This window comes from Candoia aspera, chromosome 4 (genome assembly GCF_035149785.1).
Source record: "Candoia aspera isolate rCanAsp1 chromosome 4, rCanAsp1.hap2, whole genome shotgun sequence".
NCBI classification, from domain to species: domain Eukaryota; kingdom Metazoa; phylum Chordata; class Lepidosauria; order Squamata; family Boidae; genus Candoia; species Candoia aspera.
The window spans coordinates 108,930,501-109,002,589 of record NC_086156.1 but is presented as its reverse complement, the minus strand read 5'-3'; the positions used below and the strand labels follow the sequence as shown (position 1 = coordinate 109,002,589).

General features: G+C 41.0%; 3 protein-coding genes across 3 annotated transcripts in view; all 3 read left to right on the top strand.

The window, feature by feature from the left end:
- The window catches only part of LOC134496997 (vomeronasal type-2 receptor 26-like), an 8,938-nt gene extending 6,064 nt beyond the window's left edge, over positions 1–2,874 (top strand). Inside the window, 2 exon segments of the mRNA XM_063302713.1 lie at positions 1–95; positions 1,967–2,874. The exon segment at positions 1–95 is cut by the window's left edge and continues 32 nt beyond it. Coding sequence (XP_063158783.1) covers positions 1–95; positions 1,967–2,874 — 1,003 coding nt within the window.
- A 22,901-nt stretch (positions 2,875–25,775) lies between these two features.
- Positions 25,776–34,723, top strand: LOC134496996 (vomeronasal type-2 receptor 26-like). The gene is made up of 6 exons (XM_063302712.1): positions 25,776–25,996; positions 27,133–27,310; positions 29,009–29,869; positions 30,385–30,612; positions 31,828–31,954; positions 33,822–34,723. The coding sequence occupies exons 1-6, from the start codon at positions 25,776–25,778 to the stop codon at positions 34,721–34,723; spliced, it is 2,517 nt and encodes an 838-aa protein (XP_063158782.1).
- Positions 34,724–38,233: 3,510 nt separating this feature from the next.
- On the top strand, positions 38,234–61,664 carry LOC134496995 (vomeronasal type-2 receptor 26-like). The gene is made up of 8 exons (XM_063302711.1): positions 38,234–38,436; positions 39,016–39,111; positions 39,620–39,911; positions 44,219–44,331; positions 45,457–45,748; positions 46,883–47,737; positions 58,814–58,940; positions 60,754–61,664. The coding sequence occupies exons 1-8, from the start codon at positions 38,234–38,236 to the stop codon at positions 61,662–61,664; spliced, it is 2,889 nt and encodes a 962-aa protein (XP_063158781.1).
- Positions 61,665–72,089: the final 10,425 nt, after the last annotated feature.

Below are 72,089 nucleotides of genomic sequence, written 5' to 3'. Positions count from 1 at the left end.
TTATTCAGGCCACAGCAAGATCAAAATAGAAGGGAAGCCATTTTGCTGCTATGACTGTCTTCCATGTGGAAAAGGGAAAATTTCAAATAAAATAGGTAAGGTGTGTCATGTACATAACTGCTAAGCCTTATGAACTATCACCCGCAGTACTGTTTACCTATCTGCATTTAATCTGTGCTGCACTTTTCTTGAATGTAATCTGTAATGGTTGCCTATTCTGACAGACTCAGTCTCACAAGCAGATGCTTAAGGATAACTGATTTATTGAAAGAATAGTGTGCAAATACAAAGAAAGCTGAGAATGAGCAAAAGCGCGCCAAATACAAACTAAAAACCCTCGCTTCAAACCCGGTCCCGCCCTCACTCCCGCTTAGCAGCCACCCCCTCCCAGATGTTAGCAACCGTCACCCACATCGGCCTGAGAAAGTAACCTTGAACACAGTCAATAACCCAAACATACATTCCACAGTTACAGCAAGGAGATTACAGCCTGGCACGGTTGGAAATCTCCACACGGATCAGGAAAGTGACATGCGAAACATTACGATGTATTCAGAACATTGAAACGATGAACATGACATAATCAGTTATTCAGAATTCAGAGTACTCTACCTCTGCCTGTGTACTAGATTTTTCCCAGGGTTTTTCATAACATCCAAATCTGAACTTCTGGTCCATATTGTCCCTGAATTAAGCCTGACTTTGAATTCCCATGAATGCAGAACCAGATAAAGAAAAAAATCCATCCCATGAAAAGGATTCTTACTAAGTGAGAGAAGAATCTTCCTAAGATTGAGGGAAATCCTTTTGGGGGGACAGAGGGGAAGGAATGGAACACTTGTGTTTTATCATCAATCACCTATGAAGGAAGAAGAATGAATCTGATGCCCTGTTAGGTATAAAGGAGCAGGAAGATGAGTTTGTCCTTGCTGGAGAGCAGCAGGCATGTAAAAACCCCACTTAGAAGGTTAGTGGGAGTTACAACTGAGGGTGTTTGCTGTACATTCTCAGACAGCAGCCTTGAAAATATCATGGCATTTGTCATGTAAGAACAACCCCCCAAATTAAACATTTTGAATTGTGTGGAATCTGATTGATTGATTGAAAACTGGGTGAAGCTTATTAAGGAAGTTTTTAGTGTTTTAGGTCAAAGAAAGGTCTGGGAAAGCTAGAGGTTTTCTGCAGATTTCAGAGCCATAGGACTACACTTCTAATACATACATACATCATACATACATACATACATACATACATACATACATACATACGGTTAATTTAGTGCATTAAACCACCCAAGGCTTCTCTTATGAACAAAGCAAACATATGCATTCCAAAGCACTTCAGAACAAGAAATATGGGCCATGAATATTGATCCTTCTGCTGCTCTGATAGCAATTTACAATCATCAAGGATCTGCAACCTTGGACATAACTGGCATTCTTGCTAAAATGTTTGTCACTTGAACATGGAAAATCCAAACTGAGAAAGCGTATGAGTTAATGGAAGTATCCCCAAGGAATTAGGTTGTCTCTTCCTGAAGGGAGAGAAGTCACCTACTAGGAATTCAGAATGTAAGTGGTAGATTTTGACTCATTTTCCATAAAACAAGTCAGTCCTTAAGTAAGTTGTCCAACTACAAGAGCTCACAACGAAGTATCACACCATTTCTCTGGAAAAGAGACCAGGAAAGTCTGAACTGGGAAGCGTAACACAATTAAACTTTTCTCTTCCACTTTCCTCTGCTATCCTCCAACATGACACTGAGACTGGCACAAATGACGGTGGTCTCTTTTTGATCAAACAATATACAGTAGATATTTCTGCATATGAATGGTCTCATTCTTAATTTCTAATAGTATAATACAAATAAGTTGGGCATAACTTATTTAGAAATAAATGAAGTTGCATTAATAATTCAGTCCATCTAATTCATAGCTTTTATGGGCCGTGATGTTTTCTTTTGCAGATGCAGAGGACTGTTTCCAGTGTTCAGAGGATCAGTACCCGAATGAAGCTCACAATCTTTGCATTGAAAAACATATAACTTTCTTGTCTTATGAAGAGCCACTGGGAATCACTTTGGCCACTGTAGCTCTCCTCTTTTTTGTAATCTCAGCTTTGGTGCTGAGGATCTTCATCAAACAGTGGGACACCCCCATCGTCAAAGCCAACAACCGGAACGTCACCTACATTCTCCTCATCGCTCTCCTCCTTTCCTTCCTTTGCAGTTTGCTCTTCATTGGACAACCAGACCAAGCGAAATGTCTCATGCGGCAACCTGCTTTTGGCATCATCTTCTCTATAGCCCTTTCTTGTATATTGGGGAAAACAGCCATTGTGGTTCTTGCTTTCATGGCCACCAAACCAAGATCCCAAATAAAGAAATGGGTGGGGAAAAGGTTGGCCAACACAATTGTTCTGTCTTGCTCCCTGGTGCAAGGCATAATTTGTGTTGTGTGGCTGGCATTTTTCCCCCCATTCCCAGATTCTGACCTTCACTCAATGGCTGAAGAAATTGTCCTGGAATGTAATGAAGGTTCAGCCATCATGTTTTATACTGTCCTTGGCTTTATGGGGTTCTTGACTGCTATCAGCTTCATGGTGGCCTTCCTGGCTAGGAAGTTACCTGACAGCTTCAATGAAGCCAAATTTATCACCTTCAGCATGTTGGTCTTTTGCAGTGTTTGGGTATCATTTGTTCCCACCTATCTAAGTACAAAGGGGAAGTACATGGTGGCAGTGGAGATCTTCTCCATTTTGGCTTCAGCAGCTGGATTGCTGGGCTTCATCTTTTTCCCCAAATGCTACATTATTCTTCTGAGGCCTGATTTAAATAGAAAGGAGCAACTTATTAAAAACAACAACAACAACTGAATTATGCTTTTGAATCATATAATCTCTCCTTACTGTAGTGTTTTCTTTTTCTGCTAGACTTCTCAATTTGGGAAAACTGAGCATAATATTTTTTTCAAAAATACACAAAATAAATGTTTACCTAACTTTGGAATGTGCCTGAGGAATAATTATTGTTTATATATAAGATGATGTAATGATATAAAAATGGAAGGTTATATACATGTCAGCTAACGGAGGATGTCCTGTGGCAATTTGCACAGCATTTTGCTAGCCCAATTGCTCAGATTTGCTGTAGTCTTGAGTCTTCATGGATCTTGGGTTTGATAACTATTATATAGTCTCCAACTATCTTGGTGGGAGGAGGTTGTTGAGTATGTAGTAGGGATTCACTTCAGAGCAGTCTAGAAGAAGCATATTATCTGGGTCCTTTTCAGTCAGAATTCATGCATCTGTATGGGGAGGTAACGGCATTGGACATGCTACTGGATGAGCATTGTCAGGATGGACAGAAGTAATCCTCCCCACCTAGTCCTTCTGGAACATTCAGTAACATTTAACATAACCAATATAAGAGGTATTTCAGAGACATCTAGAAGGATGGGGTTTTAAGGCTCTGTTCTGCAGTGGTTCCTCACCTTCCTTAGTGGGTGGATTCAGTTAATGGTTAGAGGGGGAGGGGGAGGGGTCAGTGCAGTAGTCTCTCACTTGTTGGGTAGCACAAGTTCAGATCTCTCCCCCCTGCTATTTAACAACTACATAAAGCCTCTGGGAGAGTTATCCTTTTGTTTGGGGTAAAGTATTATCAATATGCTGATGATACCCCACTTTATATCACCAACCCAGGCTATTCTAGTGATCCAATGGAAAACACATTCTAGACCTATCAGCCAAACCTCTGTAGGGCTGTGTTACTCAAAACAAGTGCTTTGAATTGAACTCAGAAGTCTGTTGCTAACAGAATCATGGCCTTGATTTCCGGGGTGATATACCTCTAATGTTTAACATTGTCAGCAAGTGGGCAGATGAATATTATTGAAAAACTGTGCAGAAATTCCAAATACTTGGTGCATGAAATGAGACCTAAGAATATTTCTGAGCCAGGAAAAGTGGAGAAAAATTCCAAAAAAACCCAAACAAACAAACTAGAAAGACTGACTAAAATAATATTTGGAAATTGTTAGTCCTGTCAAAGGAGTTGTTGCAAAGTCTTGAATGAATGGTTGTCTAAACGTCTGCATCTGCCAGCAGTAGACATTCAGATTTGCAGAATTATGTCATCTTTTAACCATATAGAGATTGGTCAGCTTTGGTTCATTTAGGGATTCATTGAAGCACATCAATTGACCCAGGGCTCCTAAACTTTTGTGTGCAAATTCAAATAGCCCATAACTACAAATAAAGCCCAGAATGAGATGAGGATGTCAATAAGAACAAAATGGACTTCTTTAATACAGTAGACTCTCAGTTAAGAGGCAGCCATGGGGATTGGTAGATGCTGGATGAATGTAGTTTCTGGTTGCTTGAGAGTTACTATTAAACCCTAATACCCACTAGAGGGCAGCAGAAAGATACAGATTTTTTTGCCAGTTGCTTGAGAGTGCTGGTGTCATGCACTGCCTACCGCAGAGTGAAACACTGACGCTGATTCGTATGAGAGCAGGTTCAGGTTTATTCCTTATGTAGTGACAGTTACGAAAAAAGCTGAGAGTGAGGAGAGTGCGTCGGTGCGGGGTTTAAATATCCCGCGCCGGTCAGCGCCCCCTCACCCTGGGTTATGTCATCCCCCCTTTGTCCTGCATGCTGTCTTGCCGGTAGGTGAAGGGTTGCGAGGCCCCAGCTGGTGCCCCGGGATCGCCCATCATCGATTTCCTCATTCAGCCGGTGATTACTGTCAGCTGGGCGATCTCCGTTGCGCTTGTGCTAACAGCTTGGGTGTGCCTCGCGATCCGCTTATCCTTTGTCTTTTCTTCTCTTTCTTTTGTGTCTTGATGGCTGCATGCTCCGGCTAGGGTCTATGGCTGTTGTTGTGCGTGCTATGCTTATCTTGAGCCCCTTCCTCTGTTTCCTTGTTATTGTCATTTGTGCCATTGTGCTGATGTCTTCAGCTCAACGGCACTCATGACATACTGCCCCCTGTCCGAATAGCCCCCCCCCCCCGGCCTTCCGGTTTTTTACCAGGCAAGCTGTCAAAATTGTCATTTTTTTTTTTTTTAATTTCCGGCCGGAGTGTTTCCGCCCCTCCCTTTGTTCCGCCTTCTACCTCGTGTCTATCTAGGGTGTGTTCCCAGTGCACATGCCCCGACCACACCCTGGGCGTGCGCATGCTCCAGCCACACCCTGCTTGTTTGGCTCAGTTCGGCGAGGAAAGAGGCGTGGCTGGTCGGGTGCTATTCAGCTCCAGGTAGGGCCCTTATCTTTTGTTTCAAGTGCATTGTATTTGTTGTGTGTGCATCCTGGGCGTTGCCCCCAGGTATGCACGGGTGACCAATGTCACTCCCTCGTGGGCCCGGGGCGGGGGGAGGGTGAGTCCCGGGGGGGGAGGTCTACCCAAGACGTGGGCTTGGGGGGCCCTTTCCCCTGGGGCCGCGGCTGGTGGGGGGGGGCCGCGGGGAAAAGGGTGTTCAGGGGCCGGTTTGGCTTGTTGCCCCTTTGGCTTGTTGGGGTACGTCCGGTGGAATGCTCGGGTCAGATCTGGCGACGTGTTGCGCCGCCACCCATTCTGGGTGGGGGAAGTGTTTCCACCTTACTAAATAGTGTAATATTCCCCATTGACGGCGAGAGTCGAATATGTCCCTTACTTCAAAATGTTGTTGGCCGTCGATCATCACTGGGGAGGGCAGTGGCGTGCTCGGGTGCCATCGAGAGGTGGTTGCAGGTTTCAGGAGGCTGGTGTGAAATACCGGGTGGAGTCTCTGTAGATTGTGCGGCAGATCCAGGCGTATTGCCACCGGGTTCACTATCTGGGTTACTCGAAGCGGCCCGATATACATAGGTCCCAGTTTTTTCGAGGGTTGAGGTGACTTCAGGAATTTGGTGGATAGGTAGACCATATCCCCTGCCTGGAACGTCGGTTGCTGGCGCCGGTGCTTGTCGGCCTGCTCTTTGTAGGCCGCCTGTGCTTCCTTCAGCGCTGCCGTGATTATTGGCCACGATTCCGCAATCTTCCGTCCCCAGTCACTAGCATCCACTTGGGGTCCCAGGGGTTGCGGTAGCTCCAGTATGGGGATGAAGTCGCGCCCCGAGACTACTTCGAACGGGGTTTTCCCCGTGCTCGTGTGGACGGCGTTATTATATGTGACCCTCGCAAACGGGAGCAGTTCGACCCAGTCGTCTTGGTGGTAGTTTGTGTATGAGCGTACGAATTGTTCTAGGGTGGCATTGAGGACCTCTGTGGCTCCGTCCGTCTGGGGGTGCCAGGCAGTGGATAGGACCTGTTGGGTCCCCGTCAGCTTTAGGAAGGCCCACCAGAATTTCGAAGTGAATTGTGTGCCCCTGTCGGTCACCACACGCGCGGGACATCCATGTAACCTGTACACGTGTATCAGGAAGAGTTTGGCTAGTTGTTGGGCGGACGGGACCGATGAGCAGGGGATGAAGTGGGCTTGTTTCGAAAAGTAGTTTTTCACCACCCAAATGGCCGTTTTCTTCTGGTTGGGTGGGAGATCTACTATGAAATCCATGGAGATTTCCTCCCATGGGCGGGAGGGCTCCGCCACCTTTTGTAAAAGTCCCGGGGGCTTACCTGGTGCCCGTTTGGCCCTGGCGCATGTCGGGCAGGACGCTACATAGGCTTTCACGTCCCGTCTCAGCGCGGGCCACCAGAATTGGCATCGTGTGAGGTGCAGGGTCTTCAGGAACCCGAAATGTCCCACTTGCTTGGCGTCGTGGGATCTGCGCAAGATCGCCTGGCGTTGCGAGTCAGGGACATATATTCTGCCTTCCCCCCATGCCAGGTCCTGTGCCATCGTCACCTTGTCGGGGTTTGCTAGGAGCCAAGGGTCGGTTTTGAGGGCGGCAGTGAGGTCTGCGCGTATCCCCCCTGGCAGTTGCGGTTGGCGCCGTCTGGTTACTGGTTGCCCCACCGTCGGTTGTGCCGTGGGGTTGGGCTGCTTCCGAGTGCTGCTCCGGGTGGTCACCGCCATCCCCAGCTGGGAAGCGGATAGGACCGTCCCGATCATGTCTGGGGCAGGCTCCTCATCTTGGGGCAGTCGGGAGAGGGCGTCAGCTAGGAAGTTCTTTTTGCCCGGCATGAACTTCAGCTGAAAGTTGAAGCGGCTGAAGAATTGGGCCCATCTGACCTGTTTTGGGTTGAGGCGTCTGGGCGTTCGGAGGGCCTCAAGGTTCCGGTGGTCTGTCCAGACCTCGAATGGTTGGGTGGCTCCTTCCAGTAGGTGCCTCCATGTTTCCAACGCCGATTTCACCGCGAAGGCTTCCTTCTCCCAGACGTGCCAGCGCCTTTCTGTCTCAGATAATTTCTTCGACAGGTAGGCGCATGGTTTCAGGACTCCTGTAGGGTCTTTTTGGAGTAGGATGGCCCCCAGGGAGAAGTCTGAGGCATCGGCTTGGACCACAAACGGCCGTTCTGGGTCCGGGTGCATGAGGATTGGCTCCGTGGTGAACAGCGCTTTCAGCCTGTTGAATGCGGTTTGGCACGTGGGAGTCCAATTCAGTACTGTGCCCGGGTTCTTGGCGCGTCGTGTGTCCCCCACCCCTTTAGTCTTGAGGAGGTCTGTTAGGGGGAGGGCTATCTCCGCGAACCCCCGGGCGAATGACCTGTAAAAATTCGCGAAGCCGAGGAAGCTCTGGAGTTGGCGCCTGTTATGGGGGCGTTCCCAGTTCACCACCGCCTCGACTTTTGCGGGGTCCATCTCTATGCCTTCTCCGGAGATTCAGTACCCCAGGTAGTCTAGGCGTGCTTTATGGAATTCGCACTTTGAGGGTTTGGCATAGAGTTTCGCCCGTTTTAGCTTGTCGAGGACTTGTCTGACTAGGGTCATGTGTTCCTCATGCGTTTTGGAGTAGATAAGGACATTGTCTATGTAGACCAGGACCCCTTTGAACAGGTGCTCATGCAGGACCTCATTGATGAGCTGCATGAATACCCCCAGGGCCCCTGCTAGTCCGAATGGCAGCACTTTGTACTGAAAGGCACCTAGGGGGCAGTTGAACGCTGTTTTCCATTTGTCCCCCTCCCTGATTTGGATTCGGTAGTACGCCTTGCGCAGGTCCAGCTTGGAGAATACTCTGCCCATGGACAGGTGGGCAAGCATGTCTTTCACGAGGGGTAAGGGGTATTTATTGGATAGGGAAGCTGCATTGAGGCCCCGGTAGTCGGTGCAGAGCCGTAGGGTGCCGTCCTTTTTCTCCCGAAATAGGATGGGCGCTCTGACCGGTGAGCATGCCGGCTCTATGAATCCCCTCTCTAGGTTTTTGTCGATGAACTCCCGAAGGGTTGCCATCTCCTTCGGGGTCATCGAGTAAATCTTCGGCCTAGGTAAGGGGACATCGGGCAGCAGGTCAATCCTGCAGTCCGTCTTGCGGTGGGGGGGTAGTTGATCAGCTTCCGCCTCTCCGAAGACCTCTGAGAAATCAGCGTATTGCTCCGGTAGGTCTTCTGGTGTGGTTGTGTTGTCCTGGGTTGCTGCCTCTGCTCGTCCCACCATGGGGTTGGTCCTGCCTGCTGGAACTGGCGCCCGGTACTCGCCGTCGTCAAATCGGAATGTGCGGGTCGCCCAGTCGATGCGCAGGTTGTTTGTTGCGAGCCATGGTATCCCCAAGACTACGATGGGCTGGCCTATGTGGTTTACCACAAACGATGTTCGTTCGGTGTGGGTACCCATTTGTAGGGTGACCGGCTCGGTCTGCATCATGGTTGGTGTCCCTCCCGCTGTTGAGCCATCCAGCTGGTGAAATGCCAGCGGCGTGGGGAGGGGGAGGCAGCATAGGGCGAGTTTGGCGACTATGTCGGGGTGGATCAGGTTTTTCGAGCACCCTGAGTCCACTAGTCCCGCGGCCGTGGTGGCTCCGTTGCCCCCAGAGAGCTTGATTGCTGCCATTATTACGGCGCTTTCGCCGCTTTGTCGAAGTGGTCCACGCCTCTGTCCCACCACCTGCCCCGAGGCGTGTTTTAGGGCAGGCGGGGAGCGTTTCCCGCCGGCTGGTCTGGGTCGACGCCGTCCTCTCCCCCCCAGTAAGCATCCCAGCCTTCGTCCGGTGTCGCTGTGGCTCCGGTCATTCGGCGGTGGGGGGATGGCGGCAGGTTAGTTGGTTTGAGGTTAGGTTTCAGTGCGGGTTTAGGAGCACTCGCTGGGGTTCAGTTGGAGAAGCAATCTGCCGTTTGGTGCCCCATTTTCCCACACCTCCCGCAAGGCCCGCGAGTGAATTTCTTCCTTGGATATGTGGGACCGGCCGTCCCCATGTGTGGCGCGGGTACCTTTGGGTAGGTGTTGGTTTTGTCTTCTGTCGTTGCCATTAGGAAGGTGCGGTGCGTGTGTTCTGCTTTCCCCGCGAGGTGGATCCAGCCGTGCAGAGTCTCCGGATCGTCCCGGTAGAGAGCCCATTGAAGTACTTCGCGGTTGCGCCCCCTTTTAAACATTTCTAGCAGGGTGGTCTCGGACCAGTTGTTGATCTTCCCTGCTAGGGCTTTAAATTCGAGGGCGTAGTCCGGGACAGTGCGTGCACCCTGTTTGAGGCTTTGGAGTGTGCTTTTAGCCCTCTCTTTGGCTAGTGGGTCCTCAAAGTAGCGCTTCATCTCGGTAATGAAAGCATGGAAGTCAGAGAGGGCGGGGGAGTTGGACTCATACATTTGGACGTACCAGTCCACCGCCTGGTCTTGTAGTTTGATTGCCACGGCTGCGATCTTGTCTGTTTCGGAGTTAAAGGTGTATCCGTGCCGCCCCATGAACTCCCTGGCATTCGTAATGAAGAACGACAGTTTCGCGGGGAGCCCATCGAAGAAAATGGGGAAGTCCTTTGGGGCCCGGGCGTTCTGTGAGTCCCCTCCTCTCGCTTCCCGACTCCTGGCTTCGTCCGCTTGGGCCGCTTGTTGGTTCGCATTCGGCCCATGGGGGTGCGACCACCCGCTCGGGGTGTGGGCCTGCACGGGAACGTCGTTGGGTGGCGCCGGGGATATCAGCGATTGCAGCATGGTCCTGAGGTCCTGTAGCTGGGCCTCCATGGCTGCGAGTCTCGCTTGAGTTTCCCCGTCCGAAATCCGCGCCGCAGCTGGGGTCGGGTCTGTTGGGGTGTCTGCCGGGTTGAGCCGCTGGTGGGGTTCAGGCAGTCCCGTCCGCTGGTCCGCTTCCTCCGTTTGGGGGTGCGTCGGCTGGGTTGCCTCTCCGTCCTCCACCGTGCTTGCTGCAGTTGGGCTGACGCTCCACGTCCGTGGCTGGGGTGCGATGTGGGACGGGGGCGTCTCCGCTGGTCTCGGGAGGTATGTTGCTTCCTCCCGTGGTCGGGTCGCCTCCGCTGCCGTCTCCCTCTGGGGTTGGAGCTGAGGCTCAGGGTGGGCCGGGCGGGTGTCCGTGGCTCCTGGGTCCGCGGTGCCTCTGGCCTCGATCGGTCCTCCTCTGCTTCTTGCCGTGCGGTTCGCCCGCTTTGGCCACGACGCGTTGGCCTCATCGCTCGTGGTCTTCTTGCCGTCTATTCCTCCCGTGGCACGTTGTCCGGTGGGGCTCGGCGAGGCTGAGTTTGTGACTCTCAGCTTTATGTCATGCACTGCCTACCGCAGAGTGAAACACTGACGCTGATTCGTATGAGAGCAGGTTCAGGTTTATTCCTTACGTAGTGACAGTTACGAAAAAAGCTGAGAGTGAGGAGAGCGTGCCGGTGCGGGGTTTAAATATCCCGCGCCGGTCAGCGCCCCCTCACCCTGGGTTACGTCATCCCCCCTTTGTCCTGCATGCTGTCTTGCCGGTAGGTGAAGGGTTGCGAGGCCCCAGCTGGTGCCCCGGGATCGCCCATCATCGGTTTCCTCATTCAGCCGGTGATTGCTGTCAGCTGGGCGATCTCCGTTGTGCTTGTGCTAACAGCTTGGGTGTGCCTCGCGATCCGCTTATCCACTATAGTACTTGCTGATGAAGATCAAAGATTGTGGTCAGCAATACAGACTATACCTGAATGTGAAGAAGATGAAGATACTCACAAGTGGACCAATAAACAACGTCACAAGAAATAGAAAAGAATTTGAAGTCATCAATGATTTCATTTTACTCGGATCAACACTCAATGCCAAGGGAAGTAGTAATCACGAAATCAAATGATCCTGGGAAAATCTGCCATCAAAGACTAAAGTTTTCAGAAGTAAAGATGTCAGTTTAAAAACAAAGGTGTGTGTGATTCACGGCATGCTCTTCTCAATTGCCACATATGCCTGTGAAAGTTGGACATTAAAAAAGGAAGATAGAAGAAGAATTGATGCATTCAAATTGTGGTGTTGGTGAAGATCATTGAAAAACCCTGGACTGCCAGAAGAACAAACCAATCAGATTTAGAAGAAATACAGCCAGAATGTTCCCTAGAGGTGAAGATAACTAGGCTTAGACTCTCATACTTTGGGCAAATCGTCAGGAAAGACCAATCACTTGAAAAGGACATAATGTTTGGTAAAGTTGAGGGCCAGCGGAAAAAAGGAAGACCTTCAATATGATGGATTGATACAATTACAGCAACAATGGATGCAAACATTGGAACAGTCAGGCTTATGGCGCAAACCAGACAACATTTCATTCTGTTATACAGAGGTTGGCCATGAGTCGTAAACGACTCAACGGCAACTAACAAAAACAACAACAACCAGGTGCCTCTGAAATGGGTTCTCTGCCTAGGAACTATATGAATAAATGTTCACCATCTTGACATTATAACTCATCACTGTTTCACAGATATTCAAGCCATTGTTTTTATCCCATCCTTTCAGCTACTCCATTGCCTTCCTATTCTCCTTCAACCTTGTTGAACATTGTATTTATCCCCCTAATCTTCCCTTTCCTGCATGTCCAGATTTTCAGAGTTTCCATCTGCTAATCATTATACAGTAGTTGGGGAGCAGTCAGCCCCGGTTTGGTCCAGGAGTGATGGTTTAGTTCTTCTTACAATGGATGGTGTTCTAGGTAATAATCTGGAAATTTATAATTTGCAGCTTTTTTTTTTCTTGCTCATCTTCAATGTCTACATTTCCACAGCTGGCAGGACCATCACTTTTACTGACTGGCTTATCATAATTGTCACTGAAATATCCCCACCTTTCAACTTCTTTTTAAAGTTGTCATTGGTTTCTTTCCTAGAGTTAATCTCTTCTATATGTCTTCTGCATACTGTCCATCTTTATCTGTTCTTGAGTCCTTGGAGAAAAACTTCTCAGCAACCTTTCCTTTGTTGCTGTCTGTTGTATGTGCAAACAAGCATGCAGGTAGATGTTACCTTTTTTCTCTTAAATTTTTAACCCAGAATTTTCATTTTCATTTTTACGTTCATACTGAGGGCTGAACCACCCTTTTTCCTTGCTCCACCAACAGGATGGGCCAACTAACATTCTGGGTACAGAGGAATTAATAAGATTTTCTCAGCCTGTCCCTAGGGTTCTGGGAAGGCTCTTTCTAGTCACATTATACTTTCCCTGCATCAAAAGCAATGTTTCCTCCCATCTGCTTTATCTCATATAAATATTGGTTTGCTCTGGCAAGTCTCCCCCCACATCATCCTCAGGCTCTGCTTTCTTTCTTCACTGGTCTTTCATACCAGGATTCTGGGCTGCCTGATTGTATTTTTTATTATATGGTGGGTTGTGTTCAGCAGTGGAATGGAGAAATAATGGTTTAAAAAAACGAATTCCAGAGGAATAGTGAATGCTGGATGTTGTTTATTCATTTAGTCGCTTCCGACTCTTCGTGACTTCATGGACCAGCCCACGCCAGAGCTTCCTGTCGGTCGTCAACACCCCCAGCTCCCCCAGGGACGAGTCCATCACCTCTAGAATATCATCCATCCATCTTGCCCTTGGTCGGCCCCTCTTCCTTTTGCCCTCCACTCTCCCTAGCATCAGCATCTTCTCCAGGGTGTCCTGTCTTCTCATTATGTGGCCAAAGTGTTTCAGTTTTGCCTTTAATATCATTCCCTCAAGTGAGCAGTCTGGCTTTATTTCCTGGAGGATGGACTGGTTAGATCTTCTTGCAGTCCAGGGCACTCTCAGAATTTTCCTCCAACACCACAGTTCAAAAGCATCGATCTTCCTTCACTCAGCCTTCCTTATGGTCCAGCTCTCACAGCCATATGTTACTACAGGGAACACCATTGCTTTAACTATGCGGGCCTTTGTTGTCAGTGTGATGTCTCTGCTCTTAACTATTTTATCGAGATTTGTCATTGCTCTTCTCCCAAGGATTAAGCGTCTTCTGATTTCCTGACTGCAATCAGCATCTGCAGCAATCTTTGCACCTAGGAATACAAAGTCTTTCACTGCTTCTACATTTTCTCCCTCTATTTGCCAGTTATCAATCAAGCTGGTTGCCATAATCTTGGTTTTTTTTAGGTTTAGCTGCAAGCCAGCTTTTGCACTTTCTTCTTTCACCTTCATCATAAGGCTCCTCAGTTCCTCTTCACTTTCAGCCATCAAAGTGGTATCATCTGCATATCTGAGATTGTTAATGTTTCTTCCAGAGATTTTAACTCCAGCCTTGGATTCCTCAAGGCCAGCTTGTCGCATGATGTGTTCTGCATACAAGTTGAATAGGTAGGGTGAGAGTATACAGCCCTGCCATACTCCTTTCCCAATCTTAAACCAGTCCGTTGTTCCGTGGTCTGTTCTTACTGTTGCTACTTGGTCGTTATACAGATTCTTCAGGAGGCATACAAGATGACTTGGTATCCCCATACCGCTAAGAACTTGCCACAATTTGTTATGGTCCACACAGTCAAAGGCTTTAGAATAGTCAATAAAACAGAAATAGATGTTTTTCTGAAACTCCCTGGCTTTTTCCATTATCCAGCGGATATTGGCAATTTGGTCTCTAGTTCCTCTGCCTTTTCTAAAGCCAGCTTGTACATCTGGCAATTCTCGCTCCATGAATTGCTGAAGTCTACCTTGCAGGATCTTGAGCATTACCTTACTGGCATGTGAAATGAGTGCCACTGTTCGATAGTTTGAACATTCTTTAGTGTTTCCCTTTTTTGGTATGGGGATATAAGTTGATTTTTTCCAATCTGATGGCCATTCTTGTGTTTTCCAAATTTGCTGGCATATAGCATGCATTACCTTGACAGCATCATCTTGCAAGATTTTGAACAGTTCAGCTGGGATGCCCTCGTCTCCTGTTGCCTTGTTATTAGCAATGCTTCTTAAGGCCCACTCAACCTCACTCTTCTGGATGTCTGGCTCTAGCTCACTGACCACACCGTCAAAGCTATCCCCGATATTGTTATCCTTCCTATACAGGTCTTCTGTATATTCTTGCCACCTTTTCTTCATCTCTTCTTCTTCTGTTAGGTCCTTGCCATCTTTGTTTTTGATCATACCCATTTTTGCCTGGAATTTACCTCCAATGTTTCTAATTTTCTGGAAGAGGTCTCTTGTCCTTCCTATTCTATTGTCATCTTCCACTTCCACGCATTGCTTGTTTAAAAATAATTCCTTATCTCTTCTGGCTAACCTCTGGAATTTTGCATTTAATTGGGCATATCTCCCCCTATCACTGTTTCCTTTTGCTTTCCTTCTTTCTTGGGCTACTTCTACTGTCTCAGCAGACAGCCATTTTGCCTTCTTGGTTTTCTCTTTCTTTGGGATGTATTTTGTTGCCGCCTCCTGAACAATGCTGCCAACTTCTGTCCATAATTCTTCCGGGACCCTATCTACTAAGTCCAGTCCCTTAAATCGATTCCTCACCTCCACTGCATATTCCTTAGGAATATTAGTGAGCTCATATCTAGCTGATCTGTGGGTCTTCCGTAATCTCTTGAGTCTGATCCTAAATTCTGCAAGAAGAAGTTCGTGATCTGAACTACAGTCAGCTCCAGGCCTTGTTTTTACCGACTGTACAGATGTCCGCCACCTTTGGCTGCAAAGGATGTAATCAATCTGATTTCGGTGTTGTCCATCTGGTGAAGTCCATGTATAAAGCCGTTCCTTAGGTTGTTGGAAGAGAGTGTTTGTTATGCAGAGCGAATTGTCTTGGCAAAATTCTATCAGCCTATGTCCTGCTTCATTTTGTTCTCCCAGGCCATACTTACCTGTAATTCGAGGTGTCATTTGACTGCCCACCTTAGCATTCCAGTCTCCCGTAATGAAAATAACATCTCTTTTAGGCGTGTTGTCCAGTAGGTGCTGCAGATCCTCATAGAACTGCTCTACTTCAGCTCCTTCAGCATTTGTGGTCGGGGCGTATATTTGGATCAGTGTGATGTTAGATGGCTTGCCCTGAATTCGAATTGAGATCATTCTGTCGTTTTTTGGGTTGTATCCAAGCACTGCTTTAGCCACTTTACTATTAATTATGAAGGCTACTCCATTTCTTCTGTGGTCCTCTTGTCCACAGTAGTAGATCTGGTGGTCATTTGATGTGAAGTGGCCCATTCCAGTCCATTTCAGTTCACTGACGCCCAGGATGTCTATCTTTAATCTTGACATCTCACCAATAACCACATCCAATTTGCCCTGGCTCATAGATCTTACATTCCAGGTTCCAATGGTGTGTTGATCCTTAGAACATCGGATTCGCCGTTCACCACCAGCACCGTCGGCCGCTAGCCGTCCTTTCAGCTTTGAGCTAGCTGTGTCATCACGTCTGGGGCTAGTTGAGCTCATCCTCTGTTCCTCCCCAGTAGCATTTTGACCATCTTCCGCCCTGGGGGTCTCATCTTCCGATGGTATACTGACTTATCTCTGGTTGTACTGATCCATTTAGTTTTCATGGCAAGAATACTGGGGTGGGTTGCCATTACCTTCCCCAGGGATCGCATTTAGTCTGACCTCTCTGCCATGACCTTCCCGTCTTGGGTGGCCCTTCACGGTTTAGCTCATGGCATCATTGAAGTGCTCAAGTTCCAGCACCACGACAAGGTAACGATCCTTTGCTGAAGGAATGCTGGATACAGAGATAAATACTGTGGGTGAGTGGGTGGGTGGGTGGATGTTCTGCCAAGTTCCCCTTCATGCCCCAAATGACAGGCAGAATGAAAAAACTGCTGCTCTTAGTTTGCTTGTTCTTCCACCCGTCCTTGAAAGACATTGGTGCTTACCAAATGAGACTCAGGGGATAAAATATAATTCATCTCTATTTTCCAGCTAATTTATGCATGGGAAGCAAGTTCTTCTGGACCTCTACTTTCACATAGCCAAATGATGGTACCTTCATGTCCCCAATTCTTTGTGTTCCTAACTTCAGTTTTGATTCTAGTTCTCATTCCCTACAAAACTTCAATTCATTAAATAGAATTGCCTTAAAACATAAGGATATTTTGGGACATCTACATCCTACACTCATTATTTAAAAGTGAAATCCCCATTGAGATATAATTATTTGAAAGAAAACATAGGACTTTTAATAAATCCCGGTTTCACTTCTTTATAGGTTCTACCTCTTTCTCTCTGCAATGACAATTGCTATTCAGGCTACAGTAAGATGAAAATAGAAGGGAAGCCTTTTTGCTGTTATGATTGCCTTCCGTGCGCATAAGGGAAAATTTCAAACCAGATGGGTAAGAGTTGTCTTGTGCAAAACTATTCTGGCTTCTTAACTGTGATTCAAGATACTAATATTGAAGAATAAATAGATAAATATGAGATACTATGTGATAGACATTTTCCACCCCCACCTAAACCTAAACCATTTTTTGCTTTTATTTTTTTTTCAGGAAATTGCTGAATGATAAAAGATTATGACACAAATCATTATTAGATATTGTAAAAAGGAGAGTCCTTACCACAAAGCAATATATAAATCTCAGAAGATTTGGTATACTTACGCATGCTACTAAATATAAACAGGCATTACTTAATTAGGAATAAATGAATCCCGTTAATTAACTCTCAGTCCCACTACCTTCATATTTCTAGAAACTGACCATGATGTTTTCTTTTTCCAGATGCAGTTGATTGCTTCCAATGTTCAGAATATGAATATCCAAACAAAGCTCAAAACCTTTGCATTCTAAAACAAACAATGTTTCTGTCTTACAGTGAGCCACTGGGAATCGCTCTGGCCACTGTGAGTCTCTCCTTTTCTTTCATCACAGCTCTGGTGCTGGGAATCTTCATTGAACAGCAGGACACCCCTATAGTCAAAGCCAACAACAGGAACCTCACCTACATTCTTCTCATTGTCCTCCTGCTCTCTTTCCTTTGCACTTTGCTCTTCATTGGCCAACCTGACCGGGTGACATGTCCTTTGAGACAAACTGCTTTTGGCATCATCTTCTCTGTAGCCCTTTCTTGCATATTGGGGAAAACAACCATTGTGGTTCTTGCTTTCATGGCCACCAAGCCAGGTTCCAATATGAGAAAATGGGTGGGGAAAAGGCTGGCCAACACTATTGTCCTATCTTGCTTCCTGGTGCAAGTCATAATTTGTGCTGTGTGGTTGGCAATTTCTCCCCCATTCCCAGACTCAGATCTTTACTCCATGGCTGAAGAAATTGTCCTACAATGTAGTGAAGGCTCAACCACTATGTTTTATACTGTCCTTGGTTTTATGGGGTTCTTGACTGCTATCAGCTTCATGGTGGCCTTCCTAGCTAGGAAGTTGCCTGACAGCTTTAATGAAGCCAAATTTATCACCTTCAGCATGTAGGTTTTTTGTAGTGTCTGGGTATCATTTGTTCCTACCTATCTGAGTACGAAGGGCAAATACATGGTGGCGGTGGAGATCTTCTCTATTTTGGCTTCTGCAGCTGGATTACTGGGCTGCATCTTTTTCCTCAAATGCTATATCATTATTCTGAGACCTGATTTGAATAAGAAGGAGCAGTTAATAAAGAAATAATCCTGAAGAGGCAGTTCAGTTTGCTCATTGATTCAGTGGATTACAGCCTTCCCCCTGCTGCATCCAAAAATGCAGGGGTCACTACATGATGGCGTTTGTTGATCCTGGAATCAGTACAAAAAATCTGAACATATCATCATCATCATCATCATCATTAACATCATCATCTCAACACAAACTCCAAACTTCTATCGAATATCTCTGACACATACGCAAGAGGAAAATTCATATGGAAGACATCTATGACCAGGAAAGACCTACAACATTCTATCATATGCCATTAATTCTGGTTCCTTTGAGGACAATCGCTACTAAGAGGAACAGGTTCTTATGTAGAATCTGCTCACATTTTGAAAATATCAGAAGTTTCATTGAAGTTAGAGAAATTAGAGGGCATGACTTTGTAAATAAGATATGAGAACCTTGTCATTATTCTTCTACTGGGGAGTTGAAGACAAACTCCATTATTGATGAACGGTATTTCAGACTTACCATTATTCTGAGGACTGATTTAAATAAAAAGGGATGATTAATTAAAAAAATAAACATTTCTGTGCTTTATGAATATTATTCAGTGCCAGATAGGCCTTCAACTGATAAGTTTTTAAACATTTAAAGTATTACATTTCATCAATAAGGAAAAAAAAATAATTATTATTATGCTTTCATATCATATAAACTCATCTTACTCTACATTTAGTTTTCATGGTATATATAAGAGGGTGTTGTCAGTGAGGGAAAACTGTGAGAGAAAGTAACATATCTGTAAAATATTTACAAGAGAAATGCTTATACAGAATTAGGAATGTGAATTTCTAAATATTATGCTTATTGGTAAGGGAAAAACAGTCAGATGATGTTGTGCTTAAGGCACCAGGCTAGAATCTGGGAGACCATGAGTTCCAGTCCTTCCTTGGACACGAAATCAGCTGCGTGACCTTGGGCCAGTCCCTCTCTCTTGACCCTAGGAAGGAAGAGGCAATGGCAAACCACTTCTGTAGTCTTGCTAAGAAAACTGCAAGGGAAAGGGAAAGGGAAAGGGAAAGGGAAAGGGAAAGGGAAAGGGAAAGGGAAAGGGAAAGGGAAAGGAATAGCAGAACTGCTACTAGGGCCACTTTAGAAGGTTATCCATGGTAGTAAAATACTAGGGCCAATCTGGATGCCTAAGATTACATATTTATGGAATTGCATCTCTGGGCTCAACTTCATTTCATCACCTCTGAGATCTTGGGGGCTGGGACTTCTTTTTCCCCAATAAATCACATATCGTGCATTTTGGGTTTCTGCTTGCAAAATGTCCCCATTCACCAAGTATTGTTAATATGTTTTCTACTACAGATTAAGGTTACTGTGGTAACTAATCATTTTGGCCGGGTGAAGAGGTTGAATTTAATTGTCCCCTTTTCACGTGTTAATGGTTGCATTGCCTAAGGGAGGAACTTGCCTGAACTTTTTTTAGTTTCAGTTTCCCTTCTGTGTAGGCTTGCAGAGAATACGCAGCTGAGAGAAATCTCTCCTCTCAGCAAACAGCCTTTAAATATGTTTTGCTTTCTGTAAATAAAATTATTTTTATAGAAATGCCTAGTGTGTGACTTTTCCGATCTCTCCTGGGCCAAATGCTTTCTAGTGCTCTGTCAACAGGTTATGGGCCAAGTAAGCAGCCCAGTAAACCCAGTAAGCCCAGTAAAACTCAAAGAGAATAGAGAGATCAGCTCCACACCTCATGCACAATTTAAAGGCAGGTAGCAAAGACCTGTGAAGATTTTCTTTGGAGTTGCCTGGAGATTTTCCAGCAACTGCCAGTCTACAGGACAAAGTTGCCAGCTGAGGTGACTTGCAAAAGAAGGAAGAAGCCATGGTTACCTCCCAGCCCCAGCGATGCCTCTGGAGCACCTTTCAGAGACCAACTATTTGAATTGGGCCCTGAAGATGGAGATGTGTCTTCACAGAGAGAATCTTTGACTGCCAATTATGCTTACTCACTGAATGGGAGAAGAGAGAGGAAAGATCTCCCCACATCTCTTCTGGAAAGCTGCAGTACCAGAAAACAAGGGAAAGGAAGGGAACAGAGGCTGAGGCCACAGCACTAGCCAGCCAGCGATGCTTCACTTGTGGTTCAGCTGGACATTTGCAGAAAGACTGTGCTTTGAGACCCAAGAGTAGAAAGACAGAGAAGAAGAACACAAGGGCAACATAGAAGAAGGCTCTTCAGACAAGCCAAATTGCATAGGTTGCTGAGAAGGGTAATTCTGACATATGGGTGTTAGATTCTGGGGCCAATTGTCATTTATGTAATTGTAAAAGCTCTTTTGTGTTACTGTCTAAAACTGAAAGACAAAGTGTATCTTTGGCTGAGGGGTCTGTGACCAAAATTATGGGACAAGGTGACTTGTATTTATCCTGCTTGGGAGAAACTGTAAAAGGTGTGTTGTATGTGCCAAATTTACAATCAAACCTTTTATCTGTGGCACAATTGGCTGCAACAGGGTATGCCATAACATTTAAGAAAAATGGTTGTGAGATACGTAAAAATGGAAAATTGCGTGCTGCTGGTATATTAAAAGACTCCTTGTACATTGTGCAAAATGCAAGGAATCCAAGCTGCAAGGCTGCAGTTGGCAACACGCCGTAGCATGACTAATGTGTACACCAGATGCACAGGAGATTTGGTCATGCTAATTTCAAGCATATAGCACAAATGCCACAGCTGTGTGCTGACCTAAAGATAAAACCCTGTGACAAATACTTAGATTGTGTAGTTTGCAAAGAATGCAAAACACTAAAAGCTCCTGTGAGTAAGCACAGTGACAGAGTTATAACTAGACCTTTGGAAATTGTACACTCTGACATTATTGGTCCTTTTGCTGCAGTCTTGGACAAGCAAGGTATGCAATGACCATCATTGATGATATCTCAAGATACACATTTACCTACATCTTAAAACACAAAGATGAGGCATTTGATAAATTTAAAAGTTTTGTGACATGGGCAAATGGAAAATCCCCTGGGCCTGTATCTGCACTCCAATGTGATAGAGGAGGAGTGTGCCTTTCTCACAAATTCAAAAGGTTCCTAGTGGAAAAGGGGAAAGAACAAATTCTTTCTAACCCTTACACCCCTCAGCAAAATGGTGTTGCTGAAAGAAAGGGCAGAACATTGCAAGATGCAATGGATTGCATGCTTAAAGATTCCCATTTATCTTTTAAGGATTGGGGAGAGGCCATATCTACTGCCTCTTATGTACAAAACAGATTGTCTAACTCTGTGATTCAGGACACTCCATTCCATTTGTTTTATGGTGTGAAACCAAAGGTAAACCATCTTAGAGTGTTTGGTAGCACTGCTTGGGTTCACATTCCAAAACAACAGAGAAGGAAAGGAAGCCCCATAATAAAGAAAGCCATTTTTGTTGGCTATGAACAAAGCCAGAGGAGCTACAGGTTCATAGTGGGAGAGAAATTGATAATTAGCAAAAGCACTTCTTTTGCTGAACAAAACTGAGGGAGTGTAACTCGACTCTCCAGTTGATCTGACCACCACAAGAGAACAGCAAGGACTTGCTGATGGTGATCTTCTGCCTGATGCGGACATTCAACCAGAAAAGCAAACTGAAGATCTGTCTGATGAGACAGATGCTTCTCAGGAAAGATAGGAGTCAAAATTTAAGCCCTGTATTACCTTGCAGATCTCAGAGAAGTAGTAAAGGCGTTCCTCCATCACGTTTTCAGGCTGAAACAGTAAAGGCTTTCCACATATTCACAGAACCTGAGTCTTTAGAACAAGTGAATGCTTTACCACCTGAGATTGCACAAAATTGGCATTCTGCCATGCAACAGGAGCTAGCATCCTTGATAGAAAATAAAACATGGAAACTGGTAAATCTACCTCCCAATGAACACTGTCTAGGTTGTAGGTGGGTTTTCAAACTGAAAAAGGGGAGAATCTGGTCTGTGAACTGCAGAAGTCAATCTATGGGTTAAAACAAGCTGCTAGATCCTGGAACCAAAAATTAGATGAAAAACTGCAGAATTTTGGTTTTGAAAAAGGAAAAGCAGATCCATGTGTATATATGAAGAAAGACAAACAAGGCTGTATGTATCTGTGCATTTATGTTGATGATTTGCTGCTGTTCACAGCAACAGAAAAACAAAGGCTTGATTTTGAAGCCTGCATGAAAAGCCATTTCCCATTAAAAAGCCTTGGTACTGTAACAAATTACCTAAGTTTGAAAATACACAGGGAGAAGGATGGCAGCTTTCTGATAAAACAATGTAGTAAAATTCAAAAGCTCCTAGAGGATTTTAATATGCAAGACTGCAAACCAGTCTCTACTCCGATGATAACAGATTTTTAGAAAGTTATAGGAGAAACTCAATTAACTGAGGCAGAGAAATATAGATCTGCAATTGGAAGTTTACTGTACATTGCAAATCACTCTTGCCCAGATATCTCAAATTCTGTGCCATTTTAAGTAGACAGGTAGAGAAGCCTACATCTACTGGAAAAGCAGCATTGACCAGATTAATGAGGTATTTGCAAAAAACAAAGAATTATTGCCTGAAGCTAAATGCCTCTGGAACAGAGAAATTGCAGGCTTTTGCTGATTCTGACTGGGGAGCAGATGTCAGTGACAGGAAATCCACTTCTGGGATTTTAAATCAATTTGCTGGGTCTAGCTTAGGCTGGCATTCTAGAAAGCAAACACTTGTTGCTCTTTCCACTGCAGAAGCAGAGTTTTATTCTCTAACACAAACCTGTAATGAGGTTATATGGTTTAAACATTTGTTGAAAGACATAGGCATGGAAGTGAACCAGCCTTTAACTGTTTATGAGGATAATCAAGCTTGCATTTCTATGGCAACATCTGAAGCCTGCAAAAATAGTACAAAACATATTGATATTAGATATCAATATATCAAAGATATGATAAGCAAAGGAGAAATAATGTTGAAATATTGTGAATCAAAAGACACTATTGCTGATATTTTAACAAAACCTCTCGCTGTACCAAGACACAAGGAGTTAACAAAGCAAATTGGTTTGCATCTTATTCTGTAGTATAAAAGGCGTGGTGTTAATATGTTTTCTACTACAGATTAAGGTTACTGTGGTAACTAATCATTTTGGCTGGTTGAAGAGGTTGAATTTAATTGTCCCCTTTTCATGTGTTAATGGTTGCATTGCCTAAGGGAGGAACTTGCCTGAACTTGTTTTAGTTTCAGTTTCCCTTCTGTGTAGGCTTGCAGAGAATATGCAGCTGAGAGAAATCTCTCCTCTCAGCAAAAAGCCTTTAAATATGTTTTGCTTTCTGTAAATAAAATTATTTTCATAGCGATGCCTAGTGTTTGACTTTTCTGATCTCTCCTGGGCCAAATGCTTTCAAGCACTCTGCCAACAAATATGACCCTTTGTTATAGTGCTTCAGAAGGCCAGGTCTTAGCAGGGCACTAATGCATAAAGTAGCCAGGTTCTCTATAGTATAGACATAGTTCTGCATGATATGGGACTTTTCAAATGTGGTACTTAGAGAGTTAGTAGCTCCCAGCTGCATGAGTTCAACTTCTGAAATCTCTAATCTATGGTTAAGGGAAGGAGAGGAGAATGAAAGGGAAAAAAATGTGTTTTCCATTCCCATACACATTTTCCTTTCCTTTGCAAATCTTCTATTGATGCCCAAGCATATGTGAACTGATGCTATCTTAATTACTGAGTCTCTTGATGAATGTGCTCTTTGACTTATTTCCCTTTTGAACTGGTCAGTTAGGCCTATTTCCTTCCATCCCGCATTCTGAGTTAACTGCTGAAACTCAGCAGCACATCACCATTCTTTTGTAGGAAACAGGTTTCATAGTTGGCCATCACTTGCCTAAATCATCAAAGTTTCTCTCAGGCATGCCATAAAATTGCCATGATTGTCTAAGCCTGCACTGCTCTCACCAAAATGAGGTGCTACCTAGTTGAGAGCTCACTGAAAAATTAGGCTAATTATAAATCCTACATAGGTTCAATCAGCGGAGGACTCATCTAGACTCAGGGTGATATCTAGTTCACGCTGAGCACAGTAGGTAATATACTTGTTTGGGTATTCCTAAGATATTTGTCTGGGTGTTAGGCCTGGACTAATATGGGACCAGTGGTTGTGGTGAATTCTGTCTCTCCTACTGGGATAGCTAGGTCATTGCCTGGGCTAAATGATCCATTTTATTTTCACTTGGTTCCGATACTGGAGCAAAACTGATTCATGATTAATGAGGTTGCTAGATGTTTTGTAGCTGTTGTGTTAATCCTTGCCTGCTGGATGACAAGTGACATGCTAAAGCAATGTGAATCAAAATAGGTTACCAAAATCTCAGGCTTCATATTTAGGCTTGTCAATGAATCACCAATGTCCAGACAATTCACTCACAGCTTAACTTCTCTGTTTAGACTGGAAAAAGACTTCCATAAATGACTTGACTGGATTAGATTCTTTTTGCTAAAAGGAATGAAATCTCTCATACAACATTTGAGTGCCCACAACAGTACATTCTGAAGAGTTGAAACTCAAACATTCTTCCGCCTGTTCTTCTAAATCAACAGATACTTTGCAGGTGACTTAGGCAATTAAAATGGTCTAGGTCATCCATGCAATGGCCATCTCTAACCTGGGAACTGCTGTTTCATCATAGCATAGAGTTGGAGACTCCATGACCTCTAGAAGAAATTGGTTGTCTCCAAGTATGTATTTCATTGATAGATGTCAAGGTTCAGTCTGAATTAGAAGTTCACAAAGATCACAAAAAAGCCCGACAATATTTTTCTCCCTGACTTACATCCATTCAGGCATGGGCTTGGGGAGGACAGTACAGGTAGTCCTCATTTACTGACTGTAATTGGGACTTGGAACTCCATCATTAAGTGATGTGGTTGTAAGGTCTTTAAGTCATGAGATTTATGACAGACTTATGACAGCAGTTCTGGCACTCCCCGTTGCCATCGTTAGGTGAATCCCATATGGTCACAGCATCCTGTGGTCATGTGATCACCATTTGTAACCTCCTGCTGGCTTTCCCATTGACATTCTTCTTGGAAGCCAGCAGCGAAGGTTGAAAATGATGATCACGTGACTGCGGGACGCTGCAATGTCAAAATTGTGAGCCAGTTGCCCAACACCAAAATCATGATCATGTGATCGTGGGGATGCTGCAACAGCCTCAACTATAAGGACCTGTCATAAGTACCCCTCGCTCAGCATCATAACTTTGAATGGTTGCTGAATGAGTGGACATTAAACGAGGACTACCTATAAACAATTAAATGGTTATTGCTATTGCAGGATATTAAAATATCAAGAGATAAATGGATACGATTGCAGCTCAGTGCTCTCATCGGACTGGCTAAGTTGTGGAACACTTGTCTTGATTGTGAATTAATAATTATATGCAGTAAATGAATGAAGAGAAACAAGCCATCCTTTTTACTCTGTATTTTAAGAAGTTCTTCCTGATTACAAAATCTCTCTTTTGAAATTTCCTCACTTTCTAAACTGGGATCAATTGGGGATTAATCTTCATCAGTAATTACAAGCTTTTCTGGAGAAACTAATTACAGACAATTACAGATTCTCTTGCTATTTCAGGAAAAAAAAAGTTATTTTTCTGTTCAGTGTCTCTGAAAAGTGTCATGGCTGTATCTTCCATAATTACTGAAAGACGCCTTATTAATTAAATCCTTTCTGAAATCTCTAAGGAGCTTCAGGATCATAACATGACAATGAAATACAACTGAAGGGAGCAAATAATGTTCCTTGTTCCGTCCATGGGAGGAATGAAAAAGAGCTGTGACAATCTCTTTCTTCAAACTGCACTTTTTAAGTCCAATCAAGCAAGTAAAAGAACATATACGGAGGCTATTGCACTTCAATGAGACCTTTAGTTTTCAGAAGGAAATCCATATTTCTTGTAAAATATGTTATTGTTCATGTCACTGATGATATTGCTACTGCCAGATGTGGTATGCCATAATCCTGCTACTGCTACCTGTGTGGTGGGCAAGCCTAATCTTCTTAAGTATCATTACTATCATACAGGAGATCTCATCATTGCTGGCATTATTTTGCAGTTCTACATGATTTCTGATCCAGTGGATTTTACAAGGCATCCATCTGAAGAACTGATTGATGAGCTTATGTATAGACTTACTGAAACACATAATAAAAGAGATAATATCTTCCTTCTCTATGATGACCTTTATTTAAATAGGGAATGTCCAAGAGAGAAAATCCTATCTTCCAACTGCATTATTATTAGTATCCTCATCCTCATCCATACCAATAATTCTCAGTATTTCTTGTTGATTGATCCAAGTTTCTTGTATGCATTTAGGTGCCCACAAATGCTTCCTGTCTCTGAGGAAAAATGAAATAAAACAAAACCTATAATTTCCAATATCTAAGTAAAATGTGGAGTCATTACTTTTAGTTCTAGAAACTATGAATGTCTGTAGTTCCCTCTTATACTTATTTACTGCAGGATGAATCACTAGCAATGTATTCCCGATCACTGTTTGCAATTAACCAAACATCAGTATTTAGGATTCAAATTATTATCATGGATATTAGGGGAAAAAATGGGTCTGAGTGCATTTTGGATTCAATTCCTGAAAGATCTCTTAGATTGTGCAGAGGATAAGGTGTCTCATTTTTTAGCCACATTTTTTCCAAGGACTGCATATCTGCCTTCTGCTGTTGTTGCACGATCCTGGGAAACAGCACAGTTGCTTTAAAGGGTTGAAAAGATTTATTACATTTATGCTCCTGCATGCTCCATTGCTTAGCCTTTTACAGAACAAAAGTGAAGGCAGAAGATTTAGAAAGCAGGACTAGAAGTAGGTCTAATAAGCACAAGCAAAATTTAATACCATTCATGAATATTCCATTTGGCAATTCACCCATTCTCTAGTGAAAGCTGTTTATAAAGCATTAATGGGTTTAGAATAGTGTGAATCCATTCAAAGAGTAAGTTTAATCCTCGGCATGATAACATTGTTCTTTGTCATAAAATATACATATATTGGATGCTTTAGGACATTTTGAAATACATTTGAAAAGAAAAAAATCACTGCCAGATGCTATAAAAAGTTCACATTGGTTTTCATGCTAGAACTTTATACATCTTCTTGATATAATTTACAACCATAATTCTCATTGCAGATTTTTTCTTCAGAATTATCAACATGTCCTAGCTTTGATTTTTGCTGTAGAGGAGATTAATGCAAACCCTCAGATCTTTTCCAACATGACTCTGGGCATTCGCATCACTAATAGCAATTTCATGGCAAAATGGACCTATTTTGCTTCGCTGGAGCTACTGTCCACCCAGGGCAGATTCATTCCTAATTATAAGTGTGATATCCAAGAGAAGACAGTATCTGTTGTTGCAGGACCTAATGCAAACATCTGTCCATTTATGCCAAATATTCTGAATATATACAAGATGCCACAAGTAAGAACTACTTATAAATAAAGACCTTTTTTTTCACAATGTCTAAAATCTGTGCTTGGTTAGGTTTCTATTACGTTCCTAAGATCTTTTAAATAAAGTTTTGTGATTTGCATACAAAGTGACCATCTGAACAGAAAGAAAAGGGCAAAACTGCCTAAACAGTAGGGATTTGTTGTGTGGTACATGCCTAATTCTGAAACTTGATCAATATTATATATTGCCACTGCTTGACTTCCTTGTCCCTGAGAAAGTCTGATCTGTGGTAATGCACACCGTATCTGTTCTGATATTCAGTTTAACCTAAACAAGACCTGTTTAGTAGACTCTGTACTTAGCAAACTTCTCTTTCCACTCCATAGAAGAGATTTTGTCTTGCCATCTACAATATTTTTGCCTTAAAAAAAAAAAAAAACAGAAAGAAAAACAAACATCATCTAGGTGTGATGGTGCCTGGATGTGGCTAGCTAGGGGCTTGGTTGGTTTGATCATTTTTGCAGAGTCATATGAAGGTGTAGAGAGTGAAAGAAGGAGATCAGAGGAGTTTCAGAGAGATAGCATGTTGGTTCTGTTGTAGTGTTTTCTGAAGACGAGACCACCCAGAGAACAATGGGGTGGGCAGTGATGGTAAAAAGAAAGAGATAAAGATGCAAATTGCAAACTTTATGAACTTTTCTGGTTTGGGTGCCAGCTGGGCAGAGACAAGCAAAGTGAACAAGGTGGTATCTTGCAATCAACATGGGATTCATTTGACTTTGTGGAACCTGAGGACATGTATACAGTGCTCAGCAGTATAAGCTTCACCAGCTGTGGGATAGATCCATGACCCTCCTGGTTCCTTCAGATGGTCCACTAGGAGTTGTGGGGTTGGAAAATGGGTACTCCTTTCATTTGGGCCTAGAAGCATACTGGCAATCAATGCAGTGATCACGATGCATGTGTTATGCCACAATGACAGGTTTACTTGACTAGTAAGTAGCAGCCACAGTCATAGAACCTATAGTTTCCAAGCTGTCTTCCAAGGCAGCCCTACATAGAGCACATTGCTGGAGTCTGATTACAAGTGTGAGTTAATGTCATCAGATTATCACAGGGAGCTTCATATTTCCCACTCCTGTTCTAAAGGGTGGGGCAAGGAGACTCTGCTTTCTAGTAGACTTGCCACTGTCTCTCATATGGAAGGTAATATATCATGCATCATATATAAGACAGCTAGTTTGGTCTACTGATTAAAGTGCTGGGCTAGAAACCAGGAGTCTGTGACTGCTAGTCCCACCTTAGGCATGAAAGCCGGCTGGGTGACCTTGGGCCAGACACTCTCTCTCAGCCCAACTGACCTCACAGGGCTCTTGTGGAGAAAATAGGAGGAGGAAGGAGTATTGGGTTTGTTTGCTGCCTTGATTTATTAATAAAGGTGGGATATCTTTTTTTTTAAATAAAATATATTGCATGGAAGGTAAGAAGAAGATATGTTAGCAAAATGTGAAATAAAATAAATTGAACTTCAGGGATTACTGAATCAATAGATTGCCAATTCTCTGGCTTTCAAACGTTATTACATTTATACTTACTAAAGGAAAATTCTCCAGATCAGTTCTTTCTAGACTGGACTATATTTCTCTTGAAGTTTGTGATGAATATCCTTCTTATAGTCTAAAAGTAGAACCGACAACCCAACTATTTTAATTCATTTTTTCTTAGCTCATATATGGATCTGCTCCAATGATAGACAAGAGGGAACACACCGTTTTCTTTCATCGTTTTTTCCCAAATGAGGAGCTTCAGACTAAGGGGATCCTCCAGCTGCTGTTGCATTTAAGGTGGACATGGATAGGGCTGATTTCCCAACGTGATGAGAGTGGAGAGAGGTTTGTACGGAATGCCCTCGCATTGTTTTCCCAGAAAGGTATCTGCTTTGATTTCATGGAAGAGGTGGCCAAAGAAAGTTTTTCTAGTGACATGGGCGGTTTATTTAAATATTACATTGAAATGTACAAGGTTGTCATGAAAAGCATTGCCAACGTTGTGATCCTCTATTGTGAAAATCACATCGTTACCATTTTCCGAGTATTTCCCTATCTTTCGGAGTATGAGGATATACCAGTAAGGAGAAAAGATAAAGTTTGGATCATGCCAGCCCAAATGGAGTTCACTTCAGTCCCCTTTCAAAACATACGGCCTTTGGACTTTATTCACGGTGCGATATCTTTTGCAGTTTCTTCCAAGGAGGTGACTGGGTTCAAAACATTCTTACAGACGAGAAGCCCTACTTCAGAAGAGGAAGACCATTTAATAAGATTGTTCTGGGGACAGACATTTGCATGTTCTTTCCCTAAAGACATGTTGGATGAGGACACTGGAGGGCTGTGCACCGGAGAAGAGAAGTTGGGGACTCTTCCTAATTCTGTGTTTGAGACCAGCATGACCGGGCAGAGTTACAGCATCTATAATGCAGTCTATGCTGTGGCACATGCTCTGAAAGCCATGTTTTCCTCCAGTTCCAAACACAGAGCAAGGGCAGACCGTGGGAGACTGATGATTCTCAATCAAGAAACATGGCAGGTAATTGTAGAAGAAATGACAAGGGCACATTGTTCAAGCCTCTCTGCTATTTTCCTGGTGCAGAACCAGTACATTTCAGGTTCAGTATCCTCATAGTTTATAAACTACATGAATTACATGAATCTTTGCACTGGTTCATGTTTCTTTGCAACAGTGTGTAGGAACTGCATAAGTAAGATCTGACTCGAAAAATGCATTTGACCAAAACCACAGTTTCATAATGGGGTTTGAAGTTTTGTCAAGCCAGCTCAGCTTGATGAAAGTGTGTTTGTTAATATTTTGATTCTCCTGCACAGTAGTACCCACAACATCTAAAAGCTAGTAGTGTACATTTGCTGTAGGAATATTTATTTTGCCAGATCAATTGTTTTTATTTATGTATTTATTTGTGGAATTTATAGAGCTGCCCATCCCACACATGTGACTCTGGGCACAGAGTACACAATAAAAACACAAAGCTAAAGAATCAATATAATTCAAATACAAACATTTGTGTTTGATTTGCTTCCATTTAGCTCCATCATTTCCTGAGAACAGTCTTATTTAACAACAGTATTGGGGAAAAAGTTTTCTTTAATGAAAATGGGGAATTAGAAACTGGATTGGATATAATCAACTGGATCACATTCCCAAACCAGACTTTCCTTAAAGTCAAAGTTGGAAAGATAGACCCCTTGGCTTCTCCAGAAGAGCCTTTCACAATTGCCGAAGAAAACATCATCTGGCCGACCATGTTCAACCAGGTATTTCCTACTGGCAGTTCAGGTTATCTAGAATCCTCCTCTTGACCTTTTTCAGAATCACTTCTATCATTTGAGTGACTCATTAGTATTAAAACTGAGGCAGTAGAAATATGACAAAAAATGAACAGTGCTGAGATTGGAATATATAGCTCTTCCACTATACAACTTGTACTCCCTTACCATACATTGATGGACATTCCTGAATGTATACAATTACCAGCTGTCATTTTCAGGTTGCCTACAGAGGAAACCATCTTTGAGTAAGGAAAGCTGGAAATTATTTAATAATAAACAAGCTATATGTTGAGATACTGTACTGGTTAAAATATCTTATACCTTGCCATTGTTCCAAGTTTTTTTTTTTTTTTCCTTCATAAAGTAAGGGTAGTGAATCTCAACCTTTTAATTTTATTACCTTCTGACTGCACATTGTCCAAGACATATCTTGCAATCCCATCTATTCTCTTTAGTTTTCTACATTTAACCTTTAACTTTAATTAATACCTCATCTGTTCCATAATAACTACAAGGCTGACTGGATTGCATTTCTCTATAATCTATTTCATGTTCTATAATTTGATTCTAGGTAGTAAAGAAGAGTCAGTTTGGCATGGTGGTTAAGGCACTGGGCTAGAAATTAGGAGACCATGAGTTCTATTGTGTTAGGCATGAAGCCAGCTGGGGGACCTTGGGCCAGTCACTTTTTCTCAACCCTAGGAAGGAGGAAATTGCAAACCATTTCTGAAAAACCTTGCGCAGAAAACTTGGAATTTGGAATCCCATGAATTACAGCACAAATTCTCTGCAGTACTCCTTTTCAGGACCTAAATGATAGAAAGGACTAGAGCCAATGGAAATTCCAAGATTGAGTTTCCCCCATAAAGCATGGAATAAATTACCTATCAGTTTGACCAAGATGGAATATGAGGGGAGTCCAGTTTTAATGATTAGGCTTTCAGGAAACCTAAGGCTTTGTCAATATATCTTAGGAAATAGTAACATACATGATTCCAGGAGGACATATAGATAATGTCACTTTGGTATGGTGGCATTTATTAAATGTGCATGTCTAATAATATGTTGAGGTTGAATCCTATGCACCACATTTCTCAAAAAGTCATGCAGCTTTATCAGAATATCACATACACAGTGAAACACTAGTTTATAAATTATAAATTCTGATTATTGCTCCATCCTGGTTTCATTTCTGGACAGGCACTACCACTTTCTGTATGCAATGACAATTGTTATTCAGGCCACAGCAAGATCAAAATAGAAGGGAAGCCATTTTGCTGCTATGACTGTCTTCCATGTGGAAAAGGGAAAATTTCAAATAAAATAGGTAAGGTGTGTCTTGTACATAACTGCTAAGCCTTATGAACTATCACCCACAGTACTGTTTACCTATCTGCATTTAATCTGTGCTGCACTTTTCTTGAATGTAATCTGTAATGGTTGCCTATTCTGACAGACTCAGTCTCACAAGCTGATGCTTAAGGATAACTGATTTATTGAAAGAATAGTGTGCAAATACAAAGAAAGCTGAGAATGAGCAAAAGCGCGCCAAATACAAACTAAAAACCCTCGCTTCAAACCCGGTCCCGCCCTCACTCCCGCTTAGCAGCCACCCCCTCCCAGATGTTAGCAACCGTCACCCACATCGGCCTGAGAAAGTAACCTTGAACACAGTCAATAACCCAAACATACATTCCACAGTTACAGCAAGGAGATTACAGCCTGGCACGGTTGGAAATCTCCACATGGATCAGGAAAGTGACATGCGAAACATTACGATGTATTCAGAACATTGAAACGATGAACATGACATAATCAGTTATTCAGAATTCAGAGTACTCTACCTCTGCCTGTGTACTAGATTTTTCCCAGGGTTTTTCATAACATCCAAATCTGAACTTCTGGTCCATATTGTCCCTGAATTAAGCCTGACTTTGAATTCCCATGAATGCAGAACAAGATAAAGAAAAAAATCCATCCCATGAAAAGGATTCTTACTAAGTGAGAGAAGAATCTTCCTAAGATTGAGGAAAATCCTTTTGGGGGGACAGAGGGGAAGAAATGGAACACTTGTGTTTTATCATCAATCACCTATGAAGGAAGAAGAATGAATCTGATGCCCTGTTAGGTATAAAGGATTAGGAAGATGAGTTTGTCCTTGCTGGAGAGCAGCAGGCATGTAAAAACCCCACTTAGAAGGTTAGTGGGAGTTACAACTGAGGGTGTTTGCTGTACATTCTCAGACTACAGCCTTGGAAATGGCATGTCATTTGTTATGTAAGAGCAACCCCCCAAATTAAACATTTTGAATTGTGTGGAATCTGATTGATTGATTGAAAACTGGGTGAAGCTTATTAAGGAAGTTTTTAGTGTTTTAGGTCAAAGAAAGGTCTGGGAAAGCTAGAGGTTTTCTGCAGATTTCAGAGCCATAGGACTACTCTTCTAATACATACATACATCATACATACATACATACATACATACATACATACATACGGTTAATTTAGTGCATTAAACCACCCAAGGCTTCTCTTATGAACAAAGCAAACATATGCATTTCAAAGCACTTCAGAACAAGAAATATGGGCCATGAATATTGATCCTTCTGCTGCTCTGATAGCAATTTACAATCATCAAGGATCTGCAACCTTGGACATAACTGGCATTCTTGCTAAAATGTTTGTCACTTGAACATGGAAAATCCAAACTGAGAAAGCGTATGAGTTAATGGAAGTATCCCCAAGGAATTAGGTTGTCTCTTCCTGAAGGGAGAGAAGTCACCTACTAGGAATTCAGAATGTAAGTGGTAGATTTTGACTCATTTTCCATAAAACAAGTCAGTCCTTAAGTAAGTTGTCCAACTACAAGAGCTCACAACGAAGTATCACACCATGTCTCTGGAAAAGAGACCAGGAAAGTCTGAACTGGGAAGCGTAACACAATTAAACTTTTCTCTTCCACTTTCCTCTGCTATCCTCCAACATGACACTGAGACTGGAACAAATGACGGTGGTCTCTTTTTGATCAAATAATATACAGTAGATATTTCTGCCTATGGATGGTCTCATTCTTAATTTCTAATAGTGCAATACAAATAAGATGGGCATAGCTTACTTAGAAATAAATGAAGTTGCATTAATAATTCAGTCCATCTAATTCATAGCTTTTATGGGCCGTGATGTTTTCTTTTGCAGATGCAGATGACTGTTTCCAGTGTTCAGAGGATCAGTACCCGAATGAAGCTCACAATCTTTGCATTGAAAAACATATAACTTTCTTGTCTTATGAAGAGCCACTGGGAATCACTTTGGCCACTGTAGCTCTCCTCTTTTTTGTAATCTCAACTTTGGTGCTGGGGATCTTCATCAAACAGTGGGACACCCCCATCGTCAAAGCCAACAACCGGAACCTCACCTACATTCTCCTCATCGCTCTCCTCCTTTCCTTCCTTTGCAGTTTGCTCTTCATTGGGCAACCAGACAGAGTGAAATGTCTCATGCGACAACCTGCTTTTGGCATCATCTTCTCTATAGCCCTTTCTTGTATATTGGGGAAAACAGCCATTGTGGTTCTTGCTTTCATGGCCACCAAACCAGGATCCCAAATAAAGAAATGGGTGGGGAAAAGGTTGGCCAACACAATTGTTCTGTCTTGCTCCCTGGTGCAAGGCATAATTTGTGTGGTGTGGCTGGCATTTTTCCCCCCATTCCCAGATTCTGACCTTCACTCAATGGCTGAAGAAATTGTCCTGGAATGTAATGAAGGTTCAGCCACCATGTTTTATACTGTCCTTGGCTTTATGGGGTTCTTGACTGCTACCAGCTTCATGGTGGCCTTCCTGGCTAGGAATTTACCAGACAGCTTCAACGAAGCCAAATTTATCACCTTCAGCATGTTGGTCTTTTGCAGCGTCTGGGTATCATTTGTTCCCACCTATCTGAGCATCAAGGGGAAGTACATGGTGGCAGTGGAAATATTCTCCATTTTGGCTTCTGCAGCTGGATTGCTGGGCTGCATCTTTTTCCCCAAATGCTACATTCTTCTTCTGAGGCCTGATTTAAATAGAAAGGAGCAACTTATTAAAAAAAAAACCTGAATTATGCTTTTGAATCATATAATCTCTCCTTACTGTAGTGTTTTCTTTTTCTGCTAGACTTCTCAATTTGGGAAAACTGAGCATAATCTTTTTTTCAAAAATACACAAAATAAATGTTTACCTAACTTTGGAATGTGCCTGAGGAATAATTATTGTTTATATATAAGATGATGTAATGATATAAAAATGGAAGGTTATATACATGTCAGCTAACGGTTGATGTCCTGTGGCAATTTGCACAGCATTTTGCTAGCCCAATTGCTCAGATTTGCTGTAGTCTTGAGTCTTTATGGATCTTGGGTTTGACAACTATTATCTAGTCTCCAACTATCTTGGTGGGAGGAGGTTGTTGAGTATGTAGTAGGGATTCACTTCGGAGCAGTCTAGAAGAAGCATATTATCTGGGTCCTTTTCAGTCAGAATTCATGCATCTGTATGGGGAGGTAATGGCATTGGACATGCTACTGGATGAGCATTGTCAGGATGGACAGAAGTAATCCTCCCCACCTAGTCCTTCTGGAACATTCAGTAACATTTAACATAACCAATATAAGAGGAATTTCAGAGACATCTAGAAGGATCGGGTTTTAAGGCTCTGTTCTGCAGTGGTTCCTCACCTTCCTTAGTGGGTGGATTCAGTTAATGGTTAGAGGGGGAGGGGGAGGGGTCAGTGCAGTAGTCTCTCACTTGTGGGGTAGCACAAGTTCAGATCTCTCCCTCCTGCTATTTAACAACTACATAAAGCCTCTGGGAGAGTTATCCATTTGTTTGGGGTAAAGTATTATCAATATGCTGATGATACCCCACTTTATATCACCAACCCAGGCTGTTCTAGTGATCCAATGGAAAACATATTCTAGACCTATCAAGCAAACCTCTATAGGGCTGTGTTAGTCAAAACAAGTGCTTTGAATTGAACTCAGAAGTCTGTTGCTAACAGAAGCATGGCCTTGATTTCCGGGGTGATATACCTCTAATTTTTAACCTTGTCAGCAAGTGGGCAGATGAATATTATTGAAAAACTGCAGAAATTCCAAATACTTGGTGCATGAAATGAGACCTAAGAATATTTCTGAGCCAGGAAAAGTGGAGAAAAATTCCAAAAACAAACAAACAAACTAGAAAGACTAACTAAAATAATATTTGGAAATTGTTAGTCCTGTCAAAGGAGTTGTTGCAAAGTCTTGAATGAATGGTTGTCTAAACTTCTGCATCTGCCAGCAGTAGACATTCAGATTTGCAGAATTATGTCATATTTTAACCATATAGAGATCGGTCAGCTTTGGTTCATTTAGGGATTCATTGAAACACATCAATTGACCCAGGGCTCCTAAACTTTTGTGTGCAAATTCAAATAGCCCAGAACTACAAATAAAGCCCAGAATGAGATGAGGATGCCAATAAGAACAAAATTGACTTCTTTAATACAGTAGACTCTCAGTTAAGAGGCAGCCATGGGGATTGGTAGATGCTGGATGAATGTAGTTTCTGGTTGCTTGAGAGTTACTATTAAACCCTAATACCCACTAGAGGGCAGCAGAGAGATACAGATTTTTTTGCCAGTTGCTTGAGAGTGCTGGTTGCTTGAGTTCTGGTTAACTGAGAGTCTACTGTATGTTGAAAACAAAAGAATTTAGTATTTCAATGTCTTCTGCTCAGTAAAGAGGAGCAGTCATTATCACCATCTGAGGCTCTTGAGTTTGTTTATTTATTTAATTTATTTATTATCCAATTTATTTAGCCACCCCTGATTACCGAACTTCATAGGGCAATGGAGTATAATCACTGCCTTCCAAGAATCACTCTGTTCTCTGAGCCCTTATAGGAGAATTGGGGTTATTACTGGAAAATTATTTAGGACAGCAAGATTACAGGAAAAGTCTGCCACTCCGAGGGAGTGCTGAATTGAAGAAATAAAGTATAAACAGAATCTGTTCTTGTTTTGGACCATCATGTCAACCCTGATTGCATAAAGAAGTCCATATAGCTTTCTTGGAAAGATTTCCAGAAATGGCTGCCAGTACCTTCTCCCTAGGGCTGAGAAAGAGTGACTGGCCAAAGACATCCAGCTTGCTTCCATGCCTGTGGCAGGACTAGAATTCACAGTCTCCCAGCTTCTGATCTAGCACCTTTAACCACTGCATCAAATTGGCTGACAAATAGGATCTGTAGGGTCCCCCAAAGATTAAGACTATCTTTGAAGCTGATATTCAAAGAAAAGATGTTCACTTCTTAGCAGTTGCTACCCAGAAAGATTTATCATAACATAGCAGATGTCATGAATTCCATAAATCTATCATAGGTTATATTTAATTGGGTTAAGGTATTTCGTTAATGTGGTGTGAAAGGTCCCCTGTGCAAGCACCTAGTCATGTCTGACCCTTTGGGGGGATGCTGCTTTTGTGATGTTTTCTTGGCAGACTATATTGGGGTGGTTTGCAATACCCAGCAAGCTGGGTATTCATTTTACCAACCTCGGAAGGATGGGTAGCTGAGTCGACCTGAGCTGGCTACCTGAGAATCCAGCTTCTGCTGGGATCAAACTCAGGTCGTGGGAAGAGTTTCAGCTGCAATACTGCCGTCTACCTATCTGTGCCACACCAGGCTTTTCATTAATGTACACCTTACTTATGTTGTGGGGAAAAAAAACCCAATCCTATTCCTATTTCTTAATTTTGTTGCATGATCATAAAATATTAATAGTGGATAACTTTAAAGGCTGGATGATGTGGTAGCTCATGTCAGTCACCAAAGGTGTTAATAAAGTTGTAGCACACATCTCATAATGGATATTGCTGAATAATAACTAGAAATAAATTGTTTATATTTTAATTATTTATAAATAATATACAATCTAAATATTATAGTATAAATAATAATACAATTTAAAAATAATTTTAAATAAAGGAAAACAAGCACTCTTAACTCTCTAGTAAAAGGAAGGTTATAAAATGTGGGTTTTTTCTGGTTACACAAGTGTTCTTGTTGAGGTTTTCTCACTCAGCTCAGTTGAGATCTTGTCCCCAGTGATATTCCATGTATACAAGTATAGAACTACACAACTGAATTTTGTTTCCATTCTGTTTTTGACTAGGTTTAAGTTTTTCTTGCTATTTCATGCATTTGATAAATGTATTTTCTATTTGTTTTTCTGACCATGTGACATAGTGTCTTGTTTATTTTCCCTATAGCTGCCAAGAGTGCATATTACTTAAACATTTTCTCAAATCCCTGAGTAGTTCTATGGAACATAACAAAACAATTAACTAACATTAAAGGAAGCTCCATTGCTGTATTCATGGTTGAGAGTAGAGAGATGACACCATAGCAATCTGATTCTTCACTCCAAAGCTTCTGATCATGCAAGACAATGAGAATATATGCAGGCTATTCTAAGCAATGAGTTCCTTTGCTTAGTTTGTGCACAAGGAAGTGGTGCTTAGTTTGTGCACAAGGAATTGGTACCTGGTGTATCTCTTCTTTTAAAACATGTTACTGTTCATGGCGATGATGACAGTACTACTGCCAGACATTGTTTGCCATATTCCTGCTATAACCGCAACATGTTCTGTGGCCAAGCTTCATCTTATGAAGCATAAATATTATCATTCAGGAGATCTCATCATTGCTGGCATTTTACCACAGTCCTACATGATGTCTGAAACAATGAAGTTTAAAAGGCATCCATCTGAAGAACTGATTTATGACTTCATGTACAGACATATTGCTCTTAAATGTAGCATATCTATATTTATATTTAACAAGAGGTGTTAAAAGCTAAATGTTAAGTTATTAGAGAATGGAGTACCGAACTGAAAGGAAGCCTAGCTCCCAATCGCCACCTTGTTACTGTATTATTATTGCATCATTATTGTTGTTGCTATTGTTATTATCATAATCATTATTACTGTATTAGCATCAGTAACATGATTTATTTCTTCTCAGTCAATCCAGTTATTTTCATTATCCGGTTGTTTCTAGTTTTGCATGCATGCAGGTCCCTACTGGCATTGCTCCCTCAACATTCCCCAAGAAGGATCAGACCAAAGTTTAGCACAGTGACTTTCTTTTAATGAATTCTAACTTTGGAAGTCTATGGATTTCGGTATTTCCTTTTTTGCCCATTTTATTTCTTGTGGATCATCAGTGATGCATGTTATTTTATCAATGTTTGCAAGTAACTGAAGATCAATATTTAAAGTTTTGATGATTGCATAGTAGGAAAGTAGCACTTCCCTGTGCCTGTTTAAAGCCATCAGATCTTGTATATCTTGTATATCTGCCCTCTGCAGCTGTGATTGGCAAACAATGTGGCTGCTTGAAGTAGGTATAGACAAACGCTACATCTGTATTCTTACATACTCCAAAGGTGAACCTCATGAAAGAAGGTGAGTGAGGAGCTAGCAAAACAGTAACAGAAGTAGGTCTGCTAACTGCCCAGAGAATGCTTATATTGTTGATGACTATTGCTTTCATCAACTCATCTATTCTTTAGTGAAAGGTATTTGTAATAGCTGAACTGGATTCTAATGGTGAGCTCCATTTGTAGAGAATTTTTCATCCTCTTCATCAGACCAAATTCAATTGTCATAGAATTAATGAGAAGTCCTGAGATACCTTTGGAAACATTTCAATGCCAGTTGCTGCAGAAGTTCTGTATCAGTTTTCACACTTGGGCATCTTGGCGCTCATGTAGTTTAGAAATTACTGATGTGATTGGGTTGATGTTCGAAAAGTAAACAGGTCAAATCTGAGTGTGAATCTGTTTCTCTGCTTTCCTCTGCTGGCACTGTACAATCTGTTTTTGGCCATTGTCTTTAGCTGACTTATAAAATGGGTGAAAAGTCCTATTCCTTAACAAAAGCAGTATGACTTAGAATATACCTCTTACTGCAGGTTTTTCCTACAGAATTACCAGCATGTCCTAGCTCTGATTTTTGCTGTAAAGGAGATCAATGAACATTCCCTCATCTTACCTAACATAACTTTGGGGATTCACATTGCTGATAGCTATTTCATGGCAAGAGGGACCAACTTTGCTTCAGTTGAGCTTCTCTCCACACGGGGCAGGTTCATCCCCAATTATAAGTGTGATGCCAAGGACTGGGCAGTATCTGTTATTGCAGGACCTACCTCTCACATCTGTTCCTTCATGGCAAACGTTCTGAATGTCTACAAGATGCCCCAGGTAAGTTCTGCTTAAGAAAGAGGAAGGAAGGAAGGAAGGAAGGAAGGAAGGAAGGAAGGAAGGAAGGAAGGAAGGAAGGAAGGAAGGAAGGAAGGAAGGAAGGAAGGTCTTTTCTCTCATAAGTTTTGTGACTTGGAAATTGTAGCAATTTCAAAACATGAACGAAGAGGCAAACTTGTAGGCTTGCCACAAGATGGGGATATTTTTAGTTTATTTATTTTGTGCATGTATTTGATCTATGCCTAAATTTGTATCCAATTCCATATTACACATTTCAATTTCTTGGCTCATTTATGAATTCACTGATATAAAAATTGGGATCATCTTCACTCGTTTTCAGCACATTTGAACATTAATAATATTAAGGATTTAGGAACCTGACTTAACCATTCAGGAAATCATAATTTAGGAGCAATTACTTGCTGTTTCCTTCATTGAAAATTGTTGGTGCAAATATTCTACATTAGTCCAAGTAAAATGACACTAAATTATGCAGTAAAAAGAGAAGACAAATGCATAATCACTGAAATAATATATGGTAGAGGAGTATTTACTTCCCCTTTTACAACCTTTTACTTGACTGTGAAAAATCATGGAGAAGGTTAAGGAAAGCTAGGAAAATTAAAACATGAATTATTATAATTTAATTATTATTATTGACGATGATGATGATGATGATGATCCTATGTATCCCCTAAATGCCTATACTTCAACTGTACTAAATAAGTTGACTTTTAACCAAAGCTATTTAACTGAATTGACTATTGGTGGGGGGGGGGGGTCTAGCAAGAAAAGTAATCTGCTCACACCAGGGAGAGAAATATGAAAGAAGGGGTTCTTTGAACCTTTGATCAGAGAGTCTGACATGACTGGGCTGGACTGAAGACTCTGGATTAGACTGAGAGCTTGGAACATGACTGGACTGGGCTGCAGATCCTGGACAAGGTTGAGAACCTGAAGCACAAGAAGACAGGTCTCACGTTACTGAACAATGCTGGTCAATTGAAGCATGGCCAGACTGGACTGGAGATCCTGGGCAAGGCTGGATGCTGGGAACAAGGTTGGGAACATTCCTGGAACTCGCAGAATGGTGGCAGCAAAGTCCAAATCTGGATGCGAGGCTGAGGTTTCTGGATTTGGCAGAAATAAGATCCTCAGTGGCAGCAAGTGCAGGGTACAGGTCCTCAATGATAGGACACACAGTCGCTGATTCCCCTCTGGCTACAGACAAGGATTCCGGTGCAGGTAAGCAGTCTTCCACTAGGACTGCAAGCTCAAAGGATCGGTTGTCTCCAGCAGATTGCTCTTTGTGTGTCTGCCTTTTATGCTGATCCCCTGCGTGTCTATTCCCTTCTGCAGCCAATCGGGCTGCCTTCTCCTTCGCACACTTTTCTGCACACCTTTCATGTGCACTGATTGGAAGATTCAGTTCCTCCTCCAAAGACTGGCCAATCAGCATCTATAATTTCTCCAGCAACGCAGAGTCATGTCTTGGTTTTGCCTTCCCAGTTTCTGCCTGGTAAGTTTCTGTTTCCTCTTCTGACTCAGGAGGAGTTTCATTTTCTGAGTCAGAAGCCAGCTGAAACCTCACAGAATGGCACTAAAATATCTGGCCCAGGTTTGTAAGAGCACTGAGTAGCTACTGCTGGATTTATTTGCACTGGCTGGGGGACAGGAACCTAGCCCCCAAACCAATGATTATGTCGGGCAAGGCTCTTTTCTTGTTGTTGTTTTCATGTGTTGGGATTTGTTACACATCATTCTATTCTAAGCACAAATAACTTGTTCTTTCACTAGCATACTATCAAAGGCACCATGCCTGTAATTTCAGCATTCAAGATCACTGCAATGACTGTACTCCCCATGATCACTTTATACAATTTATCTGCCTTTTCTATCATTTCAGCAGCTTCATTAGCATACATCATTTGGGGCATACATTCTATAAAGTCAATGCAAATTCCTCTCTCTGAACACGACAAAAGACTCTTTTGAACGAACCCCTCTCTATCTTCCTCATACACAGAAATCAACCCAGCCAAAATGCAACAGTAAGTGTAACATTCCTTTAAGCTGGAGGATCTCATCTGGGAACACCCATTTGACAAACAGTTTTGCTGATTCATTATTCATCAATGGAGCTGATGCATATGTGATCTAAATGGGGGAAAGAAAGAAGAACAGAGGCAAAAGGGATACTTTTTAAAAAAAAAATAATGCAATATGTATTTACTTAACCCAATGTCTGGGTTTGAGTGGGATATGGAAAGAGGATTCTTTAAAAGTACAGTTTCACAGCATGGCATTTGCAAGTTCAGTACTACTCATAAAGCAAAAAAGGGACAGCACTTTGATGATATTCTTCATATCTCATGAATTTTTCATCTTCTGGCCTCTAACATTTCATGGTTCTGGGATCTTTCTCTTAAGAATTATAATGAAGATCTGATACCTGAAGTTAATAAATAGCAAGTGAACTTCCCTCTTGTTCCATATTTGTGTCTCACCAGGGGAAATTTGTAGTTGCACAGAGTGGTTGCTATGTTGAGACAGGTCTTAGAACGGGGTCCTCCAATGATAGCTACCATACTGGTCTGGTCATTACATTTGTAGTTGGGGATAAATTTATCTTTTGTAGATAGAAATTCCATTGCTAAAAGGTAAGTTGAACTTTCCTTGGTATAATCAGTAGTGATGTGGAAACCAAGACTAACATTGGGTAAAATGCCAGTATGTTGATTGATCTCCTTTACAGCAAATGCCAGAGCCAAAGTATGTTGGCAATAATGAATGAGGAACCTTCAGTGAAAGTTTATGTCAATATATTTCTGCTTTAGAAGTGGACAGTTGCTACATTATAATACATACCCACAAACACACATACATACATGTGAATGATGAAAGGTCCCCTGTGCAAGCACTGAGTCATGTCTGACCCTTTGGAGGGACGCCACTTTCATGACATTTTCTTGGCAGACTATAGCAGGGTGGTTTGCCATTGCCTTTCCCAGTCATCACCTTCCCCAGCAAGCTGGGTACTCATTTTACCAACCTTGGAAGGATGGAAGGTTGAGTCGACCTGAGCCAGCTACCTGAGAACGCAGCTTCTGCTGGGATTGAACTCAGTTCATGGGGAGAGTTTTGGTTGCAATACTGCCACCCACCACTCTGTAACACATGAGGCTCCTATTACACACATACATACATATATTCATACCCACCCAAATTAATGCTTATTGTTTGCTCTGGACACCTGGACTTTGGTCTTTATCAAATAATAGCCATAGATTATATGGATTGGGACATTCTGACCTAGTTGGTGCTAGTTGACACTGAGCTAAGGTAGGATTTGATTTCAGTTTTATCTGTATTTTGTCTGTAGTCAGTTCCATTTTCCCACCCTAGACTTGTAATAGACTGAAATAGTTTCTCAGATGCACTTGAGGGTTTCCTGCTTCATTTCTAGGTGAGATGAAAGATAACAAAGCTCTGGATTAACCAGAGGGTTTATGCAAAGCCTACATTAGTTAAACATTGTACTTCCAAACTGGAAATGGCAAAGTTTTATCCTACAAAGTGAAATGGAAACAAATAAATAAATACCACCCCCACACCCCCACCACATTCTTGAACACTGGAGGTATTTTTATACTTATCATTTCTTTTCTGGATGTATTTATTTGTTTATTTGATTTTTATCCTGCCTTTATCATTTTTATAAATAACTCAAGGCAGTGAACATACTTAATACCCCCCCCCCATTTATTTTAATAAGGGAAATTACACACTTGGTGTTTCTCATGTGTGTATAAAGTAAGATCTGGGAGATACCAGCTGAGCTATGATAAACATCAGCATGTTGACTTCTGAAACTTTTTAATGGATTCAGAATACCAAATTGGCCATTATCCCCCCATTTGACCATAATTATGAAATAACTGGGTTTAATGCTATCTCACTTGGTCCATGAACATTCCCTTGGGACTGGCAGATCATCCAACTGTTTGCTCATACTTCATGTCTCACTGCAAGCTGAAGCTAGAATCAAGCAGAGCTATACTACTGTCATTATTGGTAGTAGATATTGCACAAGACTGGCTTTAGATCAGCTGCCTGTTGCCACTGGAATGAACAGTATTCAAATGCCAATAACAGAACAGACATGCTGGAAGAAGGCAGGAACACTCTCAGACAAAGGGGTGTTATTTGTGGCACTGATTATAGCTAAAGGGGCTCTGCCTCATGCCTCAAGTAAGGTTTCTATTGCTAAGTGTCTGGTTGGTGAACCTCTTTCTATTCTCCACAAGTATTACCAGCCAGGGGATTTCATCATTGCTGGCATTTTGTCTCAGATCTACATTTTTTCGAGTCCAATCAGCTTTCAGAAGCAGCCTTCTGAGGAGAGTTTTGATGACCTTGTGTAAGTAATTTAGGTTTAACACATAAATTTCAGATAAAGTTCTCAAATTACTCAAGCTAGTTCTCACTTATAGGTGCAAGTTCTAGGTGAAAAAACAACAGAATGCAAGGAGAAATCTTTTCAGTCTTTAAGGCAATGCAAATATATGCTTTTGTCCATCCCTTCTGACTCATATATCTTATTTTTCATGGGGGGTGGGGCCATTTCACTCAAAGCAGAAAGTAATCTTAGCTGCTTTTCATTTACTTAACAAGCTCAACGACTGATGAATGCATGCTAGGTAGAGGTGCAAAAAAGAAATAGGAGGAGCGAGGGAGAATGTTTTCAACAGTTTTACAAGAACTCTAGTCCCCATAATGGTAATAGTAACTCTACATCTCACTAAATCCAGTGGAGTTAACTGAAGCATGAGGAAATACGGAGGATGTAGATTATAAGAAAGGAGCCTGGTTGGTGTAGTGGTTAAAACATCAGGCTAAACACCAGGAGACTGTGTTCCAGTCCTGCCTTAGGCACGAAGCCAGCTGGCTGACCCTGGGCCAGTCCCTCTCTCTCAGCCCAAGGAAGGAGGCAATGGCAAACCACTTCCGAAATACCTGGTCAAGAAAACTGTGAAGACTTGTCCAAGCAGTTGCCAGGAGTCAACAGTGACTCAAAGGAACCAAAAACAAAACAGAGATTATGAGAGAGATTATTGGGCCATGAAAGGTAAGAGAGTAATTCCTAATGGAATGTGTCTAATGGAAATACAAGAATGTCATTATGCAAAAAATTAAAAGCAGGACCAGTTTGACTCCTCTAGTTATGTTGTTCAAAGCTGGCAAAGTGAAATAAATTAATTATCTTTAACTCATAATGTTTTCATGTTTAATAGGTACCAGTATAATATCTCTGAAGACAATATGTTACAAATTGGTATGTGAAAGTGAGCATGTATGTGACAGTGACTTTGTTACCTAATAATTTTCAAATCTCATTCTTTATGGGAAAATATTTTCATAATTGTTCCATGCAGTTGACTTGAAGTGCCTTGTTTTCTATGGATCGATTTTTCATAGCGCTATGTCTAGATAGAATGTGCATTAGAAAATGGGATCTAACCTGAAACAATTCCTTTTCATATAGGATGTTTACTCAGAATTACCAGCACATCCTGGCCTTGGCATTTGCTGTGAAGGAAATCAATGAGAATAACCAACTCTTACCCAATTTCACTTTGGGCTTCCACATTTTAAATAGCCATTTTTTTGCAAGATGGACCTATCTTGCCTCTTTGGAACTTCTATCCACAAAGGACAAATTCATCCCTAACTACAAATGTGACACTCAGAATAACATTTTGGGAGTCATTGGGGGACCTAATTCCGAAGTCTCTCTCCACATGACAAACATCCTGAGCACCTACAAAGTTCCACAGGTAAGTTGTAAGCATAGAATGACAGTGAGAAAGAACAAGATTCTCAAGTTTAAGTATGGTTTTGTTCATGGATGTTAGAAATGGAAGTCTCTTTATGAAGCTGTGCGGCATTTTTTCTGAAGAACTGGCATTGGGGTGGTTTAACCTCTATTTGTACGTGAAGGGTGCAGAATGATGAGTTTATTAATAATACTACTTTATTGGTTAGCCATTAGGCCATGATGCCTTTATAATGAGCTCATTCTCTCTCCAGCTTTAGTGTAAACTGCCCAGAGTCCCTCTGTGGGAGATGGGCAGTGACAAAATTTGATAAATAAATATGTCAATCCATCCTCTTATCCCAGGAGTACATTTGCTTAACAGACTTCCTTGAGGGACTTTGGAAATCTTAATATTTCTTGACATAGTAGTATTAAAAATGTTTCTGCAGAAGGCATATTTACTTTTACTCCCATCTATGTAAGAAATATATAAAAGTTCAGCAAAAAAAAAAAAAAATCTGAACAGGGAAGGAAAGCTAAACAGTTCCAGGAGCCTACCTTTCAGCTAGTGTACCATCAAATCTATTGTCCTGTTCCTTCCTTCACAACTCATCTAAAGTTCTAATGAACTGCCATTTTACCATATCTGAGCTGCGTAATCCAGCCAACCGGGTAACAAAAACACAGATAAACAAACAAAGGACATCATTATCTTTTTCTACCATAAAATGGTTGCCTGGATCTTGGCAGCACAGATATTGTAGAGCCAAGTCTAGGAACATGTTGGCTACTGAGAGGAGGTCAACACCATCAGAAATGTTCATGTTACATGCAGGATGATCAGAAGGAATCAAGACTGGTATGAAATCTGCTGCTGAATTAAAAGAGGAATGTTGAATCTCAGCTTCCCCACCTATATCTCAGAAGACAGTATAGATTGCATATGGAGTGTATGATCTCTGTTCCATTTTGGGCTCAGTCGAGTACAATGCATGCATCCAAGGGTGGGTTTTTTAAAAATGTGCACAGTGAATCAGCAAGAATTTTTTTTATGGCAAATTTATATAGCAAAACAGCCAGTACCTTTCAAATGAGTGAACCATAAGATTGATTGTCATGATGTCTCTTCTTCTTCCACATATTCTTTCTTAAGATCCTGTATGGCTCATCTCCAATAATAAATGACAAAACCAAAGAAGATTTCTTCCACCAGATGTTTCCAGATGGGAACCATCAGTATATGGGGATTCTTGAGTTGCTGCTGCATTTCAAGTGGACCTGGATTGGTGTGGTTTCTTTTGATGATGACAATGGAGAGATATTTAAACAGGATATACTTCCCATATTTTCTCAACGGGGTATCTGTGTGGAGTTCTTAGAAACAATGCCCAAAATATCTTTTTCAGGTGACATTGCTGAAACAGCAATGGATTGGTTTGGAACTTCACATATTGTCACAGGAAGTACTGCCAATACTGTTATTATACAAGGAGAAATACATACTATTAGTGTCTTAAGATCAATTTTCCACTTTGCCCAATTTTATGATATAACAGTTGAGAGCCGAGTGTGGATTATGACAGCCCAGATGGATTTTGCATCTCCTGGTTTTCTAAGAGATTGGGACATACATTGCCTCCATGGGGCTCTATCATTCACTATTCACACAAACTATCCTAGAGGATTCCAGACCTTTCTGAAGGAAAGAAACCCTATCTCAGAAAACAGAGATGGCTTTATCAGAGTCTTCTGGAAAGATGCATTTAATTGTGACTTCTCAAATTCCACTCTGGATGAGAGAGATGAGTTGATTTGCACAGGGGAGGAAAAGCTGGAGACTTTACCTGGGACCCTGTTTGACATAGGCATGTCCGGCCACAGTTACAGCATCTACAATGCAGTTTACATTACGGCGTATGCTCTGCATGCAATAACTTCATCCAAGTCAAAAGGGAGAGCAAAGATGAGATGGTTAAGACAAAATCGACTGAATGAAGAGCCATGGCAGGTATTTTGCAGGTCAATTCAGAAGAGTTTTCTTTTTTTTTTTCTTTTTAAAAAGAAACTTTATTGATTTTCAAAGTATAAGTGAAATACAAAATGTAGAGTACAAAAAAATGGAATACAGAACTAAAGAAAAAAGTAAACAAAAACCTATAAAAGTGCAGAAAATATATATAAAATATAGAAGGAAAGTGACTTCCGACCTTCTCCAACACAGATATAAATCCGTATTATACAAGTGTAATCTCTTACCATTAATTAAACTTTTAGTAACATCATTTCTATACAATCAAGCCATTCAATCATCAAAACCCAAATCAAAACCTCATCTTTTTCAGATACAAGCAAATAATCCAAAAGTGGTTTCTAAATAGAAATAAATCCAGTCACAGTATTTTTCTCTTATCACTGCTGTCAATTTAGCCATTTGTGTCAGTTCCATTAACTTACCCATCCATTCTTCCATTGTGGGAATTTGTGGATCTTTCCATCTCTGAGCATATACAAGCCTTGCTGCTGTTATCATACTCTATACAGAAACCAAGTTCCATGCTGCTTCTCAAGCTGCTTGTCCTCAAACCCCAAAGAAACAGTTCTGGTTTCAGCTGTATATCCATTTTAAGAATCTTTGGATCTTCACACATATGTGGTCCCAGAATTTCTAAGCCTTCTCACAGGTCCACCAAAGGTGAAAAAATTTCTTTCACCATGAGAATATTTCCAACAAACATTTGATACCCCATTAAACATTTTGTATAGCTTATCAGATGTTAAATACCAAGGATACATCGTTTTGTAGAAATTCTTGTTCAAATTATGATTCAAGGTAAATTTCAAACCTTTATTCCAAATGTTCTCCCACTGTTCAAGCATAATAGTATACCCAAAATTCTTAGCCCACTTAATCATACAATCTTTGACATATTCATCTTTTAAATTCAATTGTAACAACATGTTCATCATTTGTACAAAGTTCCATTTCAAATTGTTTTTTTTTTTTTTAATTAACAAAATTATAAAACTTTTTGTTGACAGAATGCTGGGAAAGCCTTTAGCCCAGGAGAGATCAGAAAAGTCACACACACCAGGCATATCTATAAAAATAATTTATTTATAGAAAGTAAAACAAAATTTAAAGGACTTAGCTCTCCTGGCTTGCTACATATTGGCAGAGAGAAAAAGAGGAAGTAAGAAACAAGTCTGGGCAGGATCCTCCCCCCAGGCAATTTGCATGAAGCATGTGTGAGGAGACAATCAAATACAACCTCTTCACCCGGCCAAAATGATTAGGTACAATAGCAGTCTTAATCATTAGTAGGAAAACCTCAACACTCCCCTTTTTATACTACAGATTAAGATGCAAACCAATCTTCTCTGACAACTCTTTGTGTCTTGGTACAGGAAGAGGTTTGGTTAAAATATCAGCAATCATGTCTTTTGATTCACAGTATTTTAACATTATTTCTCCTTTGCTTATCATATCTTTGATATATTGATATCTAATATCGATATGTTTTGTTCTATTTCTGCAGGCTTCAGATTTTGCCATAGCAATGCAAGCTTGATTATCCTCATAAACAGTTAAAGGCTGGTTCACTTCCATGCCTATGTCTTTTAACAAATGTTTAAACCATGTAACCTCATTACAGGTTTGTGTTAGAGAATAAAACTCTGCTTCTGCAGTGGAAAGAGCAACAAGTGTTTGTTTTCTAAAATGCCAGCCTAAGCTAGATCCAGCAAATTGAATTAAAATCCCAGAAGTGGATTTTCTGTCACTGACATCTGCTCCCCAGTCAGAATCGGCAAAAACCTGCAATTTTTCAGTTCCAGAGGCATTTAGCTTCAGGCAATAATTCTTTGTTTTTTGCAAATACCTCATTAATCTGGTCAATGCTGCTTTTCCAGTAGATGTAAGCTTCTCTACCTGTCTACTTAAAATGGCCACAGAATTTGAGATATCTGGGCAAGAGTGATTTGCAATGTACAGTAAACTTCCAATTGCAGATCTATAGTTCTCTGCCTCAGTTAATTGAGTTTCTCCTATATCTTTCTGAAAATCTATTATCATCGGATTAGAGACTAGTTTACAGTCTTGCATATTAAAATCCTCTAGGAGCTTTTGAATTTTACTACGTTGGCTTAACAGAAAGCTACCATCCTTGTCTCTGTGTACTTCCAAACCTAGGTAATTGGTCACAACTCCAAGGTTTTTTAATATGAAATGGCTTTTCATGCAGGCTTCAAAATCAAGCCTTTGTTTTTCTGTTGATGTGAACAGCAGCAAATCATCAACATAAATGCACAGATACATACAGCCTTGTTTGTCCTTCTTCATATATACACATGGATCTGCTTTTCCTTTTTCAAAACCAAAATTCTGCAGTTTTTCATCTACTTTTTGGTTCCAGGATCTAGCAGCTTGTTTTAACCCATAGATTGACTTCTGCAGTTCACAGACTAGATTCTCCCCTTTTTCATAGCCAGGGGGTTGCTGCATGTATAATCTGTGGTCTAAATCTCCATAGAGAAATGCAGTTTGAATGTCATAGTAGTTAACTGACATTCCTTTCAGTGCAGCAACTTTTAACAGTAATCTAATTGATTCACCTTTAGTAACTGGTGCAAAAGTCTTGTCAAAGTCTAAATCTTTCCTTTGAGTGAACGCTTTTGCAACCAACCTTGCTTTATATTTTTGGATTTTGCCATCAGCATCCCTTTTCAGTTTGAAAACCCACCTACAACCCAGACAGCGTTCATTGGGAGGTAGATTTACCAGTTTCCATGTTTTATTTTCTTTCAAGGATGCTAATTCCTGTTGCATGGCAGGATGCCAATTTTGTGCAATCTCAGGTGGTAAAGCATTCACTTGTTCTAAAGACTCAGGTTCTGTGAATATGTGAAAAGCCTTTACTGTTTCAGCCTGAAAATGTGATGGAGGAACGCCTTTATTACTCCTCTGAGATCTGCGAGGTAATGCAGGGCTTAAATTTTGACTCCTATCACTTTCCTGAGAAGCATCTGTCTCATCAGACAGATCTTCAGTTTGCTTTTCTGGTTTAATGTCCTCATCAGGCAAAAGATCACCATCAGCAAGTCCTTGCTGTTCTCTTGTGGTGGTCAGATCAACTGGAGAGCTAGAGTTTAATCTCCCCCAGTTTTGTTCAGCAAAAGAAGCACTTTTGCTAATTATCAATTTCTCTCCCACTATGAACCTGTAGCTCCTCTGGCTTTGTTCATAGCCAACAAAGATGGCTTTCTTTGTTGTGGGGCCTCCTTTCCTTCTCTGATGTTTTGGAATGTAAACCCATGCAGTGCTACCAAACACTCTAAGATGGTTTACCTTTGGTTTCACACCATAAAACAAATGGAATGGAGTATTCTGAATCACAGAGTTATACAATCTGTTTTGTACATACGTGGCAGTAGATATGGCCTCTCCCCAGTACTTAAAAGATAATTGTGAATCTTTAATCATGCATTCCATCGCATTTTGCAAGGTTCTGCCCTTTCTTTCAGCAACACCATTTTGCTGAGGGGTGTAAGGGTTAGAAAGAATTTGTTCTATCCCCTTTTCCACTAGGAACCTTCTGAATTTGTGAGAAAGGTATTCTCCTCCTCTATCACATTGGAGTGCAGACACAGGCCTAGGGAATTTTCCATTTGCCCATGTCACAAAACTTTTAAATTTCTCAAATGCCTCATCTTTATGTTTTAAGATGTAGATAAATGTGTATCTTGAGAAATCATCAATGATGGTCATTGCATACCTTGCTTGTCCAAGACTTGGAGCAAAAGGACCAATAATGTCAGAGTGTACAATTTCCAAAGGTCTAGTTGTAACTTTGTCACTGTGCTTACCCACAGGAGCTTTTAGTGTTTCCCCACAATTTATCTTCTGAAGAAAGCTTCTTGAGGTGGCAACCACATAGGTACATAAGGAAAAGGTAAAGGTTTTCCTTGACATTAAGTCCAATCATGTCCAACTCTAGGGGGTGGTGCTCATCTCCGTTTCAAAGCTGAAGAGCCGGCGTTTGTCCGTAGACACTTCTGTGGTCATGTGGCCGGCATGACTAAACGGAACACCATTACCTGCCCACCGAAGCAGTACCTATGAATAGACTCACATTTGCATATTTTTGAACTGCTAGGTTGGCAGGTGCTGGGACTAGCAATGGGAGCTCACCCCGTCATGCGGATTCGAACCACCAATCTTCCAATCGGCAAGCTCAGTGGTTTAACCTGCAGAGCCACCGTGTCCCTTAGGTGCATTAGGAGACAGTCTTAATTTATTTTTATTCCAAACCCTTAATATGGCATGCCTAACAAAATTATTTTTTAAAAAATCTTTATTAACTTTAACTTTATCCTACCACAAATAGGCATGCCACCCAAATCTTAAATTGTGTCCTTCCAATTCCAATAACTTCTTATTTTTGAAGTCATCCAATCCTTCATCCAGAGCAAACAACAAGCATCATAATACAGTTTCAAACTGGGTGAACCTAAACCCCCTCATTCTTTGGCATCTTATAGTAGTTTAAATTTAATTCTTGTTTTCTTCTCTTGCGAAATGAACTTAGAAATATCCTTCTGACATTGTTTAGATGGTAAATTTGTTGTCAAAATCAGTATATTATGGAAAAGAATGAAATCCTAGGCAAAACATTCATCTTGATCACATATATCCACCCCATGAGAGATGATTGTAACTTTTTCCATCTTAACAGTTTTTTGTTTTTTTTAATCATCCAAATTTTAACATAATTATTCTGGAATATCATGCAATTTATATTTCCTAGTGTCACCCCCAAATATCTAACCTTCTTTTCAATTTTAAAACCAGTCTTACCCATCAATGATTCTTGATTATGTGTACTCATATGCTTAGTCAATATCTTCATTTTGTTGTTGTTGTTGTTTATTTACTTTAAAGCCAGCTAATAACCCAAACTCCTTCAATTTCTTCATCAGGTATTCAGCAACGTCCAAAGGAACTTTTAGTATCAAAACTAGATCATCAGCAAAGGTCTTCAATTTAAAGGTCTTCCTCCTTCTTTATTTTTGAACCCTTTATTTGATCATCTTGTCTAATATCGCTGTTCAAAACCTCCCAAAACTAAGATAAAAAGCAATGGTGAGAAAGGGCATTCTTGTCTTGTTCCTTGCTGTATATTGCATGGTTCAGTTAAGTCACCATTCACAATCAGTTCACCTTTTGCCATGTGTACATTGACTTAATTACTTGAATATTTTTTTCTGCAAAGTCCATCTTTTCTATAACTTTAAACATAAAAGTCCAGTTCAAATAAATGTTGTAAATATCCTATAATATCCAAAACTATTCTCACATTGTCTCTTAACTGTCTTTTGGGTAAAAAAAAAAAAAAACACATTGGTCTTGATGGATAAAATCCTGTAAGGTTTTATTTTTTAAGTATTTCAGCCAATATTGAAGTAAATATTTCATAATCATTATTCAGCAATGAGATTGGTCTGTAATTCCTAGTTAAGGTAACATCTTGTCCTTCTTTTGGTAAAAGTGCAATATTGGCTTCTTTCCAAGAGTCTGGCATTGAAGAGCCCTGCAAAATGGAATTCATCCATCTTTGAAAAGTTTGAAGGAGATGACCTTGAAAACATCTACAATATAATGCTGGCAAAACTTCTGAACCTGATGTGTCCCCTAGTTTAGTTTAGTTTAGTTTAGTTTAGTTTTTTTTTTATAGCTTCCACTATTGCAAAAGTAGTTATAGGATTCTTCTTTTTTTTTTTTTCCTGTGACTGCAAAAGTTTTGCTAATTTTTTTTGTTTTTCCAGATATTCATCTATCTTTTCCAAAGAAACATCTTGCCTTTTATACAAGTTAGGGAAAAAAAAAAACACTATGAAATGATTCCTTAATTCTTTCATTGTCCATTAACATAATATTTCCTTCTTGGATCTTAAATATCATTTTTCTTCATATTTTTTTTTTAATCAGTCTCCATCTAAATACCATAGGTATTCTCCTTATTGTCAAACTCACTGGATTATGATCAAAAAGCCTTTGGTAAAATATCTACTTTGCAAATTTTATTAGCCAAATAACTTGAAATCCATACCATGTCAACTCTTGAAAAAGATTTGTGTCTTTCAGAATAAAAAGTAGACTCTCTCGCCAATCCATTTTTATGTCACCAGGAATCCACCAATGCCAAATTGTCCATCAAGTCAAAAAAAGACTTTGGAAGTTTTCCTTGCTTAAGTTTGATATCTTTCTCAGATGTCCTGTCAATTAATGGGGAAATCACTCCATTCCAATCATCCTTAGTCATCAACTTTGGTATGAATAAGATGACAGTTCATTCAAAAGATGTCTAAAAAATTTACTTTTATCTTTGTTTGACACATATACTCCCAGAAAAATAGATTTAAATCCCTAGGGTTCCACTTCAACTGCTATATAACTACCATGTTCATGATCAAACAACAAGTGTGGTTTCAGTTGTGGTTTAACATATATTACAAGTCCAGTTATGTTCTTCAAACCTTCTGAGATAAATTCCTCTCCCAATTTTATTTATCAAATATTGAGTGTCCTTTCACCTTCTTGTAGACATAGCACATCATCATTTAATTTTCTCAAATAATGAAAAATCTTTTTTTTTTCTTTTCTGAGGGGCATTAGCCCATTTATATTCTAAGTAAGGTAATTAAAAAACATTGTTAAGCAAACAATCCATCAACATCCGTAGATGTAGCACCCATCTCTACATCCTGAACAGCAGACTCCAGTTGTTTAACTTCAGATGCAGCTGTTTCATCTGCATCTTGCTCAGATTTGGTTCCATGTCTGGTGAGGGCATCTTTGGCTTTAGGTATTGAATTCAATCTAAATCTTTATTGCTGGTAAGTAAAACTTACTCCTTCTAACTTTTCCCTATGAAAAACAATCTTGTTCTTATTTAAAACATCTGTCAGGAAAGCATTTTTTTTTTTTTTTTGCTATATGAAAGGCAATTACTCTCCCAAATCTGTCAGAACCCTGACTTCTCTGATGGTGTCACCACACTACCTGAACAGCTCACTTCAACATTGCCTCTTTCTCCTACTCCATGTATTCTTCCCCCCCTCCTCCTCCTCCTCCTTCTTTGAATTGGAACGAGTACCATCAGTGTAAACCCCTATCTAGAATGTTTAATGCTTGTCCTCTGCAGCAATGTTTTTTTCTCTAGACCATTACCCAAAAGTTTTCAACTGTGATGGGACTATTCTTAATGGTATCTCATGGCATCTTGTTTCTCCACCTTCTCCCCAACTTAGCTCCACAAGTTTATGAGAAGTACTTTCTTTAAAAACAATGCTGGAGAAAACATTTCCTTCGATGACAATGGGCATATAGTTGCTGGATTTGATATTTTCAGCTGGATCACATACTCAAATAACACATTTATAAAAGTTAAAGTTGGATGGGTAGACCCAAACTCTTTCTTTTCCAAATCACTCAACATTCATGAGGACTCCATTGTATGGCCCACAAGATTTAACAAGGTATATATTTTGTACAGATATGGGGGATAGCTTGATCCACATTTTGAATGTTCAGAAGTGGTTCCTTGTTCATCTACTGAAGCAGTGTAGACTTATTCAAGTATTATACTTGTGTTTTGAATTGGGATGTGTTCTATGGTTTTGTGTGCAATTTTGTTGTTGTTTATTCATTTAGTCATTTCCGACTCTTCGTGACTTCATGGACCAGCCCATGCCAGAGCTTCCTGTCGGTCGTCAACACCCCCAGCTCCCCCAGGAACGGGTCCGTCACCTCTAGAATATCATCCATCTATCTTGCCCTTGGTCGGCTCCTCTTCCTTTTGCCCTCCACTCTCCCTAGCATCACCATCTTCTCCAGGGTGTCCTGTCTTCTCATTATGTGGCCAAAGTATTTCAGTTTTGCCTTGAATATCATTCCCTCAAGTGAGCAGTCTGGCTTTATTTCCAGGAGTATGGACTGGTTGGATCTTCTTGCAGTCCAAGGCACTCTCAGAATTTTCCTCCAACACCACAGTTCAAAAGCATCGATCTTCCTTCTCTCAGCCTTCCTTATGGTCCAGCTCTTGCAGCCATATGTTACTACGGGGAACACCATTGCTTTAACTATGCGGGCCTTTGTTGTCAGTGCGATGTCTCTGCTCTTAACTATTTTATCGAGATTTGTCATTGCTCTTCTCCCAAGGATTAAGCGTCTTCTGATTTCCTGACTGCAGTCAGCATCCACAGTAATCTTCGCACCTAGAAATACAAAGTCTTTCACTGCTTCTACATTTTCTCCCTCTATTAGCCAGTTATCGATCAAGCTGGTTGCCATAATCTTGGTTTTTTTGAGGTTGAGCTGCAAGCCAGCTTTTGCACTTTCTTCTTTCACCTTCATCATAAGGCTCCTCAGTTCCTCTTTGCTTTCAGCCATCAAAGTGGTATCATTTGCATATCTGAGATTGTTAATGTTTCTTCCAGAAATTTTAACTCCAGCCTTGGATCCCTCAAGCCCAGCACGTTGCATTATGTGTTCTGTGTACAAGTTGAATAGGTAGGGTGAAAGTATACAGCCCTGGCGTACTCCTTTCCCAATCTTAAACCAGTCTGTTTTTCTATGGTCTGTTCTTACCATTGCTGCTTGGTCGTTACAGAGATTCTTCAGGAGGCATACAAGATGACTTGGAATCCCCATACCACTAAGAAGTTGCCACAATTTGTTATGGTCCACACAGTCAAAGGCTTTAGAATAGTCAATAAAACAGAAATAGATGTTTTTCTGAAACTCCCTGGCTTTTTCCATTATCCAGCGGATATTGGCAATTTGGTCTCTAGTTACTCTGCCTTTTTGAAACCCAGCTTGTACATCAGGCAATTCTCGCTCCATGAACTGCTGAAGTCTACCTTGCAGGATCTTGAGCATTACCTTACTGGCATGTGAAAAGAGTGCCACTGTTCAATAGTTCGAACATTCTTTAGTGTTTCCCTTTTTTGGTATGGGGATATAAGTTGATTTTTTCCAATCTGATGGCCATTCTTGTGTTTTCCAAATTTGCTGGCATATTGCATGCATTACCTTGACAGCATCATCTTGCAAGATTTTGAACAGTTCAGCTGGGATGCCATTGTCTCCTGCTGCCTTGTTATTAGCAATGCTTCTTAAGGCACACTCAACCTTGTTCTTAAGGATGTCTGGCCTAGCTCACTGACCATACCGACAAAGCTATCCCTGATATTGGTATCCTTCCTATACAGGTCTTCTGTATATTTTTGCCACTTTTTCTTGATCTCTTCTTCTTCTGTTAGGTCCTTGCCATCTTTGTTTTTGATCATACCCATTTTGGCCTGGAATTTACCTCCGATGGTTCTAATTTTCTGGAAGAGATCTCTTGTCCTTCCTATTCTATTGTCTTCTTCCACTTCCGTGCAATTGCTTGTTTAAAAATAATTCCTTATGTCTTCTGGCTAACCTCTGGAGTTTTGCATTTAATTGGGCATATCTCCCCCTATCACTGTTTCCTTTCGCTTTCCTTCTTTCTTGGGCTACTTCTAGGGTCTCAGCAGACAGCCATTTTGCCTTCTTGGTTTTCTCTTTCTTTGGGATGCATTTTGTGTCCGCCTCCTGAACAATGTTGCGAACTTCTGTCCATAGTTCTTCTGGGACCCTATCTACTAAGTCCAGTCCCTTAAATCTATTCTTCACTTCCACTGCATATTCCTTAGGAATATTAGTGAGCTCATATCTAACTGATCTGTGGGTCTTCCCTAATCTCTTTAGTCTGATCCTAAATTGTGCAAGAATAAGTTCATGATCTGAACTACAGTCAGCTCCAGGTCATGTTTTTACTGACTGTATAGATGTCCGCCACCTTTGGCTGCAAAGGATGTAGTCAATCTGATTTCGGTGTTGTCCATTTGGTGAAGTCCATGTATAAAGCCGTCTCTTAGGTTAATGGAAGAGAGTGTTTGTTATGCAGAGTGAGTTGTCTTGGCAAAATTCTATCAGCCTATGTCCTGCTTCGTTTTGTTCTCCCAGGCCATGCTTACCTATAATTCCAGGTGTCATTTGACTGCCCACCTTAGCATTCCAGTCTCCTGTGATGAAAATGACATCTCTTTTAGGCGTGTTGTCCAGTAGGTGCTGCAGATCCTCATAGAACTGCTCTACTTCAGCTCCTTCAGCATTTGTGGTCCGGGCGTATATTTGGATCAGTGTGATGTTAGATGGCTTTTCCTGAATTCGAATTGAGATCATTCTGTCATTTTTTGGATTGTATCCAAGCACTGCTTTCACCACTTTACTATTAATTATGAAGGCTACTCCATTTCTTCTGTGGTCCTCTTGTCCACAATAGTAGATCTGGTGGTCATTTGATGTGAAGTGGCCCATTCCAGTCCATTTCAGTTCACTGACGCCCAGAATGTCTACCTTTAATCTTGACATCTCACCAATCACCACATCCAATTTTCTCTGGTTCATAGATCTTACATTCCAGGTCCCAATGGTGTGTTGATCCTTAGAACATCAGATGCGCTGTTTACTACCAGCATCATCGGCCGCTAGCCATCCTTTCGGCTTTGAGCTAGCTGCGTGATCACGTCTGGGGCTGGTTGAACTCATCCTCTGTTCCTCCCCAGTAGCATTTTGACCATCTTTCGACCTGGGAGTCTCATCTTCCGATGGTATACCGACATATCTCTGGTTGTACTGATCCATTTAGTTTTCATGGCAAGAATACTGTGGTGGGTTGCCATTACCTTCCCCAGGGATCGCATTTAGTCTGACCTCTCTGTCATGACCTTCCCGTCTTGGGTGGCCCTTCACGGTTTAGCTCATGGCATCATTGAGGTGCTCAAGGTCCAGCACCACGACAAGGTAATGAACCTTTGCTGAAGGGTGTGCAATTAGATGACAGTATAATGGAAGTATTTTACAGCGATCTCCACAATATGGTCGGAAGGAAGCTAGTTATTATTTTTTTTTAGCCCTTTATGTGTGTCTTCTTTGCAAGGACCAATGCCCTCATGGAATGCCAAATTAATGCTTAATCCTTTTGTCTTCATCATTCAGGAGAGACCCCGTTCCCTGTGTAATGACAATTGTCATTCAGGTTCTAGTAAGATCAGGATAGAAGGGAAACCATTTTGCTGCTATGGGTGCCGTTCATGTCCAGAAGGGAAGATTGCAAATCGGAAAGGTAAGCTGTATTCAATTTATAACATTAAATATTCCATGGAAACCTGTGTGGAAGATAATTCAGTAGAAAGTGTTCTAGTTAGGAGTAGTATAGGAGAAACAATGGTGCTGATGGGTATGAGTACAATAAAGCAAAACATTCCACTCTCTCCCTAATTCCTTTCAAGGGACTTGAGTAAATACATACTATGTAAGCTCTGTCATTAAAAAACAAAACAAAACAAAACAAAACAAAACAAAACAAAAATAGAGGGCCAAGGAATGTTAATAAAAGTAGGAAAAAATACATGAAGACCAGCATAGGCTCTGGGAACTAAGAACAGTTTAACAGCAACTTGCTAGGAAAAAACAAAACAAAAACCTAACTTCATGAAATACCGTCTCTTTGTTTTCTCAAAACCACCACTGCACTGCAGTCTTGCCTCATTATCTACTAGTTATGCCCTCACTAAATCACCCTATGGCTGCTGATAAATTGCTGGTTACCTCACATTTGGATTATTGTAATGTGCTCTACATGGGGCTGTCCTTGAAAACCACCCAGGAGCTACAGCTGGTTCAAAATGCAGTGCCGAGAACAGTAATGGGCCCCTCTCAGTGAGCCCATGTGTCACTACTGCCATGTGAGCTGCATTGGCTGTTAGTTGGCTTCTGAGTGCAATTCAAGATGTTGGTTATTACCTATACAGTTCTCTATGGCATAGGGCCTGGATACCCTAGAGACTGCTTATCTCCAGTTGTTCCCCCACACCCACCCCGGTATGTTCCAGCAGAGTGGGAGATCTCCAGGTCCCCTCCATTAAATATTGCCATCTTGTAGGACCGAGGAAGCCTGTCTCCTCTCTTGCAACCCCCATCCCCCAGAGATAAGGATTGCACCCTCTCCTAGGGCTCTGGGAAGCCCTGAAACCTGGCCTTGCTGCCAAGCCTGGGGTTGATGTTTGTCATAGTTTAATGGTCCCTGTTTTATTTTGTGGATTTTGTTATCAGACTACTTTATTCTGGGCTGCCTGTGGATTTAATATTTCTAGTTTTTATGTTGTTGTTTTTTTAGTTTTGTATGCTGCCCATAGTCCACTGGAGTTGGGCAGCCAATAAATTTAAATAAAGAAATAGATTTGCTATTGTATCCAATCACATGTGAATTCCAGTTTGCATAACTCTATATATAGGCTTTGTCCCCTGCCTCTAAATCAATACAATAAGTAAACAATCTGTGCTTCAATGAAATTGGTGGCTGGTCTCCGATTTTAAATATATTCTTGTGAAAATTAGTGGAAGGGATTTCCCCTATAGTATCTCCCCCTCCAGAATGTGTTCTCTTTTGAAAGACACAGTTAATATGTCTGATATATATATTCACAAAAGGGTGGGACATCAATTTCCAACAATTGGTATGCATGGTTGGCTTCTAAAAATTTGCTTTCGTCCTTCATGAAATCAGATGAAGAAACTTCGACAGCTTCACACACTGCCTTGATTTCATCTGATGAACTTTACATTGAATCAATGTTTACAAAATTATATTGGTCAAATTGTGCATCAGTTCAAATATTCAATACAGTAATCAAAGAGGGATAGAAATAAACATCATTTTGACTTGAGTCCAGTTCTATGCAGGTTCATTGATTGTATTACAGAAGTAGTTTATTGGTGTCTTCAGTCTAGCCAATAGCTCTTTAACTGCCAGGCAACCTCCCATCAAAGCATTAACCAGGGCCCACTGTGCTAAACTTCTTACTTCAGTCAATATTAGCCATGTCTTGATTAATGCAGAATCTTCTACAGTGTAATAATAGCATTTTCTTTTGCAGACATGGATTATTGTTTGCCATGCCCAGATGGACAGTATCCAAACAACAACCATGACTCGTGCCTTCCAAAACATATAGTTTTCCTGTCTTATGAAGACCCCTTAGGGACCAGTTTGGCCACTACGGCAATTGTCTTTGCTTGCATTGCTACTGTGGTGCTTGGGATCTTCATCACATACCAGGACACTCCCATCGTCAAGGCCAATAACCGGAACATCACCTACCTTCTCCTCGTCTCCCTTGTGCTCTCATTCCTTTGCAGTTTATTGTTCATTGGACAACCAGAAAAGGTGACCTGCCTTTTCCGACAACCTGCTTTTGGGATCGTCTTCTCAGTAGCCATTTCTTGTGTGTTGGCCAAAACCATCATTGTGATTTTAGCTTTCATGGCTTCAGTTCCAGGATCCAAGATGAGGAGATGGCTGGGCAAACAATTAGATAATTACATTGTTGTTTCCTGCTCCCTTATTCAACTCATTGTTTGCACTGTGTGGCTTGTAACCTCACCCCCATACCCAGATGCTGATATGAACTTAGTGGCAGATGAAATCATCCTGGGATGTAACGAAGGCTCCACTCTCATGTTTTACTGTGTCTTGCTCTACCTGCTTTTCCTTGCCATTGTTGGCTTCAGTGTGGCTTTCCAAGCCCGGCATTTGCCGGACAGTTTTAATGAGACCAAGTTTATCTCCTTCAGCCTGTTGTGTTTTTGCAGTGTCTGGTTGTCCTTTTTTCCCACATATCTGAGTACCAAGGGGAAATACATGGTGGCTGTGGAGATCTTTTCCATACTATCTTCCAGTGCAGGGTTACTGGGCTGCATCTTCTTTCCCAAATGCTTTGTTATTCTAATGAGGCCTGATCTGAACAATAAGAAACAGTTAATGAGAGGCAAGAAAGTGGAAACATAGTATCATAATACTATGATATTGTTTCAGTAAAAGATATATTCATTGAATCAGAAACTACAAATAATTCAGAATTCAGTACCACCTGTAGCAGTGGGCCTGCCATGTTATGGCCACTTGTCATCACTCTTCCATGAGTCACCCTGGTTTCTATTTGGGTTCCAGGTGGAATTCAATGTGCTTGTTACCACCTTTAAAGCCTTCAAAGATGAAGGACCACCTAATTGATATTGTTATTTAAGCTAAATTAATTACATTGTATCTTTTCCTATAGAAAACAAGGTATGTGTGATTATTTCATGAGATTTTTCAATGTGACAGATTTAGCATGATAAGTTTAACATGTCCTGATCTGTAAAATTTTGAGATGCTGCTTTTTGCACTGTACAGATTTTATTAGTAGGGCTTGGTTTTTTTTTTTTTTTTATTGAAATTGTGTTCATCAGACTATTCCCTTTCAGAGTATACACAGGAACAACACCTGCAATAAGAGAACAAGAAGCAGTAAGGAAAGGAAATTAAAGGCCAGAGATAAAAGAAAAGAAAGAAGATACAATGTAATCTACATTGCACAAGCACCACTTACTGTATCTCCAAAACTTCTACTTCTAAGAAACCATCCCTGCTTTCACTACAGCTGTATACCTTCCTTTGTGTTATTTTTTTTTAATTGTTTAAACTTCTGATCTCTCTTATCAAAAGTTCTCGTCAACTTAATCAAAGAAAGACTTTCTGGGTCTTCCACTACCCTTAATCCCAGTCATGCTTTCATCGTATATTTGTTTTGATAGGTGATCCCCATTCATTTTCTCTACAAGCAAAACTTCTCAAAACATCTACTATTTCATTTGTAGTGGTCACTCCCTTTTGCATTCAATCCACATTCATTTAACATCCATTGATTTTTGACACCATCTCTTCATGTTTCAACATGAACCATCCGCATTATGTTCAATGGACTTTTGTGTCTCCTGACATATGCAACTTCCATACAACAAAGTAGTCAGAAACACACTCTTGTACATAGCCAGTTTCATTTCTTTTGACATGTGGAATCAAATGCAGGATCCAAAGCAAAATAATGAGAGGCTGAAGTGCACTATTTATTAAACAGGGTGCACTGGAGGGAATCCCACCAAAGGATAGTGGATGTCTCCCCTAAAAACAAAAGGAATGCACTGATATGTATACATTACAGGTAAGCAATAGATCTCAAGTTACTTTCTGTCCTTGTAATCTACTCTGAAGAAAGCCATTGTCTTAGTGAGAAGAAGGGAGGGAACAAACATCTTGAATACAGAGATTCATGGGTTGCTAAGGTAATCTACTGATAAGAGTTAGCAAAAGCTGTAAAAGCTGATGTGAGACAGTTTTTAATTTTTTTGCCGCATTCCTTTATGTTTCAATTTGGTTTAAACGGGATCATTCATCTGAAAACTTACTTTCCTCACAGACATATTTCCATTCTTCACAGCAGACCAGATACTACTCATATTTTCTGCCAGCATTTGAACATTTTATATCTTCTTTCTGCACGTTTCATCATAAACAAATTCAGTTAAGGTATACAAATTCATCTATTGTACTGTTCTCATTTTGTGGACATTTATATATAGCTGGCAAATGTTATAGTCATTTGTTTAGATTTATATGGCTGCCCATTCAACACATGGCTCTGGGCAGTTAACAATCAATTAAAAACAACCAAAAAAATTAATCAACAACAATTTGAAAACAACATCTTGTGTTCAGGATGACACAAAGCATAAAACCAGAGCACCAAGATAGGCTCACCCAACAGCCTGGCAAAGAACCAGGTCATCAGTGCCTTGCAAATGATGGGCAGGGTGGTAGTCATCCTAATTTTGGGAGGTATGCCAAAGGCCAGGCACTGGAACACACAAACCATGCTTCCTGGGTACTATAAAATGACATTGTGTAAAACAGGGGATCCAGAGCATGCCCACCCTGTGAGGTTTTGTGGGATGAGCAGATATTATTGGAAACTGGTGGGCCTGTATTTTCCCTGTCAGTCACAATTACCTCAGACTTTGTGCATTCATTTTCAAATTAATGTTCCTTATTACATCATGCAATCTGTATAATACAAATCATTCAAGAGCATGACATTGTTTCATCTTTATCTTCTATGTTTTATTGATTTGATTGTAAGTTCTTTGATTGTTGTGAGCCACTCAGAGTCATTGGAGTCAGGCGGCATACAAGTTTTATGATGATGATGATGATGATGATGATGATGATGATGATGACTGGTTGCACAGTCAGCCAGATGTTTTTAGACTGGATTTGGCATTTTGATCAACCTATCAAGTCCTTCCCAAGGACCAGGGATAGGCGAATGTTGTTGTTTGATGGTGTTAAAGGTATTGCCACAGGATGTAAGCTGTTCCAAGTAAAGTTACCTTTTGCACTTGACTAATGGTGATTTTGTCAATGCCGATGGTCTTCAAGCGATGCTCCAGATGTTTTGGGATAACACCTGAGGCCCCAAAGGTACTATCGGTAGTACCTTTGCTCTCTTTTGCCACAGTTGTTCTACTTTTATATTTATATTTATATTTATTTATATTACATTTCAATTCTCTTCTATCCTGCTGTCTCCAGACACTGCAATGTCCACTTTCCAGACTTGTTTCCCTTTCTTTTCAACAATTGTTAAGTTGGGGCGTTGTGTGGCAGGTGCTTGTCTCTTTGAGTTCTAACGTCCCAGAGCAGTTTAGCTTCTTAATCTTCTATTACTTTGTGTCTTTTGTGGTCCCACCAATTCTTGCTTGCAGACAAATGGTATTTCTTGCAGATATTCCAATGCACCATTGCTGCTACTTTGTCATGCCATTATTTGTTAGCAGTCTGTGTGATTTTCGTGCAGCGGCTAACTAGGTGGTCCACCGTTTCTTCATCTTCTTTGCAGAGGCGGCAGTTACTGTCTGTTGCTGTCCTCCCAGTTCTGGCTTTGTATGCATTTGATCTTCAGTCTTGGTCCTGGGCAGAAGAATTAGCCCCTCTGTCTCTTTCTTCAACTTTCCTGCTCTTAGCCATTACCAGGTCTTGTTATTTGCTTTGCCTGCAAGTTTATTTATGCCCTGGCCATGCAATACTTTGCCTAGCCAGGTCTCTTCTATTCTTTATTTGGTCTTTCTTGTAGGCCAGCTTGGTCTCTTTGGTATTCAGTAAGCCTTCGTGGTATCCTGGCTTCAGTGCATCTTCTTCACTGCCCTTCAAATATTCTTCCAATACCCTTTTTTCTTTTTCAACTGTCTGGTATACTTGCAACATTCCATGCCCACCTATGTTCCTTGGTAAGTAGAATCTGTCAAAACTGCTGCATGGATGAAGGGCATGATTCATTGTCATTATTTTTCTGGTCTTCTTATCCAGGCTTCTTGTTCAGCTTGAGTCCAGTCCACTATTCCAGCTGTACATCATGACTGGAATTGCCCAGGTGTTAATCACCTTGATGGTATTTCTTCCACTGAGTTTGGACTTTAAGATCTTCTTCACTCTTCTGGTATATTCACTAATAACCTTCTTCTTGACTTCAGTGTGCTTGATGTTGTCAGCCTGAAGGATGCCCAGGTAACTGTTGTGATCTTCTTAATCTAGACTCTTGATGGTGTTTCCAAAGGACATCTTGATTCCTTCAGTTTTCACTATTTTTCCCTTATCAATGGTCAGAGTGGTCCATTTGTCCAGTCCAAACTCCATTATCCATAGACAGATACCGAAATATTATACTTCTTCATTACAATTTTACTCCTAACCAAAGCAACTATATAGTTAAACATTTTATCTCCATCATTGCATATTTAAACAATAACCTTATTAATATCCTTTTACCCAAAATAAATTCATTTTCCCCAAAACAAAAAAAATCTGTCTAAACCTTTAAGAGACTGTCCTAATAAACACAATTAAACAGTTAAACCTCTTCAAAATAAACTAAGGCATTTACAAATCTCAATGTTACACACAAGTCTTTCTCCTTGCAAACTTCGACCTGCCTTAGAAGGTCCAACTCATCTTCAAAGCCCTTCCATCCCTTGATGCTTAAATCTTGTATTTGGTCTTGATATTCCAAGGGTGCAGCCATTTCTGTTCCCTTTACACCCAAATTTTTTCCTTCTTCGAAACTGACATTCCAGAGGCAAATCTTCTTCCCTTCACTTTTTGGCTTTCCAATGTTACTCCTCATTTTCTTCTTTGAAACAGGAACATTATTCTCAAAATAACTTTCTGAAAGGTGGTGCAGAGTATGAGTAACCTTGAGGTACAACTCCTTAAAGATATCTTTAAAATCTTCTATAACTCTCCAGAGAAAGTTATGGCACCCTCTAGTGCCTCAGGATATTAGACAAAAGGCTGTCCTTTAGACAGGAAGTGTTGATTAGACATGGAAGCAAAGGTGGGAGAGTGAGAGGAAAGAAAGCCATTCTCAAGGGAACAAAAGCAGATAGATCAAAGCTCAGTTCCACAAATTCAACGAAGTGGTAATTCCTTTGTAATCCTTCAAACAATGAAGAATAACAGTAAACAGGGAAAAGTCTTTAAATCCAACAATACAATTTAAAGAGAGACAGAGACAGACAGACAGACAGACAGACAGAGAGAAAATATATAAATTAGTAAGTTACTAATTTAAAAATTAGGAACATCCGTAAGTAGTGAAAATCACCAAGAAGTTCTGCATTTCTTTGTTGCAAAAAGTGTCTCCTTAATAACAAATAAAAGAAAAAAAATGTGTTTTAGAAATGGGGTGGGCAGCTTTTGAGTCCATTTGAAGCTTCAGCATGGTTTAGGAAAGATGGCAACCCTGCCTCCCAGCTGCTAGCTTATGAATTGACTGTATTTTTCCAGTCTTCTAGCTGTGCCCAGCTGTCCAGAGAACAGACGGGGCAATTCCTGGGGTTCTCCTTAATCCAGAGAACACTTCTGGGCTCTAAGGAGACCTGCCTGAGTCCCAAAAAAAGTCTGTGCTGCCTGGTCTATTGCTGAGATCATGGAGACGTGTCTCAAGTTGTCAGTCACTCAACAGAAGTTGGTGCTGACCAGTTCTTGAACTTCCTTGCCCTTTTCTCCACAATTTCTGCTGTTATTACAAGTTCTTTCATTTCAGCATCTTTTTTCCCCCTTTTCCACCTCCTTTCTCCAAGCTGCATTTGCGTATTCTTTGGGTTCTCCCATAGCTGCACCCAGAACTGCACTGTTTCTTCTTTGTCAGGTGTTGGCTGGTTCATTGCAGCCTCTCCATTGATGGAATGGTAGAAACATTTCTGATTTGACTGAAATTGGAGATTCTGTCTGTAGAGTGCAATGTGAGCTTCATATCTGTTGATTTTCTTGGCTATGGCTGCTATTTGCTGCTTTATTATTCCCAGTGCTTCCTTGATCATCCTTGTCTCCAGGAAGTCTTACTTGATCAGCTATTCTTTGGTCTTCTTGCTCTTCAGCTTCCTTTCTTTCATCTGTTCTAGCTTGCTTGCATTTGACCTTAGCACGCTGATCTTATTTTCCAACCTGATCTTCCATTTTGGTGATGCATTGTTTGGCTTTTTTTTCTTGTTTGTTGATTCTTCATCCAAGATCTTCAGTTATAACTTTAGCTGTGCTGTACATCAGTTGGTTTGTTTCATGCAGCGAGCTGGTGCTTATGTTTGATATTACAGTATTGACATCTTTTAATACATGTACTAGCTGTTGTTGTTGTTGTTGTTGTTGTTTGTAACAAGCTTCAGTGCAGGTAGCCTTGTTCTGTTGCTTTTTCTTCTAGATGTTCAGTTATTCTTCATTTCAGTTCCTCTTGTTCTTCAGTTAGAAGACTTTGTTCTTTCTGAGGAGAAGGTAGAAGACAGGGTGCCTGGTTTGGGAATGAGAACCATTTAATAGTGATGCTGGTTTCCTCTGTTACTGACTCCCCTTATTTGTCTTTACTATCTGAGCTACTTCTGGCAAGGCTTCAATTTTGTTGCCCTCGGTTGACCTTTGCAGTTCCTCCAATTCTACTTCTGTGAATACTTTATTTTGTATTATAAATCAGTGTTCACCTGCTAGCCTCTGTTCCATTAAACTACTGAAAACTGAGAGATGGACTCAGCTGAGCCAAGTTTACATCTGGATACAGATGAATAAGTCAAGACCCTCAAATCAAGAGAACCAGAGCTTTGCACTGGATGAATTTAAGAAGTCGAAGAACTGGAAATCATGGCTTACAACCTACCGTCTCTTTGCAGAATGGAAAAGTCCTACCATACGTAACCTCAAACAGAATTTGAACTGGAGGGCATGTGGCTTTCAGCTAGAAGTAAAAAGGGTTAATATATATATATTCTCTACAGTCATAACATTCCTCTGATGCAAACCACCATCCTGACCCAAGGATATCATTGATGGGAATAGCAAGTTGAATTATTAAGACTACTGATTCTAAGAAGCAACCAGGACTTTTTTTTTTAAGTGAAAAAACTAACACTTTGGAGATTATATGAAATGAGGTTTTGAAAACAATGCTCTTCATGTGACACCAATGAAATAAAAAGGATACAGATACATACACACACCGTATACACTATAAACATGTTTGCAGGAAAATCAACTATTGTTCAAAGTTATCCTAGTGATTAAAATCTGTCCTCAGGATCAGCATGAAAATATTTAAAATATTCCAGAGAAAAGGCCCTGTAAACAAGTGTCACACATTTAATGAAACTTTCTCAAAACAAATTATGTAGAGTTGGTGGGGATACATGCACCATTTGTTTCCATTCAAGGCCATCATCCCTTTGACAGGATGGTTATATGAAAGATGGTGGTTGAGATATGGGATCACCATAGATATCCTATGACAGAGTAAGGCTTGAAGATAATCTTCATCCTCCTCCCATCGTATCTTCACTTTTGAAGAGAGAGAAGTAGCCTATTGCACTGAAAATTGATGTTGTCATGATAATCCCACAGAGTTTAAGATAAGCTTTTAGGCTTGCCTGGGGGTGTGACATAGTTATGAAGCAAAGGAAAACATGGAACCCCTACAAACTGATATCAAAGGCATCTTGAGAGGGATCTCTTTCAAAAGTGGTTGGACTGGAAAACATGTAGAATTGAGAAAGAATGCCAGAAAGCCACCAAGGATAAAGTCTCCAGGTTAGTAATACTGATGAGGGATTGAAAGGGGGAGACTCATGGGGCATTTCACAGGAGGACACCTACGGATCACTTGGAGCTCTAGCATCACTAAAATCAATGCCACAAACATCTTGCCTGTTATTCTCCCATCAGGATTAAGGTAAAGGTAAAGGTTTCCCTTGCATGATAGTGTCCAACTCTAGGGGGTGGGGCTCATCTCCGTTTCATGGCCGAAGAGCCAGCATTGTCTGAAGACACTTCCCTGGTCATGTGGCTGGCATGACAGTCACAGAATGCTGTAATCTTCCCGGCAAAGCGGTACCTATTTATTTACGCACATCTGCATGCTTTCAGATTGCTAGGTTGGCAAGAGCTGGGGTGAGTGCGGGAGCTCACCTCGTCATTTGGTGCTCAGGTCTTGAATTGCCAAACTTGTAAACTTCTGGTCGACACGCCTGGCATTTTAAACACTGAGCCCCCAGGCCCCCCATCAGGATTCCAGCCACATAAATCTATCTCGGTATTTGAGTCAGACATGTTGACTTTAATAAGCCTATTTTGGAAGGCTGTGGACCATTAATTCGAACAGGAAAAAAAAATGCTTGGTTTATCTCTATCCTGGCATGTATTAGACTTGATTCATTGCTTTGTCATTGGAGTTAGTACTCTTTAGCACATTGATGATGATATAGAAGTAACGAGGGTTGATTTGGTAATTACATAGAATAAAATTACTATGATATCTGAGATATTCCAGAAGAATGCATTGTTTAGCAGATATCCACACATTTCTCCCCTTTCCTCAGTGGGGCAATCTTACTAACTAGCCACAGGAAATATAACAAATAATTTTAAAAAAATTGTCATCCAAAAATAACAGTGAAGTGCAGTGACCAGTTTTCGAAAGAAGGGCCAGAAGTGCCTTATGTTGGCTAAAATTCTGTTGGTACACAAAACCAAGTCAAAAAAGGGAATGCGTTATGCTCGAGCAGAGTGAGAAGTGGGGTTCAATCTGGGGAGGAGGAATGTCTAAGAATAAGCAGTTTGGAACTGTGTACAAACCAGACCAAAGAACTTAAGAAAGACAGACACTTGACTCAATGTGATGAAACAAATTGGAGGGAAATAATTGTTATCTACAGTTCTAAGTTATGTACAAGCTAACCTAATTCAACATGCTTTGTAGTGATTCCATGAACTGGCTGTGAAATGGGAGCTATGATGCTCCTATTCCTTGGATGTCCAGAATCCTCCCTTGATGTCAGTGAGCGCTGAGCCCTTGGTGCAAATTGAAAGACCCAAGGTTTGAGCAAGCAGGAGTCTCTGTGTCTATGAATTCCCAAAACCATGTTGCCCAGGCCACAACAGATTTCCCAGTGCAACTGCATGGGGCTTTTGGCCCAGACCATGAGCATTGATGTAGCCAGAGAAGAAGCCTGGTTTCCTGTATTCATATGCATAAAGCGTTACCTTGCATGACTCTTGATTGAGAAGCTCCCTAATCCCTTCTGGCTCTTTTGCTCACTACCGTAGCATGGTTACACACATAGCATGCAAGCCTTCTGCCACTGCATGAACAGCATTATAGAGGCTACAGTGCAGCTGGTCATGCTCATTTCAAACACAGACTCAGGAAGCGTTTCTAACTTCTCCTCTCCAGTGCAGTTTCCCTTAATTGCTACATTGGAATTAGACAAACTTATTTTTCTGATGTAAGGTTTTTGAATTGAAGGAATTGATGGAACCTCAATACTCAATATACTGATGGCCAAGATATTGGGATAGTTGATGCAGGAAAACTCCTTGGGATTTGTCATTCATCATCACAGCTGAACCATATACAAATTAAAGAAATAAAAAACAAATGACTTCCTCAATGGGCAGATATTGGAAAACCTTCAGCAATTTAGGATATGCTTAAAAGCAGCAGTATAAACACTGATCAAAGCAATCTATGTATCCTCGGTGAGAACGGAGACATCCATTTCTGTTATTTAAAAAGGAATTCAAGTTGTCTCTGAATACCATGGGGGCAGAAAGCAGGGCAAGAACTTCATTTGTGTGTGTGTGTGTTTGTGTGTGTGTGAGAGAGAGGGGGGGGTCTTTGTTTCTGAGGATAGGTGGGTTGCTCTGATTCTAAACTATGTGGGTTAAGATTCACAGTCAACATATGATTTTGTTCACCATATGAAGTGGGTCATGTGGATTCTACCTAGCTCTGGCCTATAGATAAATCATAAAATAAAATCAACCAGTCATAATGTTTGCTAAAAGTTAGATGTTTTACCTTCAACAGGCTTCCCCCCCCCACACACACACACACATTCTCTCTCTCTCTTTTAACAATTAACCTTATCTGATAAATGGTGGGCAAATCATATGTAAAATGCAAAACAACACTCTTTTCAGAAAACATGAAATATATACACAAGCAGATACATACATACAAACAGAAAAGTGCCTTCTCATCTTCATTTCAGCAGTTATACATACAATTCTAATCAAACCTCTCTCTTTAAGATTCTATCACAATTTCCTTCATTCTATAATCTATTCATTCTAATCATCAAAGCCATAAGTCAGAAATTTATTTTCTTTTTTGTCCCCTTATGGACAAAAAGTAAATAAGTGGTTTCCAGTCCTTGATGAATGACAATAATGACCTTTCTCTAATCAAAGACCAGCAAAGGATCATTACCTTGTCGTGGTGCTGGAGCTTGAGCACCTCAATGATGCCATGAGCTAAAACGTGAAGGGCCACCCAAGATGGGAAGGTCATGACAGAGAGGTCAGACTAAATGCGATCCCTGGGGAAGGTAATGGTAACCCACCCCAGTATTCTTGCTATGAAAAACTAAATGGATCAGTACAACCAGAGATGTGTCAGTAAACCATTGGAAGATGAGACTCCAGGTCGGAGGATTGTCAAAATGCTACTGGGGAGGAACAGAGGATGAGTTCAACTAGCCCCAGACGTGATGAGGTGGCTATCTCAAAGCCAAAAGGACGGCTAGCGGCCGATGGTGATGGTGGTGAACGGCAAAACCAATGTTCTAAGGATCAACACACCATTGGAACTTGGAATGTAAGATCTATGAGCCAGGGCAAATTGGATGTGGTTATCGGTGAGATATCAACATTAAAGATAGACATTTTGGGCATCAGCGAACTGAAATGGGCTGGAATGGGCCACTTCACATCAGATGACCACCAGATCTACTACGGTGGAGAAGAGGACCACAGAAGAAATGAAGTAGCCTTCATAATTAATAGTAATGTGGCTAAAGC

What these genes read in the sequence shown, in the direction of transcription:
- LOC134496996 (XM_063302712.1), top strand. Translation starts at nt 25,776, where the DNA reads ATGTTATTGTTCATGTCACTGATGATATTGCTACTGCCAGATGTGGTA. An exon ending in TCAATCAAGAAACATGGCAG is followed by an intron (nt 29,870 to 30,384) that starts GTAATTGTAGAA and finishes GCTTCCATTTAG; the next exon opens with CTCCATCATTTCCTGAGAAC. An exon ending in GGCCGACCATGTTCAACCAG is followed by an intron (nt 30,613 to 31,827) that starts GTATTTCCTACT and finishes ATTTCTGGACAG; the next exon opens with GCACTACCACTTTCTGTATG.
- LOC134496995 (XM_063302711.1), top strand. Translation starts at nt 38,234, where the DNA reads ATGACAGTACTACTGCCAGACATTGTTTGCCATATTCCTGCTATAACC. An exon ending in GGTGAACCTCATGAAAGAAG is followed by an intron (nt 39,112 to 39,619) that starts GTGAGTGAGGAG and finishes CTCTTACTGCAG; the next exon opens with GTTTTTCCTACAGAATTACC. An exon ending in ATGTCTACAAGATGCCCCAG is followed by an intron (nt 39,912 to 44,218) that starts GTAAGTTCTGCT and finishes ATTCTCCACAAG; the next exon opens with TATTACCAGCCAGGGGATTT.